The 72,089-nt window shown below is 37.1% G+C and overlaps 4 protein-coding genes and 1 pseudogene across 5 annotated transcripts; 1 reads left to right on the forward strand and 4 right to left on the reverse strand.

Annotated features, from left to right (window-relative positions):
* Window positions 1-8,308: 8,308 nt before the first annotated feature.
* Window positions 8,309-11,849, reverse strand: LOC137719880 (uncharacterized). The gene is made up of 6 exons (XM_068458875.1): window positions 11,319-11,849; window positions 10,744-11,211; window positions 10,087-10,267; window positions 9,196-9,417; window positions 8,987-9,108; window positions 8,309-8,386 (listed from the first exon to the last, which is right to left on the reverse strand). The coding sequence occupies exons 1-6, from the start codon at window positions 11,847-11,849 to the stop codon at window positions 8,309-8,311; spliced, it is 1,602 nt and encodes a 533-aa protein (XP_068314976.1).
* A 3,028-nt stretch (window positions 11,850-14,877) lies between these two features.
* Window positions 14,878-16,181, reverse strand: LOC137719881 (tubulin-folding cofactor C-like; annotated as a pseudogene).
* A 3,524-nt stretch (window positions 16,182-19,705) lies between these two features.
* On the reverse strand, window positions 19,706-21,103 carry LOC137720609 (large ribosomal subunit protein uL29c). The gene is made up of 2 exons (XM_068459698.1): window positions 20,679-21,103; window positions 19,706-20,097 (listed from the first exon to the last, which is right to left on the reverse strand). The coding sequence occupies exons 1-2, from the start codon at window positions 21,021-21,023 to the stop codon at window positions 19,915-19,917; spliced, it is 528 nt and encodes a 175-aa protein (XP_068315799.1). The 5' UTR covers window positions 21,024-21,103; the 3' UTR covers window positions 19,706-19,914.
* A 13,450-nt stretch (window positions 21,104-34,553) lies between these two features.
* On the forward strand, window positions 34,554-40,985 carry LOC137720296 (ubiquitin carboxyl-terminal hydrolase 4-like). Its single transcript, XM_068459346.1, has 6 exons — window positions 34,554-34,864; window positions 36,120-36,236; window positions 36,704-36,802; window positions 37,551-37,739; window positions 39,081-39,262; window positions 40,230-40,985. The coding sequence occupies exons 1-6, from the start codon at window positions 34,748-34,750 to the stop codon at window positions 40,633-40,635; spliced, it is 1,110 nt and encodes a 369-aa protein (XP_068315447.1). The 5' UTR covers window positions 34,554-34,747; the 3' UTR covers window positions 40,636-40,985.
* A 6,796-nt stretch (window positions 40,986-47,781) lies between these two features.
* LOC137720371 (calmodulin-binding transcription activator 3-like) lies at window positions 47,782-59,380 on the reverse strand. 2 transcript variants are annotated; one of them, XM_068459434.1, is made up of 14 exons: window positions 59,160-59,380; window positions 56,619-56,738; window positions 55,650-55,765; window positions 54,697-54,785; window positions 54,492-54,534; window positions 53,881-54,088; window positions 52,769-52,882; window positions 52,324-52,649; window positions 50,827-51,378; window positions 50,026-50,717; window positions 48,892-49,471; window positions 48,422-48,745; window positions 48,184-48,323; window positions 47,782-47,853 (listed from the first exon to the last, which is right to left on the reverse strand). In XM_068459434.1, exons 1-13 carry the CDS (start codon window positions 59,197-59,199, stop codon window positions 48,201-48,203), a joined length of 3,327 nt encoding a protein of 1,108 aa, XP_068315535.1. In that variant the 5' UTR covers window positions 59,200-59,380; the 3' UTR covers window positions 47,782-47,853; window positions 48,184-48,200. The 2 variants fall into 2 exon arrangements, with proteins under 2 accessions (XP_068315535.1, XP_068315534.1); XM_068459433.1 differs by lacking the exon at window positions 47,782-47,853 and having other exon boundaries at window positions 47,994-48,323.
* Between the last annotated feature and the right edge of the window lie 12,709 nt (window positions 59,381-72,089).

The raw sequence follows: 72,089 nt of genomic DNA on the forward strand, positions 1-72,089 counted from the left end.
TGTTGAAGCTTCAAACCTGAGCGTTTCAGTGATAGGGATGTAAGGGAGTTAGGACCAAGTTGTCTAAATCACCTCTTTATTGAATTGATGCCAAATGGCCTTCATTACATAGGATGCCGAATGGCCGTAGCCCAACACTTGTACAGTGTGAGTCTACATGTAATAGTACTTCAAGTGATCAATGTTCCATAGATAGCCAAGGATCTTGCCATCGGAGCTCCTGAGCTTGTAGGAGCCAGGGCGACTGATGCTAATAACTTCAAACGGTCTATCCCAATTTGGGCTGAGCGTGCCTTCGCTCGGGACTTTATCGCAGAGTAGTCTTTTCTTCAATACCTAGTGCCCCACTTTGAAAGAGCGAGGTTTGACTCTTGAGTCATAGTAGTTGGAGATGCGCTGCTTGTAGGCGACATGCCTCAAATGAGCCTGGTTTCTATGTTCCTAGACTAGATCCAAGTTGAGGGTGAGTTATTTGTCATTTTCACTTTGCATGTAGTTCTGGACTCGAAACGTTGCTTGCTCAAGCTTAACTGGGACAACGGCCTCTGTACCAAAGGCAAGTGAGAATGGAGTTTCTCCTGTTGAAGTCCGATATGAAGTGCAGTATGACCAAAGAACCTGGGGTACAAATTTTGGCCAACAACCTTTAGCCTTATCCAAGCTGGTTTTCAAAGTGCGCTTGATTATTTTGTTGATGGCCTCGACTTGTCCATTAGATTGAGGATGAGCTGGGGAGGCGAAACATAAGTTGATGTTGAACTTAGAGCAGAACATCGTGAAGTTCTTGTTGTCAAACTGTCGCCCATTATCAGTGACTATTGCATAGAGAATGCCAAATCTGCAAAGGATGTTCTTCCATACGAAGTCTTCTATTTTTTCCTCGGTAATGGTTGCCAAGGGTTCTACTTTGGCCCACTTTGTGAAGTAGTCAACTGCAACGATTGCATAGCAGACCTTGCCCTTCCCTGCAGGCATCAGGCCGACCAAATCAAGTCCCTATTGGGCGAAGGGCCAAGGGCTGATCATAGGAATAAAAGGCTCGGGAAAGGAATAATGAATATTTGCATAGCGTTGACACTTATCACATAAGCAGGATATTCTGATGGCATCTTGGTGGAGTGTTGGCCAGTAATATCCTTGGCAAAAAACCTTATGTGCTAGGGATCGAGATGCAGCATGATCTCTGCAGACTTCTTCATGTATTTCTCGAAAGACAATTTCAGCTTCCACAGGTATGAGGCACCGTAAGTATGGTAGGTTAAAACCTCGCTTGTAAAGTTGGTCATTAATGATTAAGTAGCGGGTAGACTTATATCGAATCTGCTTAGCTTAGACTTTATCATTTGGGAGGGTACCATGAGTAAGGAATTTATAAATCGAGGTGATCCAGCTACCCCCATGTTGCAAGTTGCACACTTATGTGACCATAGTGCTTGGTGCTGCCAACAATTCGACATGAATTTTTCTCCCAATTTTGTCTTCCACTGCTGAGGCGAGGCGAGCCAAAGCATCTACATGACTGTTTTCCGATCAAGGGACTTGGGTGATATGGTAGTGGAAGTGTTTGAGCAAAAGTTGCGTTTGCGCAAGATATATTGCCATAGAGTTATCCTTAGCGTCAAAGTTGTTCATGACCTGGTTAACCACCAATCGGGAGTCATTTAAGATATTAATTTGTTTAACTCCAATGTGTTTGGCCAAACGTAAGCCTGCTAAAAGGACTTCATACTCGGCCTCATTATTTGACGCCTTGAATTTGAAGCGAAGAGCATACTCTATTACCACTTTGTCGGGGGTAGTCAGGAGTAGTCTTACTCCATAGCCCTGTTGGTTGGATGAGCCATCAACATATAGAGTCCATACTGGGAGTGTTGGTTCTACCTTTCGAGTTTTCGGAGGTAATGAAGCCATCGCCTTAAGTGTAAGAGAAATATCAACAAGATAAGTGAATTCGACGATGAAATCTACAACTGCTTGGCCCTTCTCAGCTGGTTTTGGGTGGTAGGAGATATCAAACTCACCCAGTGCTATCGCCTATTTGATCATTCACCCCGAAGTGTCAGGACTTTGAAGTATTTGTCGAATGGGGTGATTGGCAAGCACGATGATGGAGTGTGCTTGGAAGTAGGGGCGAAGTTTCCAAGCAGACATGACTAATGCTAGAGCTAATTTCTCAATGTTAGAGTATCGTGTCTCCGCATCTTATAGAGCTTTGCTAGTGTAATAGACAGGTCGTTCAATACTATCATCCATTCGAATGAAGACAGAACTAACGACTGAAGCTGAGACAGACAGATGGACAATTAGGGTGTCACCAACTTCAGGTTTGGAGAGCAGATGGGCTTTACTCATGTACTCCTTGAGGTTCTTAAATGCTTCAGCACATTCATCAGTCCACGTAATGTACTTCTTACTTCCCTTAGTGCTTTGAAAAAAGGAGCGTATTTGTCTGCGGCCTTAGAGATGAACCTAGTCAAGGCTGCCACCTTGCCAATAAGGCTTTGGATGCCTTTTAAAGTTACTGGTTATTTCATGTCAATGATTGCTTTGATCTTCTCGGGGTTAGCTTCAATGCCTCGTTGGCTAATCATAAGGCCCAAGAATTTTCCAGAGCCCACGCCGAAGGCGCATTTGTTGGGGTTCAACCTCATTCGGTACTTCTTCAGGATAGAGAAGGTTTCAGACAAGTTGGTGATATGTTGGTCAACATGTTTGCTTTTTACTAACATATCATCGACATAAACCTCCATGTTCTTCCCAATATGTTCAGCGAACATCGAATTGACTAATCTTTGGTAAGTCGCCCCTGCATTTTTTAGGTCCAATGGCATGACTTTATAACAATATAGTCCTCTGTCAGTAGTGAAGGCCATGTGTTCTTAGTCCGAAGGGTTTATGAGGATTTGGTTGTACCCTGAGTAAGCATTCATGAAGCTCAAGAATTCGCACTCTGCTGTAGAGTCTATAAGTCTATCAATGAGAGGAAGAGGAAAATTATCCTTCGGGCATCCTTTGTTTAAGTCGATGTAGTTAACACACATTTTCCACAAGATCTTTTGAAGCAAGAGACTTTCCTTGGTCGGATTTTTCTTAGCAAGGACCACATTTGCTATCCACATTGGATAATTGACTTCACGGACGAAGCCTATGCTTTTGTTTTTCAACTTCTGCCTTTATTGCTTCGTATTGTTCAGCGTTATAAGATCTTCGCTTCTGTCTCACTGACTTGGTCTTGGGATCAATACTCAAGTGATGACAGATGATATCGGGAGAGATGCTTGACATGTCCTCGTATGACCAGGCGAAGACTTCAGTGTTCTTTTGCAAAAAAAGAGATCAATGCCAACCAAATGGGTGGTGACAAAGTGGTGCCAATTTTCACTATGCGGTCCGGATAATCTTTTGAGATAGAGACCTTCTCCAACTCTTCAGCAGGTTGCGCTTGTTAGGTGAAAGAATCATCTCGGGGATCGTCGGGTTAACTGTTACCACCGTGAAAATCCAAGTTGGCTTTGTTTAAGCTGGTCTTTATAACTTGGTCATGTATAGAAAGTGTTTCTTTGGGCACAGGTAAGTGTTGTTGCTTGACTGAAGTGTTGTAACATGATCGTGCACTAAGTTGATCTTCTCTGATGTAACCATTGCCATAGGGGGTTGGAAATTTCATCAACAACATATGTGTGGATACCATAGCCTTGAGATCATTGATGCCTGTGCACCCAAAGATGACATTGTATGCCGTTGGGCAGTCAACCACTAAGAAGTTAGTGGTGATGGTGGCTGTGTACAAGCCTGCATCGATGGTAAAAGGTAAATGTACGTTCCCTAAAGGTTGCACGACATCACCAGAGAAGCTTATCAGATGAGAAATCGAGTGATCAAGCAAATGTTCAGCTACATTAAGTGTTTTAAAACCTTCAGCAAACATGATATTGATCGACGCCCTTGTGTCTACCAGGATCCGTCGTACGTCAAAGTTGGCTATGTGAGCCTCCACAATCAGTGGTTCATTGTGAAGATAGATGATACCTTTTTCTTCCTTAGGGTAGAAACATATTAGATCCAAGTTAGGCTTTTGATACTTGTCTTCCCTGATGTCTTCCACGTGAAACACTTGGTGGCCAGGCTTCAACGTTTGTTCATTGTTTTTCATGGCCCTGTTGGAAGATTCAGATATGGGTGTGCTACTGTTTATGAAATGTATCACATTCACTTGGCGTTGGTTGTGGTTATCCCTTGAAGGGTGGGGGAAGAACTAGTCAATTTTTCCTTCACGTGCCAAAGCTTCAATATGATCATGAAGGGTGACATACTTCTTGTTGTCATGGCCATTATACTTGTGGTTACCACAAAACATGCATGTGTTCTTTGTGGACTTGTAATCTGGCTCCCTCGGCCTTGGCTTCGATATCAAGTGAGCTATATTGGGGTAAATGGTCGTGCATATGGCGTTGAAGGGTGTGTATGTCTCATACCTCGGGGTATGACCCATCTTAATACTTGTTTGGCCCACTGCGTTGACTGCCTGGGGGCGGGCATTATCATGGCGATACCCTTGGTTATTGCGATAGTGCCCTTTACTATTTTTACTAAAATAAGGCTGGTGAGGATGGAAGTCTTTCCTCTTGCTCTGAGAATGATACGCCTGTTAACTTGGCGAGGTATTAGGTAGGGCAGAGGGAAGCGTCGTTGTCGTTTGGAAGGTTGAGGTATTCTCATTCGGTTGGATCTGGCTTCCACTTCCCATTTGTTAATAAGGGATAGCCTATGCCATTACTTCAGAGTATGTCTTCCAAGTGTTAGCATTGATCATGTACTTGAAGAAACAGTCGCGTAGGCCTGCCGTGAAGACTTTAAGTACGGTCTTGTCATATGCCTCAACGCAGCAAGAATACTCATGGCTGAAGCGACCGACATACTTTCGTAGTGACTTATTTGGCTTCTGGCGAATAGCGTACAAGTCATCTGCAGAATGCAAGCGATCTGTCTAGAAGATGTGTTGAGAGACAAACAGTTTCCTCAGTTCCTTAAATGAGTCTACCATCTCAGGTAGAAAACAGCAATACTAATTCAAAGCTCTGCCAGAGAGGGTAAAGGGGAAAAGAAGACATCGCTCTTCGTCAATGTGCATCCGGTATACCATGGTGGACTCAAAGAGGTTAAAGTGTTTAACTGGGTCCTCCCTTCTAGTGTAGAGTTGTAAGCCAAGCTTCTGCTTTGTCTTTGCTTGGAGGGGGTGTCGAGGATCCTCCTTGTAAGAGGGCAAGGCCTAGGTTGGTTCCAGTAAGGTATTTCAGCCTGACGTTCGGCCTTCAACTTGTTTACTTCCTCAAGGAGCTGTAGGACAAGAGGGTCTTGAGTAGAGTCAGGTACTGCTAGATCCTTCTTTCGTAAGTCTCCATCACCTCTTGGAAGTAGGAAAGCTTGATCAAGAGCATTAGATTTTTCTTTGGACTCATCGTACTAACTTCCAGGGCGAGCCTGTCGAAACACCCCCGAGTCCTCCGTACCCTCATATTCCTCTAGGACCTGTCACTCATTCTCTAGATTGGCAGCTGGCTTGGGACATAGGAGGGGACCGAATCTTTCAGAAACCCTTGGGTCATTGACCTTTGAGCTTATGTGGATGGGGTTCTCTTGACGTTGCCTCAGGAAGTCCCCACAGTCGGGATAAACGGCTTTCGATCCTTCCGCTCCTTCTGCAAGGAGGTGCCTTCCTCCAATTCTCCTGCTTCGGGTCGAAGCAGCTAGGTCAAGAAAGGTCTCATGTTGATCAACACCTTGATGAGTAGCTCGCTCCCCATTAGGGATATCCATGTTGAAGCCAGGTGATCCCTCGTGTTAAGGGGCATCCAAGTGGTGGTTGACTTCCATGGGGGCGATGAGTTCGTGTGTTTGAGTATGCCTAGCTTCATGAAGCATCCCAAAAAGCTTCTCATACTACTCCTAGAGGATCTTATTCTTTATCGTTATCTTGTTGTTCTGAGCCTCTAGCTCATCGACTTTAGCCTGAAGAGCAAACTTCTTTCGTTCCTTCTTTCATTGTTTCGCACTAAGTGCGAGGGGGGGTGTCGTTCTGCGTGTTGTGGCTCCCTTCACTCCCCATGTTGGAGAGGGGTGCCTGGTCAAAAGAAAATGTACGAATGGTGGAAACCAACTTGACAAAGCTGAAGAGAGTAGGAATAAGTGCGATTTCTATAGACGGCGCCAAATGTTGATGTACAAAATTAGCGAGGACTTTGGTACAACAGAAAGTGTCAAGTTTGTGACCTTCACTAAATTGTCTAGTCATTAGTGTGGATAAGTATGTAAATGGATAGAGACAGGGAAACAAACAACACAAGATGTATGTGGTTCACCTAGATTGGCTATATCCATGGAGTAGAGGAGTTCTCATTAGTTGTGAAAGGTTTACATAAATACATAGGTCAAGCTCTCATTTAGTGAGTTCTAGTGAATAGTTTAGTACAAATGACATTAGGGATTATTGTGGGAGAATGATCCCCTTTTATAGAAGAAAGTTTCTAGTTTTGTTCTGACATTGACACGTGTCGTACTGTGATTGGCCTCTGATATCGACACATTTCTCATTATGATTGGCCTCCTAGTTAGAGGGAAACTTTTGTAGGTCCTTAACAGTATATTGTGTTGGAAAAAGCTATGGAAAAACTGCTATATATTTTATTATAAACTATTAAATAACACACAATAGAATCTCTATAAATGCAAGAAAAACAAGGAATTGAAGAACCTTAAGAGATCGAGGCTAGAATTTGATTCTATAGCCTTAAGACAAGATTGCCCCTCAGTGGTGCCTCAAGGTTTGCGTTGGCAAATGTCTCCTAGGATACAACGATCTTTCTCTTCGCGAAAGTAGCACTCCAATCCACAAAGAACAGCGAACCAAAAGTGTTTAAAACTCTCTCTTTATTGAACACTAAACTACTCTAATTTCTATATGATTTCTGGTCTGCTTTCCAAAAGACAAAGGATCCGTCTGCACAAAGGATGCGTTTGTTTCCAAGGCAGAAAGAATGCAACCTTTGTTCAAACATACATAACCTTTGTGAAATCTGCCAGTCACACCTTTCCATGACCATTTTCATAATAAAATAAAATTAAAAGGTACAATTGCTGACTGCAATTTATATAGGGAGTCGGTACAATTGCAAACTGCAACATATAGGCAGTTCATGACTAAACCACTTTTCCACTTTAATTTTCATTCACTTGAATATTTAATATTTTAAATATTAATAATACTAATATTTAAATTATTAAATTTCTAACAATCCCCACATGAATGAAAATTACTAAAAATTAATGCAAATGAAGATGCAGACACTAAAAGAGAGTTTAAGTGGACAAATACATATGGGGAGAGGAAACTTTTGGCTTTGAACCTTCCTTAGTGAAATATTATCGGATTTACTAGCTAATCAGTGAACGCGATGTCTTGAACTGCTCAGCTGTTGATGTAAACCAAGACAATAGTATTCACACGGTATTCCTCCGAACACATATGATTCTACGGTTATGTTCATTTTGGCCCTGAACAATTCCCGGTAATCCTGAGTGCTTTAGAGAATTCAGCCTTATAATTCTCATAGAAACGGCCACTTTTCACACTTATGTATGTGATATCCCATTAAGAGTATCTTGCACAATACCCCACTTGTTATTTCCAAGTATAGGAATCATTAAAAGCAAAGCTTATCCTAAACACGCTGCAGATAGCACTATTTCATCATAGGACATGGGTAGGAGATTATCTCCGCAGTGCTCCCACTGAATCATCCACAATTCGGTTGTCCAATTGAACCTAGATCTTGGGATCTCTAGTCAACTAGGTTAGGTTGCCATTATGGCGATTCTTAAGTCATAGGCTTTAAACCCATTCCCCTCAATGATTTATAAACTTGCTCTCTAATCAAACCTTTAGTAAACGGATCTGCTATATTTTCTTTTGACCTTATGTAATCAATGGTAATTATACCACTTGAGAGAAGTTGCCTAACGGTATTATGTCTACGACGTATGTGTGGGGACTTACCGTTATACATATGATTTTGTGCCCTTCCAATCGCTGATTGGCTGTCACAGTGTATACATATGGCAGGCACCGGCTTTAGCCAATTGGGGATATCCTCTAAGAAATTACGAAGCCATTCAGCTTCTTCCCCTGCTTTGTCTAAAGCAATGAACTCAGATTCCATAGTGGATCTAGCTATAATGTTTGTTTAGAGGATTTCCATGAAATGGCTCCACCTTTTAGAGTAAAAACATATCCACTCGTGGACTTCGAGTCTTATGTATCAGATATCCAGTTAGCATCATAATAGCCTTCAAGTACTGCTGGACATCTTGTGAAGTGCAATCCATAGTTCTGTGTAAATTTCAAATAACCAAGAACCCTTGCAATTGCTTTCCAATGATCCTTTCCAAGATTACTTGTGTATCTTCTCAATCTGTTAACTGAATATGCAATGTCCGGACGTGTACAATTTGTAATGTACATTAGACTACCAATTATTCATGAATATTCACTTTGAGATATACATTGATCAATATTCTTTGATAAATGCAAATTGACATCATATGGTGTTTTTGCAAGACTACTTACATAATTACTAAATTTTGTACGTATTTTCTCAATATAATGTGATTGAGATAAAATTAGTCCTTCAGATGTTTTAGATATCTTGATTCCTAGTATAACATCTACAACTCCCATATCTTTCATATCAAACTTACTAGCCAACATTCTTTTGGTAGATTTAATAATCTCATGATTACTACCAATAATTAGCATATCATCAACATATAGACACACAATGACATATCCTTTTTATGTGCTTTTAGTGTAAACACATTTGTCACACTCATTTATTTTAAATCCATTTGACAACATTGTAGTGTCAAACTTATGGTGCCATTGCTTAGGTGCTTGTTTTAAACCATAAAGTGATTTAACAAGTCTACATACCTTTCTTTCTCGGCCATGCACTATGAAACCTTCATGTTGTTCCATATAAATTTCCTCACCCAAATCACCATTTAGAAAAGCAGCCTTGACATCCATTTGATGAATCTCAAGATTATGAATTACTGCAATAGCAATCAACATACGGATGGATGTTATCCTCGTGACTGGAAAATATGTATCAAAATAGTCTAAGCCTCTTTGCTTATAACCTTTGGCGACAAGTCTTGCCTTGTACTTGTCACTAGATCCATCTGCTTTCATCTTCCTTTTGAAAATCCATTTATAACCTAAAGGTTTATTTCCAGGAGGAAGATCCACCAATTCCCATGTATGATTTTGCATGATGGATTCAATTTCAGCATTAATAGCCTCTTTCCAAAATGAAGCAGCTGAAGAGGATATTGCTTCCTTATACGTTTGAGGCTCATTTTCTAATAAGTAAGTAAGAAAATCAGGTCCAAAAGACGTTGATATCTTAGCCCTCTTACTACGTCTTGGTTCAATTTCTTGTACACGTTCTCAGTCAACGGAATTATCATTACTTTCTTTATGACTGCTATTAAAGTCATCATAAGTTCTTTTCAAAGAACTTTGTTCTTGTGCAATTTTCCATGGAAATACATTTTCAATGAATGTAGCATTCCTTGATTCAATTATTGTATTAACATGTATTTCGGGATTATCCGATTTATGTACAGGAAACCGATATGCACTACTATTTATGGCATAACCAATGAAAACACAATCAATGGTTTTAGGTCATATTTTAATCTTCTCAGGATCAGGGACCATTGCCTTAGCTAGACACCCCCAAACTTTGAGAAATTTATAAGAAGGCTTTGTGCCTTTCCATACTTCATAAGGTGTCTTATCTAACTTCTTGTGAAGTAATTTATTGAGAATGTGGTTTGCAGAAAGCAATGCTTCTCCCCACAAATTCTGGGTTGCCCCAGAACTTATCAACATAGCATTCATCATTTCTTTCAATGTACGATTTTTGCGTTCAGCAACTCCGTTTTGTTGAGGTGAATAAAGAGCAGTAGTTTGGTGAATAATCACATGCCGAGTACAAAATTCAGAAAAGGGTGCAACATATTCACCTCCCCTATTGCTTCTTATAACCTTTATCTTTTTGCTAAGTTGATTCTCAACTTCGTTCTTATAATTTGTGAACGCTTCTAAGGCTTCATCTTTGCTTCTTAGCAAATACACATAGCAGTACCTTGTGCAATCATCTATGAAAGTAATAAAATATATCTTGCCTCCTCTAGTTTGCACAAACTTTAGATTACAAATATCACTATGAATTAATTCTAGAGGTTCCGTACTACTTTCAACAGAGTGAAAAGGTGCTTTAGTTGACTTTGCTTCCACACAAGTTTCACATTTATGACTTATATCAATATGAAACTTAGGTAATAGGTCCATGTTAATTAGCCTACGGATAGTATCATAATTCACATGTCCTAACCTCTTATGCCATATATTTGGTGATTCCACAATATAAGCAGAAGAATTAACTTTATTGATAATTTTGGGTACAACAGTCATTACATTCATTTTGAAAAGACCATCACTAAGATATCCTTTCCCAACATACATTCCATTCTTTGTTAGTACAAACTTATCAAACTCAAAAACCAAATGGAAACCATTTTTGCTCAATAATGGTCAGGAGACTAAGTTCTTTCTGATATCAGGCACATGAAGCACATCGTTAAGAGTGAGTTCTTTCCAGAAGTCATCTTAAGAATTACCTTTCCTAGGCCTTGAACCTTGGATGTAGAAGAATTCCCCATGAACAATTGCTCTCCATGAGTAACTTCTTGATAGGTGGTAAACATTTTTCTATCAGAGCATATGTGGCAAGTAGCCTTAGTGTCAACCCACCATTCCTTAGTGTTTCCCACCATGTTGACTTCAGATACCACAGTCACAAGATTTATGTCAGAGATCTTTTTGGATAGCCTCTCTTCCTCGGTTATGTGTACTTCATTACTCTTCTTTTTGGAATTGTCTTGGCCTTTGCGGTTTCGACATTCGCTAGCATGATGTCCTGTCTTGTTGCAAGCAAAACACTTGCCTTTGAACTTCTTAAAATTCCCTTGGCTTGAACTTTCACCAGAGTGCTTCCTCTTTTTGTTATTCTTTGGCCCACCCTTCACAATGTGTGTCTTGGCTTGCATAAGTTGACTGTTAGACTTCTTTTCAGAGTAACGATTATCCTCCTCAATCCTTAATCTTACGATTAAATCCTAAGTCCCATCTCTTTGTGCTTATGCTTGAGATAATTTTTGAAATTTTTACAAGCAGGAGGTAATTTTTCAATTACTACAGCCACTTGAAAGGTCTCACTAAGCGACATCCCTTCAACATGTATTTCATGAAGAATAAGTTGTAGCTCTTGGACTTGACTGATAACCTTTTTGGAGTCTGTCACCTTGTAGTCAAGAAATCGACCGACCACGAATTTCTTCATGCCAGCATCTTCAGTTTTATATATCTTGTCAAGAGAGTTCCATAAGGCTTTTGCACTTTTAATTGGACTATACACATTGTATAGTGCATTATCTAATGCATTCAAGATGTAATTCTTGCAAAGAAAATCAGAATGGTTCCATGCATCTATTGCGGCCACTTTTTCTACGGTAGTTCCAGACACAGGCGTATCTTCAGTCGGAAACTTTGCCAAGTTCAAAGTGGTGAGGTAAAATAACATTTTCTGTTGCCACCTCTTGAAGTCTGTCCCATTGAACTTCTCAGGCTTCTCACCATGATTGGTGGAAGATGGGATCACCACGGGCACAACACTCGCAACTGACGTGCTGCCCAATTTACTAGAAGAATTACTAGTATCATCCATTTTCCCTTAAGAGAGAAAATCACACAATTCAATATATTATAATTAAAGTAAAAACAACAAAGTATTTAGGAAACAACTAGAAGTTAATTTCTTAATACCGTAACCCACAAGATTATTTAATTAAACTTGGCTAATAAAATATAATCAATTTATGAGCATGCACCGAAATTACTATCATAATCATGAATCATAAATCATGCTTCATATATAAAATGCAAATACCAATCAGTACTATAATGCAAATGCACGGCACAATATATGTCTTCGAATAGTCAATTAAAATATATATGTAGCACTATTGTAATCAACATATAGCAAATAAACCTAATTCTTGTCTTAAGTTGTTGGAAAAAGCTATGGAAAAATTGCTATATATTTTATTATAAACTATTAAATAACACACAATAGAATCTCTATAAATGCAAGAAAAACAAGGAATAGAAGAACCTTAAGAGATCGAGGCTAGAATTTGATTCTATAGCCTTAAGACAAGATTGCCCCTCAGTGGTGCCTCAAGGTTTGCGTTGACAAATGTCTCCTAGGATACAACGATCTTTCTCTTCGCGGAAGTAGCACTCCAATCCACAAAGAACAGCGAACTAAAAGTATTTAAAACTCTCTTTATTGAACATTAAACTACTCTAATTTCTATATGATTTCTGGATGCAAAATTATATCTAAATGCTTGACTTGGTGGTCTATTTATAGGCATTGACATGCCCCATTTTCAAAGATTGCGTCTGCTTTCCAAAAGACAAAGGATCCGTCTGCACAGAGGATGCGTCTGTTTCCAAAGCAAAAAGGATGCAACCTTTGTTTAAAGTTGCATCTGTTTCCAATAGACAAAGGCTGTGAACTTTGTTCAAACATACATAACCTTTGGGAAATCTGCCAGTCACACATTTCCATGACCATTTTCATAATAATATAAAATTAAAAGGTACAATTACATATTACAATTTATATAGGCAGTCGGTACAATTGCAGACTGCAACATATAGGTAGTTCATGACTAAACCACTTTTCCACTTTAATTTTCATTCACTTGAATATTTAATATTTTAAATATTAATAATACTAATATTTAAATTATTAAATTTCTAACATATTGTTGATCGGTGCTCAGTAGTTTCGGGATTGGTCAAGTATGATACAAACACCATTAGACTAACACTAACCTCCTAGATCTAAATAGTTGTGAACATGATGCAATGGAGACGCATGAGTTCTCTGTTGACTGCAAAATCTCAGGAATGTCTGTAATTTATCAGAAAGATCTGATCCTAAGTTTGTCACCTTAGAACGAAAGAGATCAGGGACTGTTCTATGGGGTGCCACCAATGCTGAAATAATAAGCTAGTTGTAGAAACTAGAAACTAAACAGCAATTTGAATAAGTATATGCCGAAGGGCTGGCAAAGTTTAAATGAAAATCCAAAAAAAGAACATATCACTTGAGCACTGTTTATGCAGTCCTAATCCTAGTGCAATAAGAGGCAAACGATATTATAATCACAAAGCATTCAATCCAAGGAGTATTGCGACTGAAAAATACCTAAATTCTCAGTCATGACATAATTAAGTTAATAGGAACTTTTATGCAATTCCCATATTGATGATGCTACGATTGCTAGTCTTCAATTCTTGTCTCGAACAAGAGACAAAGATGATATTTATTAGGTAGAACAGTCTAAACTTAAAATCCTGGAATATTTAGCAAGAAATTTGAGCACCAAAAGAATAACAAGTGTACTATCTAAATCTCAATCCAACAGCAAGAGACTTCATATTTGCAAACAGATGCAATATGTTCCTGAAACCAGCAGAGTAAAGAAGACCCCTTTACAGAAGGAAGTTAACTGACTCGAACAGGAACTCACAAGATGCGGACTACCATCAAGTCATTTTCACCATCTTAAGAGCACCAAAGCAAGTTCCCAGAGAAAGGGTTGTGATAGTGGGAAACATAAAAATCTCAATTGAAAACAATGAATTATTTTCCTAAACGAGAACCTTACAGAATCATAACGCAAGTACTTCACTTTCTACTCATGAAAACCAACTAAAAGTGGTCTATCAATTGAGAACTTTTTAAAAACAAAACGAAAGAAAGGGTTGATTTATTAAACATGAATACTTCTGAAATTGTTCATATTAAAAGAAAAGATTGTTTGATGCTAGGGTTAATTCTAAATTTAATCCCTAGCATTCTAAGAATGTAAAAATCAAACATAAATTGTAGATAGGTAGTCAATGCTAACAATCAAACATAAATTGTAGATCAAGCTACATGCACATCAAGTATGTAAAAATCTATCATATAAGTAGCACCATTTCAATGAGAACAAAATACAGAGACAGGAATTAATCCCAAGAAGGTGTCTGTAAAATAATTGAAAATGTTAAACGAATCATCTGAATTCTTTCCCCATTGCTAAACATCTACTTGTCATTTTGGGATTCAAACTACAACTTACCTATAGTTATCAGCTTACTGTGTCAAAAAAACAAAAGTTTATATAACTTGAGATCACTTTTACATTTCTATAATGTCAACCGATAACAACCCACACAACAGACACCGCAGATCATCAAACTCACAACCAAGGAAAATATCTTATATATCCAGGCCCCGCGAAAATAATGTATTTAAACAAGACATTTCAAATAAAAATCTCTAACTAAAGGTATATTGACTTCTTGATTGGGTATGAGCAATGAGATTGCCATATCTTTTCCACTACCCTTTCCAGAACCAATCTCATCCAACATGAGCTAGTTCCAAGTTCCCACAATTTCACATTGCAACATCATAATCATTTTGGCAGATAAACTGGAAACTAACTATGAATGTAAATTCATATAACTATAGGCTTAAGTAACAAGACACTAATCAGTGATCAGAATACGAGAGAAACCAATAGACTCAACATTTTCGTGATCCATATCCAAATTAACACCAAATACAACAAAAAATGTTACCTTTGTACTCCAAGCACAACCTAGTGACAAACAAAATGGATAACATACTAACTCTCCTTGGACTTTGAAATATCAACCAAACCAAGTCTCTCATTCTCTGGCAAAATAGACCAATTGGGCGACTAAACTGCCCGCAACCACAGGAAATCATCCACGTTGCTCCAACTCTCTGTCTCTTCGTCAAGACTGGCCTCCCTAAGCTCTTCCTCAATTCCTTTATAGAGAAAACAGTACGGCGCAAACCTCACCCCACAACTATCCTCAATTATTGGCCGGCTCATCACCCTCAGATAAAAATCACTCGTTTTGGCATTGTGAATCTGAATTTTATGTGAGGCCATCACAAAAACACACCTTTCAACACCATCAACCAAAACTGAACCCGTCACAGGGCCAGTATAAACCCTGTAACTCCTTAATATATGAACAAAAAGTGCTCTCAAGGAGCCCATGAGCCTCACCTCACAGGAATCAAGGTCCGAAATCGAAAACTCTCCCACTTCCAATCCCTTAAAATTATGCACCAAAATCTCTCCTTTCTTGTTCCAGAAACCCGGGGAATCTAGAACCCGGAAACCTGATTTCTTCTCAGGTTCCTACTCTTTCTCCTCCTCTTTGGGTTCGGCGATTGGGTTTTTTCTGGTGGGTTTGTTTCTGAAAGAGAATTTCTTTTTGGGTAACAACTCAATGCTCAAAACCTCGAGACTATGCCGCAAATCCGACGTCATCTTGAGCGAGGACCGAACTTCATAGGAGGGTAAGAAATACGAGTTCTCACCAACGAGCTTCTCGAGATCAGAGATGGAGGAGGAGATTTGGTCGAGGTGGGATTTGACTTCAATCCGATCAAAGAGCTGGCATTGGGCGCATTAGGACTCAATGAAGCTCTTGGAGTTGGAAAAGCAAGAGAGGAATGTTGATGTGGACTCGAATAAAGGGGAAGAGGATGAGTCGAACTCGGCGGATCGGCGGGTGAGTGAGTTGTCTAAACGAGTTTGGTGGCGGTTGGAGAGGCGGTCAAGCATTGATTGGTGCTTCTTTTGGAGGGATGGATCAGCTAGGAGGTTAGGGTTAGGGTTTGATGACATAGCTACTTCTTCATTTTCATTGATGGCAACAATGGGGTTGATTTGAGAAAGCGAAAATGTGAAGAATTTGAGAGAAAAACAAGGGAATTCGGTATTTGGGTTTAGCCAAATTAACTAAAGCCTTGCTTCATATGCCACGTTGTGGCACCATTCATCTTGAGAATTGATATCTTCATTTCACCTGGAGAATGAGAAACACCTCAAAATTAATTTTAAATATTTTTAATTTTCTCCAATATCTTAACACAACTATTTCACCAAACAATATTGCTTGTAACAAAGTCAAATAGTTAAAGATCATATCATTTTCTTCCTATTCTTCCTTGTTTCGTAATGAACAATATATCAAAAAGTCACCCAATCTTTTTAGCGACAAAATGATCACATAATTGTTGCTTACCTCCATACAATTCACATGTCTCAATTCTCAGACTCATAATGTTATAGCATACAAACTATTCTTCTTCTTCTTTGTCAAAAAATGCCAAAAGCAATCACATTTATCAATCAACACTTACCATGAACAACAACATGCCAACAAAAAATTGACTTGAAAAAAACCCCGTTGTCATATGTTTTATTATTTTGCTGATGTGATGTGCTCAAGGTAAATGGTTAGATTGGCCCAAGTGTTACGTTTTTCATGTATAAATTGATAATGTTGGTGGCAGTGTCACTCTTCTTGTATATACCAGATAAGCAAACAAAATCAACAAAAACCCAGAAAAGCATCTCCCAAATGTAATTATATGAATGCAAGAGGACTCGGCATCTTACTTGATAATAGTAGACTCGTGTCTATGATCCTGATGAACTCTTTACGTTACAAAAAAAAAAAAAAATCACTCTTTTTCTTTATATACAACTCAGACCAGCAAACACTATAACACAAGGAATCCAACTGAATCAGATGTAAAACAAATTCGAATATAATTTTCTAAATTCAAAATAAAAAGAATCTATTTTTTTTTGGAGCAAATGAAATTGCAGTCCCCATACAAAATTTCTAACTGTTAAATTGGATTAGACAAAATCATGAAATTTTTTTCAAAAGCCCAATTATATTAAATCACAATTTTGAAGCCGATTTTGACATGCAATAGGTCAATAAGGTATGAATCGTTTCAGACTAACCTAGATGGCGTGCGTCGGAGGAGTCATCCAATTACCATCGGAAAACTTGAATCCAAACCAAACTCCAAGGTTATAGGGAGATGTTGTTGATGTGAAATCCAACATGCAAAGGTTGAAGGAGAGGAACTTCAATTTGAAAGATCTGGAGCAGAGTGGCTGCTTGGTGAGGAGAAGTCACACCAAGTTAACAGAGGTAAAACAAGATGACGGCAAGGCAGGAAGAAATCGGGAGGAAAGAGATGAGTGTGGGGGCCTTTTTGTCTGTACAAAAACGTAATAATGCAAACTTAGTAGGGGTAAAACAGGAAGAAAATGAATTCCCTTGGCAAAATTTATACAAATGCGAAGGAGATCTATTCAAACTGGGACTTTTCAGGCTCTCCTTCATTTATTTTTTTGACACAACGTTTTATTACGTTAATATGAGAATTGTGTCCAAAAAGAATTTGTCCAAAAATTCTTTTAATAGAATCTCCTTAGTATTTGTCCAAAAATTTAAAATTTAAAAGAATATTCAAAAACTTTAAAATCACGTTGTAGTCAATTCGAATTTTAAAAGAGGATATTAAAAGATTTTGAAATTAGGTTGTAGCAAAAGTACGAATTTTTGTTTTTTTTTTTTTTTAACAAACGATATTACCTGTATTAAAAAAATGATAAAATTGGCTAAATCTCGTAATAAGCTAATCCTAGCAGTCTCTTGTTGCAAATAAATTATGCGGGTCAGCTGGCTGGCAAAGCCAATTAAATTTTGAATTTGATGTGATGGTTTTGTGGGAAACATATGTTGCTGACGAGGAGGAGGGGCATTCAACAAATCCATCAGGATAATTTTGATAAGAGCTTTGTCCAACAGTATTCACCATCCAACGACTAGAAACGAAAAGCTACAGAATGTTGCAGAGTTTTTCACACATTTACTCTGCACGGAAGCCCTTCCTTGGCACGTGTTAGCTTATATACGGATGACCTTCTCCTTTGTAGAGCTCTTGACAACTTGTATGAGTCGCGGAAGGGTTCTGGAAGTAGCTAAGTACTCAATTGCAGGTTCATAATAAGCTGAATACTGTTGGCTGGAAGGTAGAAAAATCAAGGGAACAGGCTACTTCACCCCATCTAATTGAACAAAGGACTATCTAACTACAACTTCACCCATCTAATTGAACAAAGAAAAATGATCGAGTATCATGTTTATATAGTTTTAGCAATGGTGATGGCGAGAAATCCTAAGAAATCCAAATGAAGTACACACAAATTCATAAAAATTTACAACAGAAATCCATATAAATCTATCAAAATCCATTAAAATCCTCTCAAATCCAAATTGACTAGATTTTATATGTTTCTCTAAATTCAAATTGTATTCAATCAGGATTCTAAGTGGTATATTCAATTGGGATTTGAGCAATTTTAATTCTTTTAATAAATTTAAGGGGATTTGATTAGGATTTTAAGTGATTCTTAAACTCAAAGTATATTTAATCAGCATTTTAGGATAGTTTATTAAATCGTTAGAATTCTGGGTGTATTCAATTAGAATTGTAAAGAAGTTTAAAACATTCCAGATGTATTGAATTAGAAATTGATTTTAAAAAATTTTAAAAAGTTGACGAATTCGAGAGAATTAGAGAGACTTCGTAGTGTATTTTAAGCATCCACAAATTTCACATCTCTCACCCATGAGATTTTGAAGGAATTGAGTCAAAGTTGTACATGGAATCTCAAATCAATTAAACTCCATAATAATCTATGGATTTATAAATCCATTAAAATATCTCAAACCAATTGAATACACCTTCCTGAGATAGTTTATTAATTCTTAAAAATCCGAGTTTATTTAATTAGTATTTTAAAAAAGTTTATAAAATTCTAAGTTTGTTCCATTAGGAATTAATTTGACAGAATTTTTAAAAATTGAGGAATTCAAGGAAATTTGAGAGATTTCGTAATATATTTTAAGCATTCACAAATATCATCTCTCATTTGAGACTTTGAAAGAACTGAATCAAATTTACATGAATTTTTACAAATTAATTAAACTCCATCAAAATCCATAGAGTTATAAATCTATTAATATCCCAATTGCATTCTCCCGTTAGATTGATTTGCGAAGAAAAAAAATATTGTCAATCTAATTTGTATGAAGAAAAAAAATATATATAATTTGGCTACCACACTATATAATTTCACTTCAAAATAGTCAGTTACACTAATCTAGCTCATTTACTGCGTTAGGGCGAGGTGTAGGACGATTGACTTTGGAGTGCCAATAACAACTCTTTAAGCTACATATGCAATTGTAATTTGCTAACCTCCAACCATATCAATGGATGAACCCAGCACTTTGGACTCCATGCCATGCCATGCCATGCCTTCTGCAGAAACATGTCTGAATTTTCCATTGTGAACTCTAACAGTTGCAATAATCAACATAACTTTGTGTGAAGTTAACATTAAGTAAAAAAAGTACAACCTAATCGTACCCACAACAGATTAATTCGCACATTTACGTTATCTGATTTGATTTCGATCAGCCGGATCAGCTTGCTTTCGAGTTCGAGGAAAGCGTTCTTATATGACTAAACAGAGCTTCATAGAAATTGTAGCAATACTCCGTAAGCCGGTGTATTAATCTTGATGGGAAAACCAGACGCATGCAATTCAACATTTAAATCGTTAAAAAGAAGTTTACAAATTTTGACGTCGACCGGATTTGATCATGTTATACTACAACAGATCATGTTATAAACAAACAAATTGCCTGAAACAGAATTTGAACAATGATTTAAACCAACAAAATTCGACATTTCTAATTTTCAAGGGTAGACTAGAACATGGTACTTGCCGAATACTGCATATGGCTCATGCAGATGCAGCCTTCTCAGCAGCTTCTGCAGCTGCTTCTTCCTCTTGCAACTTCTTCAACGACGGAGGCGGTCTAACAACAATGCTTTTCTTCCATTGTCGATCGAACTTTCTTGATAGCCTCTTACCAATTCCCTCCTCAATTTCTCTTTCCCGTTTAACAGTAAGCAGGCGAGCAATCTACGATTGAAAAGCGACTTCACATAAGTAGAGCAACAACCCCAAAAACTCACATTTGCACACAAGGATAGCAAACAAGTAACGGAATTCTAATAAACAAGCAATCTCTACTCAGATGGCAGTGCATTGATGAGTTGAAAAATGGTGTGGGAATGCAGTTTGCTTCTTGATGGAATGCAGTTTGTTTCTTGATGGAACCGTTACACATGTTCATATATGATATTCTCTCTTTTGGTTGCATATAACAACAGGGGTTTCACTGACGCACGCCCCCGATGGATGAAATGAAGGGACTCATTCGAAGGTGAACGTACTAAGTAAATGCATGTACCGTAGTCAAGTCGGAACTAGATCTCAATTTACCCTTTTCTAAATAATGGGGATGCTTACTTTACTCACTGTGAAATGGAATTTGGAAATCCAATTTCATCTAATCGGAAAGTTCTAACTTCCTTCCCCATCATTTTCTCTCTGAACAAGCATAATAATTTTCGCAGAAATTAAGGAAACTAAAGCCCACGTTTCATAATTTCATTCAATTTATGACAAATAATTTCGAAGAAAATGAAAAAGATAATTACCCTTTTGCGCATTCGACGGAACTCGCTGGAAGTGAACTCGTTGCGAGCCGATTTCTGGAGGCGAAGCATGAAGAGCTCTCCTTTGAGGTCGACCACCTCCTCGTTGATTTCTTCGGTGGTTTTGGTCCTGATTTCCTTCATTTCTTCCTCTCTCTTGGCCATCATCACAACCGAAGACGACGGCGAGCACGGCCTCCGAGATGACTCCGTCGGAAGACGAACGCCGATGTTTGGGCAAAGGCGTTGGACTCGCATGCCATTGAAGGAGGACTTGGAGACTGGCGACAGCAGCTTTGAGGGAAATGTAACCGTTGAAGGTGGAGCTATGGAGATTGCGCCCAACATCCTTTTTCCGTTTCTGTCTTTCCACCACTTCCGTGCTTATGGGGTTTTGGGATGCAGATAAGGATTTCTTATCCCTTTTTTCTTTTTTCTTTTTTTTTTTTTAATTTTTTTTTTTTTTGGGTAAGCAAGCTTTTTATTACACACCAAAAAGCAATACATACAAATACATAACCCATGGCCCAAACCTAACTTATAAACAAACAAAAAGGGCCAAACAAACAAACTACAAAAAGGACCAATCAACAGTTGCGGCCCAAAAAGCAAAACACAACAACAGCAACTAGAAAGTTTTTCTGTTACCGTGGTCGTTATAGAGATTGCCGGTCCGCTCAAGGATGCAGATAAGGATTTGAAAAATTTTATTCGAGCTCATATAATTTATTCCTATACTCAATTTACTTCCTACACCTATATTATTTTTAACCAAACTATCTATATCTCTTTAAACTCAAATTCATTACCCAATCTACCCTCACAAATTAACCCAATTCAATATGCAACTTATATTTACACCCATTCAAAATAAAAACTCACGTAAATTCATTAAACTTTTAAATTTAGTGGCCGAAATATTTTCTTATGCAGTAACGTAGATGGGAATGATTTCCCATGCATCGAGCGATATTATCAATCAAAATAGCCTTTTGGATTATTTGTCTCAGCGCAGTAGATCCTCAGGACCAAATGTTGTAGAGTTCAACAATTTTAAAGTGGGGAGCCACCTTTATTTGAAAATAATGGTTCAACCTGTACTAGTAACAAGATGTTTGGTTCTGATGAAACCTCTGAAACTCTATCTCCAATAGTAAAGGAGCCAGGGAAGTATGAGCTTCACTCTTAGAATACCAGCTAGAGGTGCATGATGACATGACTAAGTGAATGTTGCTCTTGCAAAGGTGAAGGATAAAACAAAATTTTCCCAGAAATATATGCAGCACTTTCAGAAGCATTTTATCATTGGGCATCCATTCTTCGTCAGACATGCATGTACTTTTTAAATAATTACCATTCTAGCTAACTAAATTTGGTTTTGTCAAAAACTGTTTCATCATATATAGAAAATTAGAATGTTACAAGCAACTGTACCAAATTTACAAAACAAAAAAAATATATAACTTAGTTTTAGGATTCAAAACTTCAACGTCCCACTAAAGCTTGTTTTTCTCTATGACAACTCTTAGGGTTTTAGTCAAAATGAACGGAGGATAAAGATTGTATGAGGGTAGACTTTGATTATTGAGTGTGGATTTATTGATAAATTGTAGTTTTATGGTTAATTTCATCTTTAATGATAATTATGCAATAGGCTACAAAAGACAATTTACATTTACAATTTAAGTTCGGTGTATGTTATATGGATTCAAATAAACTTTTCGTAAAGATTTCTTATACCAATGTCTATAAAATTACACTTATTACACTATTAAGTAAGCTAGGTGATTTTCACGTTTCATTTTTAACTTTTACATGTCCTTTTTATTTGTGGTCATTAAATAAACAAAACAACATATTGTACATGTACATATTTCTTAAACAAAATATTTGTTTGCCCTAAACATCTCAATGATTTGTTAAAGTACATATTTGTTTTGAAACTATTGTTTGTACCATATTTCACCAACCCGAAACTACTAGACACTGATCAATTGTATACATTTGAAGACTTACTAAAGAGTTTGTGTTGAGGCACTCTGTCGAAGCACATGAGTTTCTTTCCAATTAGGAGACCAATCACAAGGTGACACATGTCAATACTAGAGTCTCACATCAACCGCAAATGACAATAGAGGACTCTTCTCAATTTTAAAAGGAGATCACTCTTCCATAATTAAGTTTCTTCAAATCTAAGATTCCTTAATCGATATTTAGATATTATTAATGATGATTATGCTTAAACCTCAGTATCATGTAAACTCTTACATAAATGAAAACTTCTCTACCTTCGTGAATGTAGCCCAACTTAAGGTGAACTGCTTATGCCTTGTGTTTATTTCCTTATCCCTTATTTCTCTACCGACTATCTGCACTAGGTTTCCGAAGCAACCTTTCAAAGATCAACTCATTGACACTTTACATTGATTCGAAGTTAACTTTTATCTAAAAAAATATATTTCATTTAGAGAAAGATGACAAAGTAAAGATAAAAGGTTAGTGAAAAATATTTCAGTACTGTGGTATGGTGCTATTCCTCTTCACTTGGAAGTGAGAGATCTTAGGTTCAAATCTCGTGGATGGCAAATTCGATACCAAATTAGGTTGCTCATTGTGTGGCTTAACCGAACTCCCCCTACCCTTAGTGTAAAAATATCGATGTACTAAAAAAAAAAAAAAAAAAAGGTTATTTGTGATAGAAAATATTAAAGTACAATTTTGCCTAGTTTATTTGAGTGATAAATACGAGGCAATTATATAGGCAACATATCACGTCAGCTACTATCGTGGTACCATTTTGTCATTTTGTTTGCGCTTACAATTTAAGATGCTCTTAATAGTTAAGAACCAATCATTGATAAAAATTATTTTAAAAGTACTGTATAATAGATGAAAACTGTTTTAGAACCAATTATTTATCTTTTAGTTGAGTGGTAATCAAGTCTTTTTACATCATTTTTTCTTGAATAATAAAATAAATTCAATTCAATTTAATTCATGAAAAATAAAATCAAGTCTTTTTACATCACTTTTGGTGAAATCTGTTTAGCTGATACCGCCTCCATTACAAAGATTTTCAATCCGCTCAAGGATGCAGATAAGGATTTGGAAATTTTTATTCGAACTGATATAACTTATCTCTACACTCAGCTTACTCTCTACACCTATATTATTTTTACCAAAGATCAATATCTCTTTAAATCCAAATTTATTACCCAATCTACCCTCACAGATTAACTCAATTCAATAAATAATTGATATTTACACCCATACAAAATAAAAAGTGGGGTAAATTTATTTAACTTTTAAACTTAGTGGGCTGAAATATTTTTTTATGCAGTAACGTTCGTGGGAAGGATTTCTCATGTACCAAGTGATATTATCAATCAAAATAACCTTTTGGATTATTTGTCTCAGTGCAGTAGATCCTCAAGACCAAATGCCGTAGAGTTCAACAACTTTAAAGCGGGGAGCCACCATTATTTGAAAATGATGGTTCAACCTGTACTAGTAACAAGATGTTTGGTTCTGTTGAAACCTCTGAAACTCTATCTCCAATAGTAAAGGAGCCAAGGGAAGTAGGAACTTCACTTGTAGAATACCAGCTAGAGGTGCATAATGACATGACTAAGTGAATGTTGTTCTTGCAAAGGTGAAGGATAAAAAAAAAATTCCCTTCTAACAGAAAGATATGCAGCATTTTCAGAAGCATTTTATCATTGGGCATCTGTTCTTCGTCAATATGAATGTACTTTTCAAATAATTACCATTCTAGCTGAATAAATTTGGTTTCGTCGAAAACTGTAACAACATATATAATTTTAAATTTATTTGGAGAAAATTAGAATGTTACAAGCAACTGTATCAAATTTACAAAAAAAAAAAAAAATATATATATATAACTAACTTTGTTCGAGGATTCAAAACTTCAAAAGCATCACCCATCGCTCAACTAAAGCTTGACTTTCTCTATCAGAGCTCTTAGGCCTTGTTTGGCAGATCATATGAGGGATCAGACATGACCACTAGTACGGACCCGACCATTTGGTGTCCTCTCGTATAAATAGTCACCAGATTAATTTAATCAGTTTGCTTGTTTAGTCGGGTATACACCTTCTTAATAAACCCTTCCAAAAGAAGTGGATTATTAGTCTGGTTCCCTTTCCTCTCTCTCGCACTTCATTCTCTATGACACCTCCTTACGTCGTCGTCCCTCTCGCCGTCATCATCTCCTATAGCCGTCGTCGTTCTTCTTGTCGCCTCCTCTCGCCGACGTCGATCTGCCCGTCGCTTTCTCTCGTCGTCGCTACTCTCTTCATCGTTGCTCTCCTTGTCGCGCCAAGCACCGTACAAAGAGAGTTTCATTCTCATTTACAACAATCGAATTCGAATTGGGTTTTTCTAATCTGTACTGGGTTTATTTTGAAATCATAGCTGAGAATTTGAATTGGGTTCTCCCCATCAAATTTGAATTGGATAATTTTGCTGGACATTCTTTCTGACGAATTGATCTCTGCTGGTCATTATGTTAGTGATGGTGGGTTACTGGTATGTGCCCTTGAAAAGGCATTTTCTGGGAATTGTGGCATTACTTTGGACTTGACTTCACATGGGAAAAGCCTATTCCAAACGCTTTTTGCTGAAGAACTTGGTATGGTTATTGAGGTAAGCCAGAATAATTTAGATTTGGTGTTGGAAAAACTGTGCAGTAACAATATTTTGGCTAAGATTATTGGTCAAGTTAGTGCCACACCCTCAGTAGAGTTAAAGGTGATATGGGTTTATTTTGGAATCTTGGTTGAGAATGATGATAGAACTTGGAAATTAGGAAAATTTTCATCTGGGCAATTTTTTTATTTTGTTTGAAATTAGATTTGCTTAATTTGGGGCTTTTTAATTTGCTTTTTATTTTGAAGTTTAGGATTTGAAAAGTATTTGGGTTTTTAGATAATTACATTGAATTCATATTCAATACCGTATAAATAATACGATTATTAATCCGATACTACACCAAATGTCCGACTAATTTAGTTAGTACTATCCGATGACTATTTATCATATCTGATGAAAATAGTCAGTATAGTTCGAGTTGCCAAACGAGGCTTTAGGGTTTTCGTCAAAATGAATGGAGGATAAAAATTGTATGAGGGTAGAATTTGATTATTAGATGTGAATTTATTGATAAATTGTAGTTTTATGGTTAATATCATGTTGTACCTGATAATAATTATGTAATAGGTTACAAAAGACAATTTATATTTAAAATTTAAGTTAGGTGTAGAGAGGTTGTATGGGTTCAAATAAACTTTCCCTAAAGATTTCTTATACCTATGTCTACACTTATTACACTGTTAAGTAAGCGAGGTGATTTTCACGTTTCATTTTTAACTTTTTACATGTTCTTTTTATTTGTGGTTATTAAATAAATCAAATGAAAACAACATATCGTACATGTACATATTTCTTAAACAAAATATTTGTTTCACCATCTCAATGATTTGTTAAAGTACACATTTGTTTTGAAATTATTGATTGTACCATAGTTCACCAACCCGAAACTACTAGATATCGATTAATTGTATACGTTCGAAGACTTACTAAAGAGTTTGGGTTGATGCATCTCTGTCAAAGCACATGAGTTTCTTTCTAATTAGGAAACCAATCACAAAGCGACACGACATCAACCGCAAATGACAATAGAGGACTCTTCTCAATTTTAAAAGGAGACCACTCTTCCATAATTAAGTTTCTTCAAACCTAAGATTCCTTAATCGATATTTAGATCTTATTAATCATGATTATGTTTAAACCTTAGTATCATATAAACTCTTACATAAACGAAAACTTCTCTACCTTCGTGGATGTAGCCCAACTTAAGGTGAACTACTTATGCCTTGTGTTTGTTTCCTTATCCCTTATTTCTCTGCCGACTATCTTCATTAGGTGACCGAAGCAACCTTGTAAAGATCACTCCTTAACACTTTACGTTCATTCAAAGTTAACTTTTACCTAAAAAAAAATATTTCATTTAGAGAAAGATGACAAAGTAAAGATAAGGTTAGTGGTGATAGAAAATATTAGGGTGCATTTGTTGCATCGGACTATCACAGACTCAACTAGCTATAGGGACTAAGTTGGACTAGCTTAACATGGACTAAGCAGTATAAGAATAATGAAGCGTTTGGTGCAGTGCCGAACTAGCAAGTAGACTAAAATATTTTTGGAATTTGATATTTTTTATACCAACCTTTTCTCTCTCTCACATTTAGCACACATTCTTTATGTAGAATGTTGAGCACAGAACCAAAAAGTCCAACTCAAACCCAGAATCAATACGCTGAACGTGGAAATACCATAGTTGTGAGCTTGTCTCTCCAGTAAAATCCAATTGTAAATATTCAAAATCAAATCATCTCTCTAATAAAACCATTTCTAAATATTCAAAACCAAAACACAAAAATCAAAATCCTAAAAATTATCTTTCTATAATCGAGTTCCGTCGCCCTGCACCTCTCTCTCTCTTTCTAAAATTTGCAGATTCTGTTTTTCTTTTTTATCCAGAAAAAAGGCCAAAGATATAAACCATTTCAACTTCATCAAAATATATTTCAACTCCAATAGATTTCATCTGGAATTTGAAATAACATGCGCTCATATATATAAAAGTCAGAGAGAGAATTTCAACTTCTTCCTTTTCTCTCTAGTTCAATATTAATGAAAGCTCTACACACATCAATGGCGAATTTAGCAAAGAAACAATTTTGCAATCCAAAATTGACCAAACCATTGTCAAATTTAAGCTAAACAATCATCATATCATCAAAACTTAAAATAAAAATTAAAAAAAAAAAAAAAACCATTACCCACTAAAAATGAATCAAAACAATTTTTGGATCCTCATTAGCCCACCCTCCTCTCCCCCCCCTCTCGGGGGTGTCATAGCCTTTTTGGGCTTCCCAGGACCCAGATCTGGCCGACCCTAGACAACGCAGACGATGAGGTAATGGTTGGAGATGAAGTAGTTGATGAGTTCGGCATCGGAAATGACGTCGTGCCTAATGCCTTTGCTGTTGAAATCAAGGTTGAGGAGGTGAATCGAGCAAGACGATGCGATGTGCCATCGCAATCAAGGTTGAGGAGGTGAATCAAGTAGAATGAAGCGAAGTTCTTAGCTAATCCCGTGGTTTTTGGGGGGACTCGTGAAAACCGATTAGCGATGTCTCTAGTGAAAGTGAGTCCTGATTAATCTCATTAACACTAGTCCCTCAAGGAAATAAACACTGGACTAGACTAATATTTAATCTAGTCTAGTCCAATGAAAGCTAAGACGGGCAAACAAGCACCCCCTTAAAGTATAATTTTGCCTAGTCTATTTGAGTGATAAATACGAGACAATGAAATAGGCAACATACCACGTCAGCTATTATGGTACCATTTTGTCATTTTGTTTGCGCATACAATTTAAGATGCTCTTAGTAGTTTGGAATCAATCATTGAAAAATTATTTGAAAAGTACTTTATAACAAATGAAAACGGTTTTGGGGAAAACAGTTTTGGAACCAATCATTTATCTTTTAGTTGAGTGGTAATCAAGTCTTTTTACATCACTTTTTTCTTGAATAATGAAATAAAATAAATTCAATTTAATTAATAAAAAATAAAATCAATTCAATTTAGATCCTGTTGTAAAATCGATGGTGTGTGTAGTGGAATAAATAAAACAAGACACAAAATTTACAAGGTTCCTCTATAGTCAGTGTGACTGGAGTACGTCCTCGGGGCAGCGGTGGTGCTTTCATTATAATTTAGAATAATAAAAGTACAAAATAACTCTCTCTATTATCCCCTCTCCTCTTCCTCTCTTTTCTCTCTTCCTCTTCTTCTCTTTTCTCTCTTCCTCTTTCTTTTTTTCACACAACTCTTCCGTGAACCTCTTCTTCATTCATTTTATAAGCAAAGAACACTATTTACTTTACAAATTTTCCACAAATGAATAGTGAAAATAATGTGAATCAATAGTAACAAATTATTCTTGTGGGCCATCCACATATTATTCACAACATTCCCCCTTGGATGACCACAAGTCTTCAATTAACTCGTTAAAATCTTGATCTGTTTTGGATGCTCCCCCTGATGAGTATCTCCCCTTGATTTCAAATCATTTAGGCTGATCACTGATCATTCTGCCTCAGTCTCTTAGCGAGAAGAGTTGCCGAAAGAGGTGCTTTACTTGTTGTTAAGTTTCCACAGACTTGTTCTTGAACTGTGCTGGAGGGTCTCCTGATTTCCTCCAAATGTCTGAATTTACTTCTTTTATCTAGAGCTGAATTTTATTCAAGGGTAATGGACACTTGATCTTGAATTAGACTTGTGATTTCTTCAAGGACCTTTGAGGCTTGATCTTGAATGAAATTAGACCATGAGGAGTTTCACATGGCAAGTGATCTTCGGCTTTGTCGGGGATGAATCAGCACGTGTTTGTTGCACTTGTCTCCACATGCTTCAATGTATCATTTTCACTTGCCTTACTTGTTCCCTTTGCAAAAGTGGTATTTTCCCTATGCAGGTTTGGCATCTTCTCTTGTAGTATTTGTCTTTTGATGCAGGAGTGGAATGCAAACCTTGCATTTGATTGGTCCTTCACTTCTTGGTGACTCATCCATGCGTGGCAACTTCAGTGTAAAAAGTCAACAATGGGCTAATTATTCTGCGGTGTTGATGACTTGAGACCCAGCTCCATCAGCAGTTAAAGATGAGTACTCGAGAGTAATTCTAGGTAAGCAATTAGGAAAGGTTCCAGGCAGTCGGTTCCTTACCGTATGTTTGAGTAGAGGTTCCGACATATTGCTTTCTTTATCCTTGTCTTTGCACATAAGAACAAGGACAAAGGAAAAGACATGGAGATTGCATGATATGAGATATTCTTGCTCTCGTCCTTGATGATATGAGATAATCTTGCTCTGGTGTGACTGGTTTTGAAGAGGTATTCTCGGAGAGGAAGAAAACTGGGTTAACGAGATGCTTTGTTGAAGATGCATTCTCGAAGATGAGGAAGAGTTAGGTATTCTTGCAAGTTTACCTTGTTATGGAGAATGAAGGTCGACATATATAGAGATTTTTCAATAGCAAGTAGTGGTGATGTGCCTTTACTCTTGTCAGCAACTGTAGTGTAATTAGAACAGTAAGATTTACACGTTTTTAACTTTGTCAGAGATCTTTGACAAAATTGCATGTGATATCCGAAAAAGCTGAGATTGCATCTGAAAAATGCCAACAAACTTTATTCAGGAAAATTTGGCTTTTGAAATTCGGAGAGCGATGCCTCTTCGATCTTTGAACGAGTGGCTATGTTGCTTCTTCTTTTATAGAGACATCAATTGTGTTCAAGAGTATGCTCAGAAAGTTGCTGCCTGTAGAAATTTTCCCCTTCTTGCACTTCTGAGATTTTATTTGACCTCGTTTTTCTTTCATCATTTCCGAAAAATGGCTTGCCCATCTAACATTTGCTTATATTTGAGTCTTAGGAGTAATACAGACGAGCAGCGTCAGGATAATTTATGGCTCCCGTCCTTCTTATCTTCTAATGGTCCTCTTACGGTTAGAGACTCTGTGATGAAGAATAACATAATCGCTACTATGGTAGATAGGAATCTTCTCACTCCAAATGATAATAGAATCCTTTCAAAACGGTTTGATGAGTCGGTCGTTCAAGACTCCTTGGCTTTCAATGTTCAATGTACGGGTTCTGTATCCAATATGGGCCAACGCCTACTTGCTCAAACTCACCAAGTTGAATCATTGATGGCTGAGGTGGCAAGTCTTAAACAAGAGATCAGAGGGCTCAAGCACGAGAATAGAGTGTTAAATGTGCTTGCCAATAATTACTCGACGAGCATGAAAAGAGATCTCGACCAACTACAGGAATCCAAAAGTCAGATTCAAAGTGATCACCAGAGGTTTGTTACTAGATTCCGAAGGCAACTGATGCCTTCCCCTTCTGGTGTTTTGCCAACTACTGGGGTGCCACATGATCAATCTCCAGTGCCTTCTCCTTCTGGTGTATTATCGAGTACTGAGGCCTCACATGAGCAACATTTGTGAAGGCTTCATCCTGTTTGTTTGTTTTAACTCATGTGTATGCACATATCTGTAATTTCTCAGAGATATTAATAGATAAGTTTTATTTCATTCAATATATTGTGCCAAATACAATAAACATATACTTCACTAATATGTGGTACTTCTGGACTAAATATCAATTTATCTTTACCCTCACGAAGATAAATCATCATTCTTAGTGTCTAAATCATTTGAGTATTCAACTCATAATCTTCAATCCATATGATTCTTTAATATCATAAACATCATGGATAAGATTCGTGTTGGCATATTGTTCAATCTGCAGTTCGAGACAATATTTCTCTCAACACTTTATGATCTTTCTTGACTCTTCAGGAGTCCCAATTTAATATCATTAACTCTTGCAAGAGATTTTAGTATGTTGCAACAATATTATAATGAAAGTACTCACTAAGGCAATTTATACCATTCATTGCTATTGAGTACATATTTTATGTTTACCCTTCCGGGGCTTACTTCAAGCAATTTGAATCCTTCAGGGATTTTCTACACTTCATGACATATTTTCCTTTGGAATTTATACAGAGTAATTTGCTTCCATGTATATTTGAGGGATTTACTTATGAAAATATGATGTGGGCGATTCACAACCCTTCGTATATAGTTCTCCATTCATATGAACTCATTTATAACCTTGCATCATATCATGTGAGTGTATTTCACTGTATTACAAATGCTCATATGTAACCTTCTTGGTTCAACATCCTTTGGCTGTTTGTATTGTATTCAAGTATATAGGTCTATTTTTCCACGTTCTTACAAAATTGTAATGGAATTGCCTTTCTCCATTTTTGGCAAATAATATTTCCTTTCGTCGACGAACAAAAGAACGTGACTCAATATCAATATAGCTCATTGATGAATTTAGTAGCTACTTATAAAAACCAAAATTACCATCGGTTATCATCAATTTGTGATCCCATATTCTCATGTGCATGTGCATGCATAAAGCCTTTTCATTTCTTTGGATATCCATTGATTCTTCAAGGGCGATACACTATCTCTTCCAGGATAGTCATAGTTTAGGGAATATAGATCATAACCTCCTTTAGAGCGTTATAGAGTTTGGATTTTAATCTCCATTTCGGGAGTTAAGTAATTGGAACCTATATGTCTATCATGCTTCATGCATAAGACATCAAAATTCCCATGTCCGCGGATTGTCCTTTCTGGGACGTGTATCCATGCGGTGACTGTCATACTTCTAGCATGCAACAATTATGCTTCGGGAATGCAATAGTTCAGTAGTATCGTATTCTTCTTCTTTCAAAGGACTGAACCTTTTGAATCTGAGGGTCTGCCACGCTTTAGGCGTGCAACAAATAAATCATTTGTTGCCATATTATTTTGTCCAACAAGGACATCAATTCTTGTATGCACATTTGTAGCAAGTATATGTGATTTATCACTTTCGTTGCATCATTAAATGCATTTGGCATTTGATTTGCATATCGTTGCATCATTCAATTACTCACTTCGTTTTTATATTGATTGCTTTATGAATCAAAATAGACAAATTCTCTTCGTTTTTCTGGAATGGTCTTTTCTCATCATTCTTCTGGAATGATATTTTTTCATCGTTCTTCTGAAACGAAGTTATTTTCTCCCCCTAATGGCGGGAAAATTGTCTTATCAAAATGACAGTCCACAAACCACGTGGTAAACATATCCCCAGTCAAGGGTTCTAAATATTGAATGATAGATGGTGTTCAACATCAATACCTAATATGCGATGATGCTTTATTTCAGTACATTGTGGCAGTGCAATAGACACATAGATAACACAACTAAAAACTTGTAAATGTATAATGTTTGGCTGGTTCCCAAACACAAGTTGTACTGAGAAGTATTAGTGGTTGACAACATATCTCAATCAAGCTAATAATGCATCATGTAAAATGGCATGTACCCATGTAAAAACTGGCAATTTCGTTTTCATAAGTAGAGCGCGTGTAATCAATTTCATACGCTTAATAAAGGCTTCTGCTATACCATTTTGAGTATGAACATGAGGAACTTCTGGTCCTTGTTTAATAGTCTGTAGACTGAGACTCTTATGACCTTTATTACAATTAAGTTGAGGTACTGTGGTACTTCAAACTTTCAGTACTCTTCAAGGAACTTCATGTCCTAATTTTGAGGATCTAGGGACTTCATGCCTGATCTTTTCGCATGATGGAACTTCGGGTCCAGTATATACTCATCGTATCAAAAGATAAGTACAATAAATAAAATGAAGCAATAGGTGGTAATTCTAGCCATAATAAATAAATTGCATTTAAGTAAATAAAGCTTGTAACAAGGGTTTTAATTCAGCACCATTCACATAAATCAAAACTTAAAGCAGTAGGCGGTAAAACCGTCCATGATAAATAAATTGCTTTAAAGTAAATAGAACTTGTGAAAGGATTTTAAACCAACACAATTCACATAAATAAATTGCAGTAAAGGGCTTGTAATGTTGTGGTTGGTGGAGTTTGACAATTCCACTTACGGATGTGTTCGAAATTTGCTGCCCTCACAACAACCTTTCTATCCCCTTTTTGTTTTATTATTTCTTCTTATTTCATTCACATGCTATCATTCCAAAAACTTTTGCTTTTTTATTTACTTATTTCTTTTCTTCCTTGGTTTCCACATGGTGCCTGATGCACCATCATTTTTTCTTTTATTTTATTATTTTGTCTTATGCTTTTTCAAAATGTGTTGATGCATCATTCCATTGTTTTTGCCTCTTTTTCTTTCTGCAAAAACCCATAGATTATTACTTTTTCCATGGGAGAGGCTAGATAAGGAATACCATTTCCCATCCCCGTGTTTTGTTTTGTTTTTTTTTTTTTTTTCAATTTTCTTGCATGGCCTAGAGAATATGGCATCGCAAAACAAGAACCTCCATACAGGAACATAGATGACATCAAGGTTGATGGAGGTACAAGAGAGGGAGGTATGTGTGGATTCATTCTTGCCATCACCATCTCAGACAATTGAGTATTCATGGGAGTTCTCGAGATCTGTCGAAAACGACGCGATCTGGGTTTCCAAGTCTGATGAGATTCTTCTGGATCTCTGGAAACCAGTTGTCAGGTACGAGTTTTTTTTTAATCTCGTGACGACTACAGGTCGTTGTAAACTTCAATTCTCACCGAAATTCGGTAGGGCGCTTCTAGTGCGGTGGGAGAGATGGAAAATGGACATACCTTTGTTTGTCCGAATTTATGGCGTTATGCTTTCCACTAACATGAGAGCTTCTCGTGCTGATAACGTGTTGTAAAATCGATGGTGTGTGTAGTGGAATAAATAAAACAAGACACAAAATTTACGAGGTTCCTCTATAGTCAGTGTGATTGGAGTACGTCCTTGGGGCAGCGGTGATGCTTTCATTATAATTTAGAATAATAAAAATACAAAATAACTCTCTCTATTATCCCCTCTCCTCTTCTTCTCTTTTCTCTCTTCCTCTTTCTTTTTTCACAAAACTCTTCCATGAACCTCTTCTTCATTCATTTTATAAGTAAAGAACACTATTCACTTTACAAATTTTGTACAAATAAATAGTGAAAATAATGTGAATCAATAGTAACAAATTATTGATCTGGACCATCCACGTATTATTCACAACAGATACTCAATTTATGTGTTGATTTATTTATTTAATTTTGACAATATGTGTTGTTTTATTAATTTCAGTAAATTTCTCATTTCCTTCGTTCCGCCCCCCCCCCCCCCCCCCTCCTCTCTCTCTCTCACAACTCAACCTTCATTTTGTTCATGCTCCACTTCCGAACAAAACCCTAAGAATTCAACACATACACACACAGAGCGACGCGGTGAGCAACTCAGTTGTCAATGGCATGCGAATCGTTGACTTGAATCGGAGAGAGAGGATCTGAGTCGTCGGCGATATAATTTAGATTGTGTATTGACTCGGTGTGATGGGTGCTGCGGGCTCCAAACTCGAGAAAGCTCTCGGCGACCAGTTTCCGGAAGGCGAGCGATATTTCGGACTCGAGAATTTCGGCAATACTTGCTATTGTAATAGCGTTTTGCAGGTTTCTCTTCCGCATCCTTCAAATTCAATCGTTTTATTAGTAAAATTTTTAAATTAGGGTTTTGATTTTATCGAAGTTGTGTAATATTTGTGGTAGAACGAGAATTACGTGAAGCATACGCAAATTTTGAGCTGTGGTTGTTTCGAAATCGAGTAATGGCGCAAGTTAAGTAAATCGGATTGGATATTGTAGTTCAGCTTGGAGAGTTGCCCAATTAGGTGTCGTTTTGTGGCGGTTTATGGTCGTGTAGCTTTGACTTGTAAGCTAGTTTAGCAAGTGCTTGGTTTGGGGTTGAGATTGTTGTAGCATTCTTTAGTAACCTTAACCGTCTGCTTCCCAATGTTATCATCGATTTCACAATGCGAGCATTTTCTGTTTTTCTATTCAGTTTTCCGGTGGTGCTGAAAATTTTATTTCTGGGTTCCGGGTGAACTTGTTGAAATGCTAGTGCATCGTGCAATGACCAGCTTCTATTTTGTTTGTCTGAATGGATGAGCACTGGGTGAAATGCCTTTTAGACACTCATATATTTCCAATTTACTGCTATTGGGATTCTTTGTCTTGAAACTGAATATTTTATAAGGGAAACTGCGTACCTTTTGAGGAAGATGATGTACTGGGAGTGATGTTGGACACGTGGTAGAGATGGAAATCTTGAAGTCTGACGTTTGGTTGGGTATGCGACCGGATTTTCAAAGTGAGGGTTCTGGTGGTTGTTGAAGTGGCGAGGGAGATTCTGGTTGTTTAAGTGGTGAGGGACATTCTGGTGATGAATGTGGTGGTGATTGCGTGTCTTGTGAGGTGGCAGTTTGGTCGAGTTCTGGGGCTTCTGGTGGAAGGTCTGGTGGTGCAGTCGTTGGTGGGGGCGTAGGTGGTGCAGCCGTGGTGATGGTTTGGTTAGTGATGTTGTTGTGAGGCGGATCAGACTCTGTGAGTTGTGGTGTGGGAAGGACTGCCTCATTTGATTGGTGATGCGGTGTTTGATTTTGAAAAGCAGAGCTATTTTCATAGAGGATAGCCGACAAAAATGCACCCTATAACCCTTTTGACCTAGAGGATAGCCGATAAAAATGCAACTGCGTGCTCGTGATATTCCAACTAAATATGCCTATTTTACAGTTGGATTCTATGAAACATTATTTAAAGTATAAATCAATGCTTTATATCCTATTTAGATTGTTGGAAACCATTTTTTCTCAAGTAATCATCACCCGCTTATCCTTTTTTCTTTTTTTCATTTTTTTTTTTAACGCAGGCACTTTATTTTTGTGTTCCATTTCGTGAGCAGTTGCTAGAATATTATTCCAGCAACAAAAGTGCTGGGGATGCAGAAGAAAATCTGTTGACATGCTTGGCGGATTTGTTTACACAGGTAACAACTATACTAGATACATATGGTATTTGTACCTTTATCTAATTAGCAAAGGTGGGATTTGCCATACCAGGGCTGCTCTCCATTTCTTTTTGAACTTTATTTTTATTTTTTTGTTACCTCCTTTCCTTTTTTGGGATGTTACTGTAACTGTATGGCCGTCCCTACTCTGCTGTTCTGCCATGTTTTTGTTACTGGAAAGATTTATCGTTTGCCAAATACATGAAGGTGTATCATGGGAATAACAGATTTTTCTTTCCCGTGTGTCATTATCAAATCCTTTTATCTCATGTACACGAATGAAGATTGAAGCCAGCCTAGTATATATGGCTCTTGAATATTGTGCAACGAAGTCTCCAAAGATGTATTGCTAGTTTCTATTTGGTGTTCATGCCTGGAACATATTTCCTTGCCCATTGTTTTAGTCATGGTGCTGGGATCAACAATTGGTTATTCATTTGTTGTAGATAAGTTCACAAAAGAAGAAAACGGGTGTCATTGCTCCAAAGCGTTTCGTACAAAGATTGAAGAAACAAAATGAGCTTTTCCGTAGCTATATGCACCAGGTATGTCTTTCCTCCTAACAACGAAATGTGTTCTTCTCCTGTGGCATGCAACTTCCTAGAAATTTATATCTGAAACATTGATAATTTTTTATATTTAATAATTGTAAAATAGTATTGATAAGGATATTGATTAGAAAAAATAGCATTATTATCCATTGAAAGATTGAGCACAAGCCTTGTGAGATAGGCCCTAATAGTATATCCACGGTGGTGGCTGCCCTTTGGAAGTTAAATGTATGTAGTTTAGCCTTCTTATCCTTGTGAGTGTCGAAGTGGTTGTGTACAATTGAATTGTGATGAAAATTAAATGAAGCGATTGTAAATTGTTGTGTACAGTAAAGCTGGAACTCTTTGTAAAGGCTAAACTTTTGCGACAATCAGAAAATAGTTGAAAACTTGCAGTTTTGAAGTCTTATAATTGTCGGAGTTTGCTCACAACCTTTTTTTTAATGTTGTTGACATGGATGGCCAAATTTTGCATCTGGGGTTTTTACAAAAGTTTCTTTATAATATGCAAGGTTTGTGAATGTAGTTGTAAATGCCTTTTCTATTAAGCAAATTTATATATGTGATGTTCCTCCTGGTCGTTGTTACAATGGTCTCAAAATCTTTCGTTGAATAGTTGAAGAGAATGTTACTTACATATTTCCTGACTTGTTACTAAAATATTCAGTTCTTATTTAATTATTACACAAATATGATGTTACATACATGTAAATGTTCTCTCTTTTTCATTCTGGTTTTGTAGGATGCTCATGAATTCTTAAACTTTTTGTTAAATGAACTTGTGGACATACTGGAGAAAGAAGCCCAAGCTGCAAAAAGTGATCAAGAAACTTCTTCACCTCCTGAAAAAATGGGAAATGGTCCAAAGAATGTTCAGGCCAATGGTACTCATAAAGATCCCTTAGTTACCTGGGTGCACAAAAATTTTCAGGTGATCTAGCTCTTAAAAGTCATATAAATATACCAGTTTCCTTGTGTTTAATTTTTAAGTTTATGTGATAAGATCACCACGTTCCTTTCATTTGCATGCATGTATTTATACTTTGTTGAATTGCTTGCTCATTTTTATATAAGACATTTTGCCGAGATTCTGCGTCATCTGTAATCGATGAATTAAGGGACACTTTGGAAGCGGTCCTTAGTCAACTCACCTCTTCTGTAGTCAACTCAAACTTTAGACTAAAACCTTATGTGTTCTAATTTTTTGATTCAAGTCCTCAACTCTTAGTACACCATTCCATTTGTCTTTTTTCATTTCAAAACTGTTTTTGATATCATTTAAAGCAATTTAATCTAGCAAAATTTGTTTTGAAAAAAAATCTAACAAAGCAATTTAAAGCAATTTAATTCCACAATTTAAGGGGATTTAAAGTCCCACATTTTGTGGCATGTAAAAGCTTCCCAAGAGCCAAAAATGTTAGAAACAATGTATAGTTGCATTTTAAAAGAATGTATTCATCCATAGATTTCATACATATATAATATGGGTACAATTCCAATAATCATGGGTACATATAATCAATTAATATAGAGTTAAGTACAAAAAACTACCTCAACATATAATCAATTAATATAGGCTTATGGATACATAACCTACAAATGAAAAAAATATTGTACCCATTACATAGTACTCTGAATCTGTGTGTTTTGTATATATACAATTGGTTATTTTCCAAATGAGTAGTGCATGAAGAACTTTGAGAGAGGGCAAAGGAGAGAGATGAATACCCAGCTTTGAATACCAATTGTTTTTCAACAAAGAAATTTGAAAATAAATTAGTTATTTATTTGAATTTGAAATTACAATTTTCAAGTTATAAATAAAATAGCTGACATGAAAATACTTATGTGTACAAAATCCAGGGATTTTGATAAATAAACTGAAAACTAATAAGGCTTCAATCATAGAGCATTGGTAACTAAGGACCGAAACCTAATTTTTCCTTGAATTAACCGTGTTACCATTTTGCACACTTTATCTTTACTGCTCCTTTGTCTTATCAAAACAATCAAGAACCCCATCTTTACCTTTACCTTTACCTTTACCAGTTTGCAAATGCCTCATCTATTCCACAAATTTATAAATGTGATGTTCCTCCTGGTAAATTTATATAAGCACAATGGTATCTATGGTAATGCTTAATGCTATGGCCGATGTTTATCTGCTTAGTAACTCATTACCTTTGCATTACATTGTCACACAATAACCGAAATATTACTCCATGATTCTGCTGCTAAGAATCTCATAATATTCCATGGCTATTCGAGTCAGGGTATACTCACCAATGAAACAAGGTGCTTACGGTGTGAGACAGTGACTGCAAGAGATGAAACATATTTTGACCTGAGCCTGGATATTGAACAGAACAGTTCAATAACGAGCTGTTTGAAAAACTTCAGTTCCACAGAGACGTTAAATGCCGAGGACAAATTTTTTTGCGACAAGTGCTGCAGGTGGATCTTCTTCTCTCAAATTTTCTTCATATTCTTTCTTTTGTTAATATATGATTCGCACTTTTCTGTTTTCATCAATGTTTTAAAAGGCTCGCCTTAGGGTGCGCCTAGGCGTCCTCTGAGGCTGGGCATGAGGGTTGCCGCCTCTGTTTTGAGGGATTGGGCAGAAGGCGTTGCCGGAGCTGCCTAGCCGCGCCTTAGGTTTTTTTTTTTTTGTCTAACTCCCAAACCCAAATTTTGGGTAGGATTTTAACTGCCTCATACCTCTTCCTTGCACTATTGTCTCTGCCTTTTTTTTTCAGATTTTTATCGTTTTTATATAATGGATGTGTGTGCTGTCTACATGCATTGTTATATGTGTGCTCATTGTGCTTTTTTGGGAATTGTTATTGACACTCCAAAAATCTCATTTTACACTCTAAACTTTCTATATTTGGAAAGAAAAATACACTTGTGAGGAGTGTAGAATGAGATTTTTGGAATGCCAATAACACTTCCTTTTTTATTAATATAATATATATGTGTACGCTCAGTGTATATATTAAAAAATTTAGGTCCCATGAGGCTTCGCCTCACGTCTAGGCCGGGTTATCCCTCGGATGCCTCACCCACACCTCACGCTTTTAATACATTGGTTTTCATTGATAAACTGGGGATGGGTTATTACCATAGTACCATTGTGGTTATGCTGGTTTACATGAAGCTCTAAGCATATACTCCAGATAATGTTCTGTAATTTCGAGAGTTTTGGAAATCAATATCACTCACTACGAAAATTTGAGGTTAATTGTTCATTCTCAAAAGAACAAAACTAAGCAATTGGTAATTCCTAAAATTATAGGGGTCGGTTGCCATGCGTGCATGTATGATAAAATTGGGGGGAAAACTGTTACTTTCATTATTTATATGGGAAGGATTCCCTTGGCCAGCCTGATAGCGGACAAGTTATGCTTTTCATGATATGCAGCTTGCAAGAAGCGCAGAAGAGGATGAAGATAAAAAAGCCACCTCACATCCTTGTCATCCATCTTAAACGGTTTAAGTACATCGAGCAGCTAGGCCGTTACAAGAAGCTATCTTACCGGGTTGTATTCCCGCTAGAGCTGAAGCTGAGTAACACAGTTGAGGATGTAGAATCTGAGTACTCTCTATTTGCGGTGGTTGTCCATGTTGGTAGTGGGCCAAACCATGGACACTATGTTAGCCTTGTGAAAAGCCATAACCACTGGCTATTTTTTGATGACGAAAATGTGGAGATGATTGATGAGTCTGCTGTGCAAACTTTCTTTGGGTCGGCACAGGAGTATTCGAGTAATACAGATCATGGATACATCTTGTTCTATGAGAGCCTCGGCACCAGTAACAAGAGTTAAGACAACGGCTCGGGATTTAAGATGGTTGGGTATTTCTAATCATTTGGACCTTTTCGCTTCTGTTTTTGTGCTTACTATCTCTCTCTTCTTCTTTTTCTTCCCTTTTCGACCTGTGGCCAGAGCTGTCAAATATCAATGAGATGATGATATGGGTTGTGAAAAATGTATACTTAGGCGGTTCGCGTGTACAGCGGATGGTGGAAGCACACCATTCTTTTTTTTCCGTTCTTTTTCTTTTTAACAATAAGGAAAAGGGTAGTGTATATGGTGAGAAATTTCAGACAGTATTCGTCACGGTTGAGAACATTAAACACTTGAAATGCCATGAAATCGGAATTTGCTCATCGCCATTTTCTCCTGGTGTACATTTCTTCTTTTTCACGGGTTCAATTGTGCAGGTGTTTTGTTATTGTAGTTTATAGCGTGGTACTTGATTCTCTTTTCTGTTGGTCGATGAATTGATTTTGACCTGAATCCGATGTTATAGGATATGGCTTTGCAATTTGAATTCGTTGATCAGTTTATGATCTGAATCTGATAATCGAATTTGATTTCGACCTGAATCCGATGTAACAAGATATGGCTTTGCAAATTTCAATTCGTTAATCGGTCTTATGATCTGAATCCAATAATCAGTGTATATATCATTTTTTGTTGTAGGTATAATTTACCGAACTATAATAAGAACAGAGAGGGGGTGCGGCAACAGCCGAGAAAAGGATTATGAGGGATGTGTTATTCCACCTCATTATGCCTTTATTTATAGTAATAGAGAAGGTTAAATTTTCACCCTAATAAGATTACAACTCTAATAGGATAATATCTAGAGAACTTTAACGAAAAACTCCCGGTACTGTTCACTTTAACGAAAAATCACATTTTAACACTAAAAAGTCAATCCTAGTACTATTCACTTTTCCTTTTATTTTGTCATTATCATTAAAACTCAAAGTTTTCAAGCTCTTTTCATTAGTTTTCCTTAATATCTAACTCTAGAGAATATTCTAAGATATCCCTAGATATACTAAGATTTAGAAAATCACATTCTTAATATAATAGGATTGCAACCACTTTCCCTTGAGTGTGTAAATACTCAAACAAATGGCGCATCAGGTCTTCAGTGATGAAGTAAGTACAGTTGATGAAATCGTCGGCACAATGAGCGAATACGAGTTTCAAATCAACGGAAGAATGCATAAAAGGTAAAACTCACAAAACCTCGCTATGGTGAAACCCAAGGTGGGATTAAAACCCATAGACTAAAGAGAAAAGTGAGAAGTTGAATTGAGTCAAAACTAAACGTCTTCTGGACGCAAGTAGAAGAGCTCACAAGGTTTTGATTAGCCCAAGATGGGTGACTCGTCAAAACCTAGTTAGGTAGCAAAAACCCAATGCGAAAAAATGCTCCTAATCGTAGGGATAAAGAGTAGATTAAGATCAAACGAGTGTACTTCTAGATACTCCCCCCTGAGTTTGATAGAACTTCCAAATGAGAACTATAAGCATTGCATATGAATAGTTAGGCATACCAATTCCTCGGACAAGCTTCTGGAAGGTTGACTTCGGCAGTGACGTCGTGTAGAGGTCGACAAGGTTATCTGGGATTGGCTTCCATGATTTCAATCTCTTGATGCTTTTCTAATGTGAGTGTAGACACAATATGTCTTGGTGTTGCCTTCGTTGATGTATTATGTCTTGGTCGGGTTGATACATGTGGCATAGTCTTCATGGATCGTCGTTGGGACTTAACGATGGATGAAAACAACAAGTATTTCGAATATGCTCAACAAGAGCTCTTAATCGTGTCTCAAGTGTGGCGTAGTGAAGTAAGGTGAGTCTTGGAACGATTCGAAGATTTTGCAACTAAGGTCGTATCGTGGACCTCCAAGATATTGCGATATCCCTAATGGTAAAGACATAACCATTTGGGGATGTGCCTTGTGCGAGTTTGATAAGTAACCAGCGCCAGCATAACAAACAATGAAAGCATCATTTCGAGGATCAAAAGGGTCAGATCCGCTTGGGATGCGTTAGGATTAGCCCAAATCCGTAGTACCTTTCAAGGTAGCGGACAAACATCTTTAATACCAATTTAGCGGCTACGTGTAGACGCGATGCTGCATCCTTACCAATAAATCAACAACGAAGAAGATGTCCTATCTAATGCAATGAGTTAGGTACAACAAAGCGCAAAGTTGAACTCAGATATAGAACTTCATATTCCATAACCTCTTCAAAGGTCTCATTTGCATATAGCTTATGGAAGATCATAGGTATACTCAAGGGTAACACTTTTGGGGTATAGCTTGACTGGTAGACCAAAGTACCTTCAGAACAACGCTTGAACTTCAGGTCAAGGTATAAACAAGTTTTCCCAAGATCCGTCATCTCAAATTCTATCTTCAGGTGCAAGGCAATTTTCTCAAGCTCTTCTAGAGTCTTAGTGAGATCCATGTCATGAACATAAATTGTAACTCTAGCAATTTGGAATAAGACTTCATAGTTTAACACCCAAAGGTGTAATTCATATCCCTGACTGATCAAACAATCACTTAGACATGTAAACCACATCCGCCGGATTACTTCAATCTGCATGTGAACGCCTTCAAATTAGTTGAGAGTATATTCCGTGGTTTGGAACTATTTGAACCAGTCCATGTAATTCTTCGAGAACTTACATGTAAATCTTCATAGCAATATCCCCATGAAGAAACACTAACCACATTTCATAATGCTGCTGTCAATCACAGGGCATTTGAGAAAAACCTTGCGCCGTAAGGTGTGCATCATATCACACTATTTCATTCATCTCAGTACCTTGGGCAATGTAAGAACGATAGGTCCAAACGCACTTTGGTAAGGAATTTAATCTGGACTGTAATTTCGGTTATCCAATCAGTTCGACGTTGTCACTAATCAACGGAACACGGTTCGATATCATCGCTTTATGTCGGTAGCTACCATATAAGTGAAAACATCATTGTTGATAATCTCATTCCAATTCCATTATCTCATCCAAACTAGTATACTGGACCAAGAACTTTAAGTCTTGGGAGTAATCCGGATTAATCTCATGAAATGGAAATGATTTGAGATAACGATCGAGTATGGATTTATTATGTGTCGTGACCTTCCTCTTCTAGGGAAGTGAATCCTATGAACCAAGTGATATGTCGTGCTTCAAGTCGAGACAGATTGATTGGCTATCCGCTTGTGTACTAGACCATCCAACAAGGGCAGCCAAACCGTCCAATAGGAGCGGCGGGGATGTTGACTCGACGTTCATTAAGTATGTCTATCATTGTAGGCATATTTGCAGTTGGTATATGATCTTGTCATTTTAGCTAGATCAGAGAAATGCATCTAGAGCAACATTCTGAAAGCTAGAATTCATCACACTTGCTTATCACACTTGTGTGGTACGGGGATTGAGATGAGACATAGTGGGCAACATCTACACAAATTCGTGTCGTTCTACAATAACATTTATGTTCTTATCTCCCCCCTAACGGCGGAAAAACTGTCTCATTGAAGTGACAATCCGCAAATAAGCGGTAAGGAGATCGCATACAAAGGCTCTAAAGAGCTAGTATGAAGGAGAATCATGATCGACAAAGATTCACATCCTTACATGAGGACACATATTAGTAGGTTACAACGGCGCAAATTGGCACATGGAATGCACACCCAAAACGAGTAAATACGAAGCATCAGGTTCATACCCAGTAACAAACTGTAATGTCAAAAATGGTTGGGTGGCAATGGGCCTAAATGCGGATGGGATAAGTAGGGTGGCGAACCCTTAAAATTGGTCAAGAGGTTTAGTAGCAATGTGTGGACAAACATGTGATCAATTTGTTGATTAATCAACCAAAACCATAAGTATCTATATGGTCCACATTTTGGTTGGATTAGTCCACATATATCCTCTTGAATCCACTGTGAAAAGAGGGTCGTTTCGTATCTTTGTTAGAGATGATTTAGAAATCAACTTCCCAACGAGTATGCTTGGAGAAGTGTACTTGTAGGCACAAGATGCTTACTTCGGGTAAGGAGATGTGTTGTGGCATCATTTTTTGACCTAAGTGTCCCAAAAGGTTGTGCCAAGGCAAGTAAACTGCTCAATCACCAGGCTTTAGGGCGGCCACATGTGGCGTGTTCCCACTTGGGAGGCAGCCCATTGGCCCAAAATAAAGCTTCAGGCTCATTTTTGGAGGTGGTGCAAAGATATTCTACTCTAATTTCCATCAGTGGTTTCATTCATGATCATTGTCATCTCGAATATCATTAAAACTCAACGTCATTCTTTCAGAACAGGGAGAATATAAGGTCTTTTAAATGGTAATTTAATACTATTCATAAAACGAGGAGCATGCCAATGCTCTTAATCAGATTGGATAAACCTGAAGTCGTTGCCAGAGATGTGATTTTAGGTATAAAGTTAGTGTGCGTAGTATCGCATTCATCCAGACTACTAACTTTCCCATATTCATACCTAATCACGTGTTTAATTGAATTCGGTCACTTGTATACAAGAAACATAATTCAATTAACTCATATTCGAGGACAATATCGATAAGATTATCCATAACTAAAACAAACACCAAACGTGAATCTAAGAACATAGAAAAATGTTCACAAAGTAAACCAATGTTACTAAGGTGGATTCGGCCAACATGGCCATTCATGTCAAAATTCTGCTTTTCCAACGGTGTTTGTTGGAGCAAAATTAGTCTTACATATTGACTACTAGAATGGTACTCCTCAACAACATTGGTAGAGGCATAAACAGGTGCATAACCAACGATCAATTCCATCGAGATGGAAGTAGATTTTGCAGGGTTGAGGTTTGGGAACAATATCCCTTATTCTTGAAGTTTTAGGTCTTAGCTGCCAAGGATCACGCTTCGGGCATGATACCACACCTTGGCAGGCCTTGATTTTGAGAGAGATAGACCCATGCTTGGATTCGGTAAGCTCTAGCCGAAGCTAGAGAGGTCTGTTCGGTAGGCCTTTGTTGAAGCATAGCACTACCGTTTGCAGGCCAATTAGGAGGCAGCCCCAATTGGACTTCGTCCGTGAAAAGAAGCAGCCCATGCTGCTGGTTGTCTAACCAACATGAGCTAGTGTGGGCTTTGGGAAAAAAAATAGCCCAGTTGCAAGTAAGAGGGCCGAATAAATAAAAGAAAAAATTACAGGCCATTGGGCTTTTGGTGACACGGGCTGTGCAGCAATCTAGATAGCTGCAAGTGGAAATGGGCCGAGATGGAGCGAGGCCCAGCAGCCGCCGGCTTTAATTTTTGGGTCAAAACACAGAAGCCCAACTAAGCTAGCTTCGGAGAGGCAGATTGAGTTGCGAGAAGCCCATCAAAGTTTGCTGGCTTTTGGAACGGATCGAGGGCTTGAAGCCTATGCACCAGGGACCCAAGCAGCAGGCCTGGTCCAATTTGAGCAGTAAGCCTAAAAATGTTGTCTTGTCGCTAACGCAAGCTTCAGGCTTGGAGCAGTTCGAGGCTGGGCTCAGCTGCAAAAGAAAAAAAAAACTAATTTGTTTTTTCCAAAATTTCTAGGGTTTTAAATACCCTAATTGATTCCAATTTCTTTTGATTATTTGACTAAAAAATTCCACATAGTGATTTTATAAATGCGTAATGCATGAACGTATATATATTGACAAATATATGAACATATACAATATATATATATCGAAAGGAAAATATCAATATAGGGGATTCATGCATTATGGGGAATGTTTTCATGTTTCATAGTCATTTCAAATATCTTAATTTATTTTTAAAAACTTGATTGGCAGAAAATAACTAAGCCTTTGAATTTGTAGAAGATCCTCCTCTAAAAGCTGGAATTGCATCTTCCATGCGTTGTATCACGTTCAACAAAGAAAAATTAAATTGAATCAATAGCATGTAGATCAATTTAATAAAATAATAAATTAATCATAAAAAAATGATTTAAATGTAATACTCCCCTGATTAAAGAACAAACTATTTTTAGCGCAATGTCATGAGCGTGCTGATAACGTGTTGTAGGCCTAATTTATTGACTATAATAGGAACGAAGAGAGAGAGGGGGTGTGGCAACAGTAGAGAGAAAGAGAGATGTCTAATTATGAGGTATGTGTTATTCCACCCCATTGTGTATTTATAGTAGTTGGGAAGGTTAAATCCTTACCCCTAATAGAATTACAACTCCAATAGGATAATATCTAACCCTAGAGAATATTCCAAGATATCGCTAGATACACTAGGATTTACACAATCAAATTCCTAATCTAATAGGACAACAACATTTTCTACAATTTTGAAGAATTATTACAATAAGAGTATCTCGAATCTTTTCCAGATTAAAGCTTAAAAAATTTAAATAATTCTACGTGGAGTGTAACTAATCCAATAACAAAGGTTTCATTTTTGAAGAATTATTATAATAAGAGTATCTCGAATCTTTTCCAGATTGAAGCTTAAAAATTTTAAATAATTCTATGTAGAATGTAACTAATCCAATAACAAAAGTTTCAATCTTGAAGAATTATTATAATAAGAGTATCTCGAATCTTTTCCAAATTAAAGCTTAAAAAATTGTAAAATTTAAAAAAATTCTACGTGGAGTGTAACTAATCCAATAACAAAAGTTTCAATTTTGAAGAATTATTATAATAAGAGTATCTCGAATCTTTTCTAGATTAAAGCTTAGAAATTTTAAATAGTTCTATGTAGAGTAACTAATCTAATAACAAAAGTTTCAATTTTGAAGAATTATTATAATAAGAGTATCTCAAATCTTTTCCAGATTAAAGCTTAAAAAAATTAAATAATTCTATGTAGAGTGTAACTAATCCAATAACAAAAGTTTCAATTTTGAAGAATTATTGTAATAAAAGTATCTCGAATCTTTTTCAGATTAAAACTTAAAATATTTAAATAATTTTACGTAGAGTAACTAATCCAATAACAAAAGTTTCAATTTTGAAGAATTATTGTAATAAGAGTATCTCAAATCTTTTTCAGATTAAAACTTAAAAAATTTAAATAATTTTACGTAGAGTAACTAATCCAATAACAAAAGTTTCTTAAGATAGCCATAGAAGGCTACCGCGAGACAATTTTTATTTTTATTTTCTAAAGAGGATTATATTCGGAACTATTGTATGTCGTCCAAGGTTTAGTATTGAATAGTTTCAGAAGTTTTCCTTGACTTTGCCTGCGTCAACAAACAATTCGTTATTAAAAATAAAAAAAATAAAAAAAAATAAAAAAAAAGCTAAGGTAATTAAACATTGAGAATTTACTGCTAATCGGTCGGTAGTCCTCCTTAGTAAACCGATCGGCAATCAAATCATATGGTTTTATTCTTTTTCCACTGACAATTATATTTTTCCAAAATAAGTTTAACATGAACAAACTAAAACATTTATAACTAAAAAAAGGAGGCTGCACTGCTGCATCCACCTCCGGCGCGACTGTGTAAATTTACACAAATTTATGTTAAAAAATAAATAATGCCCTACAGATTTTACAAGAGGATACGTACGGTGAACTAGAGATCGATCACTCTGGAGCTTCGGTAGGCATGTAAATGTCTTCTTCGTCCAACAATGCTGCAATATCTATGAGGTCGTGATCCATATCGACTCTCCCTTCTGAACTAGTCGTACCACTATCATATACCACCTGCATAACATCAGTTAAAGTTCAACGAAAAACCAGTCAGGCTTATAAAGTGGATGAAAAATTCAAACCAATCACCAACGCGGACATATATGCTTTACCTTGGTTTCCTGTATCTCAGTAACAACATTCAGCAGCCGACAGTATTGATCTCTTGCTTCAGGATATTGAACCATGGACTTCACCCTGGCAAGCGCCTTTTGCAACCTTTGCTCTGTTTGCTTCCTTCCTTCTTTCAGTACATCATAATCATCATCCTTCGATGATGAAGCTTGCATACTGGGGGCTTCAGTAAGCGGTTCTGGCTTGAACCCACGCAAACCACTTCCTTTTCTTCTCCAACGCAAAATTATCTTTTCTACAATTCCTACGGACCAGACTATCTTTCTGTAGTTTTTCCTCACCTGGTGGCCTCTTACATGAGCCTGTTATCAAGAAGGTAGAAGTTCAACTTCCAGAATGGGTCTGAGCACAGAACAATGTTTATGGGAGAAATACGGAGATAATTAAAGGCCTCAAAAATCGAATCAACCCACAAATCATATTAACAAAGAGAATCATGGTAACATACCTGAATTTTGACAATACGTTGTCGGATTATCAAATAATCTTTTCTACCCTTCCAACTACGGAACTTATTTTGTATTCGAATTGCAGCAGCATCCACATGCTCATCACGTTTCCCTGGCTTATGTGACTTGACTGCAATCATTGATAGAGCATCTTCATCTGAAATTCCAAAGTTATCACTACCATATTCTTTCAACTGCTTCAGCTGGAAAGATTTTACCCTGAACACTTGATGAATACGAGCAGCAGCTTGGGTAGCATTACAGACAGCAGTTAAAGAATCCCTCAGGGAAAGCCCATCCGTTAAATCCCCATTCCCGATAGGAGTTGCAATTTGTTCTGAAACTGTTCGTACTGCATTGGCCCCTGAAATATCAGCATTATTGTCTTCCTTGATATCCAAATTAAGAAATGAAAGTTGGTCACTCAAAGCAGATTCTGCAAGATAACCAGCAATTCCCTTGTGGCCCTGTGCAGAAGCTAGGTCTGCAGGTGTTCTTCCATTAGGATATTTGGTTCTTGGATCTGTTAATAATCCGGGAGCTGCACCAAGAGAGATGAGGGAAGCAACTGTGCGCTCTCTGATATTAATTACATGAACAGAAGAAAATGAAAACAGAAAACAAGTTAAAATTAGATAAAACTAAATTAACAAGTCAAGAATGGAGATAATATCTAATGCAAGATTCTGAGAGCTGTCCTATTTGAGAAAATCCTGGCACAACGATCTGAACCAGATACATAGAAGTAAATGCATTCTCTTGATCTACGGTCTAGCTTTTCATACAAAAGGATAGTGTTTTTTTTCTCTTCTGATTTCTTCATATTTAGAGAATAACATTCTCCTTTTGTCTCTCTGGTGTATTAACTGCAAGTTTACGTAACTTTTAATATCCATCTCGGGCCTCTTCTTCCTACAATAGCTCTGCAAGTTCTCCTTTTTTTTCTTTCTTTTATGCTTTCTTTTCATTCATCAGTTTGTTTTTAAGCAAGTAAATTGTTGATGGTAATAGTGAAATAGTAGATTGTAGCTGGTGGCTCACATGCTGAAAGAAGAATACTACAGAAGAATAGAAAGGAATGCAGAGCAGCACGGAAGTTCAAAAAAGGAAAGAAACTTTTCTATGGTGCTCACCTGCCACAAAAAGCTGCCCAGTGAAGAGCTGTCCATCCATTAATGTCACGAAAATTGACACTGACTCCGGCAGTTATTGTGGGCAGTAAGACCCAATCATAGCCAAGAGCAGCTCCAAAATGTAATACACCTTGGCCACCCTCGTCTAGTACACTAGGGCCTTTTCCACCAGCAGCCAGCTTTTGCAAGAGCCATGCATGCAACTCCTCTTTAAGTAGCTGTTGAAGCAACTGGTCCTCTACTCTCTCCAAGGAAAAGTCTTCATCTGACGTAAGTTGTAGCATCTTGTCCCACTCACCATTGTCATTTTTCAGCAACAAATCAATTTTACTGATTATCTCAGAATTCTCTGCTACGCTGGTGGGATCAAAAGTTGGAGAGCTAGAGCTTAAAGACAGTAATTTTCCAAAGCGCATATTTAATATTTCATTTGTGCAGCCACTGTAATCATCTTTAACATCATAATCTGGTATTTGCCCGACTCGGTATTCAAATTCCCTGATTTCACTACAAGCCAGCCTATTGGAACATGTGACGTAGAAAGGAATTCTCCCAGCCTTATGGATGGGAGTATAACAACGAAGAACACCATCTGCTATAACCTCAGCAGGAACTTCAACTTCCCCAAACATGCATGACCACTTACAACTTTCTGCTTGTTGACTCTTCAAAAATCTTCCTGTGATCAGAACCTGCATAAATTGAGTTCACAATGAGACAATTTTTGATACATGAGAAACTTGAGGATAACTCTTACACAAAAGTATAGCAAGGAATATGGAAGACTAAGTTACTCTTTACCTTGATTTCAGAGTTTTCATATGCCCAGTTTGGTGAGAAATCAATAATGCTAAAGAGCTGGTCCTGGGAAAGAGAAGGCCCCAGCATATAGCTATCCAAGCGTACTTGAAGAGGAATACTGGACTCATCAACCCCACTGTCACTTTCAACAGTATCCCAGTACGTCTCTGAATTAGATTGTGTCTGTGTCTCTTCCATGTCTCCAAGTTCTTTGCTCATCCACCGGCTGAAACTGTCAAGCTTCTTCAAGCCTTCATCTAACAAAGGCTTTGTAGCAAAAGTGTGATTGTATTTTCCCTCTATGGTTTCATTTCTCTTTGAAATAGACTTAAGATGATATTCTTGCTCAGTGTTTGAAGGCTGTATTTGAAGGTCATTTGGCATAGAATAATTATTTGTCTCCTCAGAATCCACACGGCACACCGGAGAATTGAGTAAATTAGAATCATCGACTCCTCCATGGAACCTTGTGGTGACATCATATGCTGTGTCTGAATGCAAGTTCCAATCCACAGGCCAGCTGCATGAACCAGAAGAGTTGGCTTCCAAAGTCTGTTGGAAAGTCAAACCGAAGGGTGAACAAACAGAAGAATTTGAAAAAGCAGAAAACAATCCATTAAGAAGAGCCGTACTCATGCTCCCCACTAAACCTGCAGCAGGGGTGCCAAAGTAATGGAAGGGGAACCCAAATAGTTCCCCTCCGTAAACTTGTATTCTGAGTATGCTTAAATAACCAATAATCGCATACATTTATTTTATTTATTTGATATACCATTAACAAACTACAAATTTATAAATATTTAGGCAGGATTTTAGGACTTTGCAAGCATATGGCAACGATAACCATCACTAGAAAGTTTTCAAGTGCAGAAAACAGGATATTGAAAACTTCAAACACACTAGACCATCGCATTAGCCAACTACATGATTAAATGACTCACAATAAAGGATGATGACTGGAAAGCCCATATATACAGATAACTTATGCAGAAGTACCACATAACCTAATTACATTGATAATTTTCATTAAAAATTAAAATCCCATCATAATAAGTTCTAGAAACTTGGAAATATCAGAAATAATTTAAGAACTGACATCTCAAATATTTGTTTGAGTAGTTGGAAACAATTAGACTAATTTCTTGTCAAACTCCATGCTTAATTAGGTTTGACCATGTGTACAGTTTTCTCACACATAATCAGAATCAGTATATGCTTCCATGATCTTTGATATTGTCAGTGTAAATGAATTCTAAAAATCCAAACAAAAAACCTGATGGTAAAAAATATCTTCTATGGTGAATCCAAGTATATTAAACTGATGAAAAAGAATATCTTTTATGCATGCTTCACCAGTTTTCACTTGTGAATGTCCGTCGTCAGATTCCAAAACAGATATACCATCCTTAATAGTTATTACACAAGCTTGTAGCCATAGCCCTAGAATAAAAAATTTGTCATGAGCAGCATTAAATGTGCAAGTAAACTTCCCCTTACCTGCCAGCTTTGTTGGACCCTTGGTTTATCCTCGTAGATCTGCTTTTTACCAAAGTTGTCTGTGAAAAGGTGCCCAAGCGTCTCATTCTCTTGCTGAGAGATAATTCCTATTGAATCAGAATGTGTTGCTGAAATTGATGGCTGAAAAGGCAAAGATTGAAAGCCAGTAGTAATATTCCCCAAGGCACCATCCCATACTGCGGAGTTAAGATTTTTCCTGGGATCATAGGTAACGCCAGCATCATTACCATCTTCCTTCCTATATGCTTCAGTACGTGAGCTAAAACTCACCCCAGGAACGGCCGACAATTTTTCTTGATATTCATCTGTTTTCAATGATTTTATCATGAACTTGGTCCATTTAATTCAACAAATAGTCTAGCTATTTAAAAGCACCAATGCATTTACAAAGACAATTTATAGAAAATACAAGTAAAAAGTTTACTTGAAAATGACATCGGATAGAATGCATTAGAGAATCCAGCATTGATCTTCTCAGCCTTAGGCTGTAGTAATTCGAGAAAAGGTTGTAACTGGGAACTTGCTTGGTGTTTATATGCTGCATCATGTACCACGTTAAGTTAAATTAAAGATAACTGCATGAAAGATATATATATATATATATATATATACACACATATATGGAATAAGATCAAGGGACAAATATTTTTACAATACTTTTACACTCTTTTTAAGCCTTTTGATTACATGACATCCAATGGTTCTTATTTATTCATTAAATGACATGGTAATATTAAAGATAAAATAAAACTGGAAAAAAAACATAAATTCTGGAAAATTAAAACTAAAATTAAAAAAGGAAGAAACCCTAGTCATATGCAGTCCTTGTTACATAAAATAAGATACATTACGTACTAGCTTTAAAAGCTGGTACGAAGAATAATAAGATACACTGGAATGGAGTACTAGGGTTTATGCCGTTCACATCACTTCTGTGCAAATGGAGTATTCTCTCTGGACTCAGGAAATTGAAAATGCGATAATCCCATTTTGCAGGTTTATATTTTCACCTTTGAATTCTACATAGTCAAATTTGTAGAACTAGATTTTGGTTTCGCAAGTCCATAATTTGTAGAACTAGATTTATTTGCACCTAAATGATTTGATTTAATTATTATTTTTTATATGATTAATATCAAGATTGGCTTGGGTGTATTGTTGTTGCTGCTTGACAGCATTGTTTAGGGTCTTGATTCAGAATTCCATTTAATTAATAATAATAAAGGGGGCTGTTTTGTTACACAAATATGTGTTAGTTAAAATCCACATAAGCATCCATGTCTTTTAATGAATAAATAAGAACCATTGGATATCATGTAATCAAAAGGCTTAAAAAGAATGTGAAAGTATTTGTAAAAATATTTGTCCCTTGATCCTATCCCTATATGTGTGTGTGTCTATATATATATATATATATATATATATATATATATATAAAGGTAAAACTGGAAAATGAACAAACAAGTTTAGTTCTACCAAAATAATTATAAGAGAGGAAATTATTGACAAATGTGGTAACAGAAATGGACAACACACCTGATTCAGCATCTTCGAACTCTGATGCTTGAGCACTACTCAAGCTCGTTGTATCAGCAGCTTGGGAACACATTTGGAAATTATTTGGATTGAAACTAGAAGAAACAGAATTGTCCATCTCAGAATTGAGTGCGATTTCTTCAGTTTCATGGGAATAAGGAACAGCTTCTTCAGTGCCTTTAAAATGGTTATAGTTTGTCCTATTTCCCTGAACAAGCAATGAAAATAAATGAGGAAACCCAGAATATAAATAAATATCCATAAGATAAATAAAAAGTGGGAAGTGGACCAAAAGCCGAGCACGAACTTCTCCTCTTTCTCTGGTACTCCTTTTACACTAAGTGACTAATTTATTAACAAGTTTTCGAAATTGATTCAAACATGAATCACAGGTTCAATTCAAGTATTCAAAAATGCACGAGTGAAAGTATATATAACATGAGCAGTTGCTTTTAAATGACATGCACTTTTACCTTGAAATGGAATAACAATAACTCTTATGATATTTTGGGTCCAAACATATTTTAAAATGATGATAACAAAGGGCTGGAAGAATCACACAAACAAAGACGGCAAACAACAAGAATGAAATGAGTAGAATAATGCATAACCTTAACTTCCCGGTAGTGGACAAGAACTATGTGTTGCAGATCCCTGCAGCAATGACCAAGTAGGTCAGATGTGGGTATTCAAATGAGCAGGCAGCCATGGGTGCCTGCTTGTACTTGCAAACACATCCACAAACACTGCTAAGGCTGAGAACCAAAATCTTTGATAGATTTGTTGCATATAAGCAATTATAAAATACAAACTCACTCCTCAAGCATCCAATAACTGCGTCTTTGGAAATTTTCATTTTCTTCTCCATGTGCATAATAGCAGTGCAATACATCAACACTTCCAGCCTGAAAGGATGTTCAATTATTATTCAACCAATTTGATTAAAAAAACAAAGGATTTATTAACGAATTAACTCTTGACACAAGCCACAAAAACTTGAGAAATCTTTAGTATCTAATTGTTACCGCCTACTTAATGAAATCTTAAACCAATTTTCTTTCCCCCTCTGTTAAGCTGCAATTTTATTCAATGAACTTTTTTCCTTGACATGGGTACTTCCTAACATTTAATTTTGGGATAAAATAAGGGTGCAGACTTGCCGCAACAAGTTGAGCTTTGGACTACACAGAATTGGCTGGCAACTTTTTTGAGCTCAAGCGAAATACCAGCCTTGAAATTTCCACCAAGCTATATCACAGCCTGGATTCAGACCAAACTAAATTCGTGAGTGTGAGCTATAAAATAGATTGAATATAAATCTATAAAGGAGTGACCTAAATCGTAAGTTCACCAAAGACCTTCATGAATACTCACAAGTGGATCATTCATTTGTATCCCTAACATGAAAGTTTTTCAATTTAAAAAGAATTTGTAATGAATGCAATTGCATAACCATTATATAATTTAAAGCCACAACTGTGATTTCCTAAGCCTTAACTGCCCACAACACCAAATTAGAGCTATTGACATTCGACATCAGAATCTCCCACATCAATCTTATACCAGAGTTCTTCCCCTCTATTTAATTAAGTTTGGTATTTAGGTTACTTACTTTTGTCAAAATCCTTGGGCCAAAAAATAATTTTCAGGATAAAGTTATAACATAACGTAGCTCCTAAAAATTATTCAATCAAATTTGATGTGAAAAATTGTCATAATATATTTATATGTGCTTTGTAAAATCTATTACAGCATTCTTTGATGATTACCTTAAGTCTCTCATGGGCTTCCCTCACTGTCTTTCCATCTTTTTTCTTCCTCCAGTTATGGCCATCTTTCCTGAAATATCTAAGCACCTTCCGATCAAATAGAAAAAGCGATCCACCTAATACAAATGACGTGTGTCAACCAATAGTAGGTATCCAAAGGTAAATGCAACAATACAACAAAGCAAGCTGCAAATCAAATTTCCGCAAACATCTCAAAAAATTTAAAATTAGTGTAAATGCATTTACAACTTCATGTGATGCTATTATATACGACCTTAAAAAGGAAAATCGTGAGCCTTTACAGGCAAAAGTGAATGCATTAGTGCCTACTAAAAACAAATCAAAGACAACACAAGACTCAACTATCATGTCAGACGGCAATGAAAAAACAAAGATGGTTAAACTGATTTTACTGCTTCTTAACACAAGCACCAATTGACAGATAATCCCTAGTCACAATGTTATGAGAAGAAGTTTCAATACATGTCCCAAAAGGAAGATTTAGAGAATGATGCACAAAGAAAAACCAAACATAAAAAAGGTGTCCTGACGTGCCTTAAAATGTTTCAGAGTTAAGATTTTTAAAAAAGAAAACTACCAGGCCTACCCTCCTATTAAATCATTGTGCAAGCAGAGGGAAGACCATGTTCTACAAAATAATCCGCAATGTTTGTTGACAACTGTACAGATTACTATCACACATACCCATTGAAAGACAAGCTTCATTACAATTACTTTTGGGGGTGAGACCAAGAACGCACCTTCCATGTAACTTTTGAGTAGCTGGAAATAGTAAGAGAAATACTCAAAGCTGGGAAAGCGCTTTCTTAGGCTCCAAGAGAATTGAGAAATTTACTTAGAAAACCAAAGTTAAGAAATCTTGCAAATTAATGATTTTTTATGTGATAGAAAGTAGAGACTTCAATAACAATATTTATTGCTAAATCCAATGCAGCTGAAAAATCATACCGGGTGGCATATTTGCAGGCTCTGAAGAAATGTCAAATTTTTGGAAATTTCGAAGAATTTCACATATCTCAGCCGGGCGTAGCCAGCGATGTTTAGCTTCTAAGAGTATCTGCGCAATATCTGCATTCAATTATTACATCACATTAGAAAATATCCATATTCTATATATAAAATAGATAATAGTGCATTATTATGCTTGACCTACTGTCATGATTATAGACAGATTTAAAGCTAAAAGACAAAAGATAATTTACAGGATGGACTCCTCTTGACCTAGTGGTAGACTTGTTGACAACAACTTCAAAGATAATCATCTGATTCAGGAGTTCCTCCAAAATTTACTTCATGTATCGAGGAATAGAACTGACTAATCCTAAGGCAAAGGGTCGAGAAACTCAAGGCCACAATTCTTGAACAACTTGGAGTTGGGCCTTCTTTTCGCACTATTACGAAAACAAAAATAATGGGAAAAATAGGATTGACTATGGATTTGAACCATAGCACATGGTTTCAGAAAACAGTACATTTTCCCAATCTAAATAGATTCATATAACTTCGTATTTATAATCAAAACTGTTTATATTATAAATCACTTTGTAAAAATCATCTCTATAAAAAATGAATTAAAACTAAGGTCGTTTAGTCAATCAACGATAGCAAACAGTTCATAATGCTTTTACCGAATTTGTCCATCTGTTTTTTATAGTTTGATGACCAAATGATCTCATATTTTTTTGTAGAGTTGATCTTTATAAAGTGATTTATAATATCAAAGGTTCTAATAATAAGCTTGAAGATCCATGAATCGGCCACAAAGTGAATTGAGGAGGAGTTCCTCCTCAACAATTGAGGAGCCAAGTTAATCCCTTATTTAATTTTTAGCTTCCTTGGAGACCTTAAGACAGAAATAAGGAACATGGATGAGACGATTTACCATGTCATACTCTCTCAAGCAATCAAATTGGCTAAAATGAAAGAAACCACATCAAGCCACAATCTTAATAACGGAGCACATTTATCATAACTAGACATCCCAGCCTCATCTTGCCAGCTAATTTGAGGTCTAAGAATTCAAGGAACCAAAAGAAAACCCACTAAGAAGGCCTTGAACCAGTTTAAAGAAAGTCTTATGCAAGAATCAACATCTACATCTTTTTGTAGCAGACCGTGAGGAAGATGAACCGCCTGCATACTAGAGGAATTAGACAACTTCTTGCAAACGTAGAGAGTGGCCTTAGAGATTTTTGTCCATCCCTTATAAGGACATGTAGCCCACAAAAGATAACCAGGATTGTCAAGAAATGTCATTGATCATCATGGTGAACAGTGGGAGCACCCACAGATTCCTGGATCTTTAAGGCGCAGAACAAGGAGGCTGAACCTAAGAGCCCACAGCAAGTGTGGCAGATTGAAGTTTAGTAATTAACACTAAAGATCCAGATTTCTAACAGGCAGTGCGGATCAAAACAATATGAGGCAGAAATGAGAATTCTGCCATTGGTAGCTTGTAACAAGGTACTAAGGATGGATAGACAATAAGGGATCCATCTAGGCTTTCATGTCACCAACTTAAGAAGAAAACTGGGAAACCTATCCCTCCAGGAACTCAACTACCATTAGCGGGAAAGGAAGGTCGGCTATTAGCAGATTCTATAGCCATTAGAGGGAGAAACTGCCAGGTACTTAAGTGCTATTCCAAGGGTCAGAATTAATACTAGAAAATGCTACTTGAGAACATAGATCATGCATTGCAACCTAATTTCCTCGTTTTTGTTCTCGAGGACACAGTATGGAGGGATGAGGTCCATTGTCATTTTCTAAAGAAGTAAAGAGGAGTTAACAATGGTTGGCTGCTATTGTTGATGCTGATGTCATGCTAAAGCTAGCTGCACAACTAAGCCTACGCTTTGACTATTAAGTGCCAAAGTGGTGAGTGGCTACTTCTGCTGCTTCACAAGAAGAACGCTGAAAAAGGATCTACGGACCTACGCTTTGACTAGGAAGCTCGTCTTAATTCTTTAGTTGATGCTATTCTGCGTTCATGGACATAAATTTGAATGTTTGATTCGAAGTTGTATTATTCCAACGCAACACCATATAATCAGAGTAGGCTAGAGTTTTTGATATGGTCAGTTGGGAGAAGTTAGTTTAGTACTTGATTGATTACTTTGCTGGCAGCCTATGATTTCCAATGAAGATTGAGAAGTTCTTCTCCTTCCATAAGAAAATAATACGCAGCCAGTAGCTCCAGACCGGACTAGACTAAGTGTGACGCTGATTGGATAATCAAAAAGGGTAGGCTGGCTGGAATTGAAGACTGTTTCAGTTCTCAATAGCATTTCCATCGTTTGGCAAAAGATATAATTTTTTTCAAAAAATAAATCACAAGATTACCAATAAATCTCAAATTTTCTCAGCAACAGCAGAGAAAACAACAGAAAACCTAAAATTCAACTTGGATAAACAAGTAACACAAGAAAATGATAAATGAATTACACAAAGTTATATATAAAAGCAAAGAAAAACAGTAAACAAACTTACCCAATTGATTACCAAGACCGTAGCGCTTGATCTCCGCCATGAACTCAATATGGGTTGCAATCACTGTAACCAGAAGCAGCAGAACTAAGTTGAACTTGTATAAAATTCACTCAAACACAGACACCAAAAAGTTGAGCCTCCATTGAAATGTAAAAGCGTGTGATGAAGACTGCAAATAAAGGGAGAAACTTCTGGGGTGAGAAGGGAAATAAAGGAAGGTTCTGAGAAAGGTGAGAAAAATGCAGCAGAAATGGAATGGAAATAAGGAAAGTAATGAAAAGTGTTTTAACCGTAAAAATAAAATAAAGGGTAAAGTGGATAAAGGGTAAAATGAATAATATTAAGGTTGATTTTTTTAGTGTAAAAATATAATTTTTCGTTAAATTAAACAATACCGGAAGCTTTTCGTTAAAATTTTCATAAAAATTTCATAAGAAGGATGGTAACTAATTTTCTGACTCGTCCACACTCGTTTCATAAGGAGGACAGTAACTATTTTTTTTACTCGTCCTTACTCGTCTGTTTGTGTGTGGTGTATGAATGAGAAGAGTGTTCATACTTTTCGTATATAAAATTTGGGTTCTTGAAAAGTCTGATGGCAATGAATGCCCACACAGTATGTTAGCAAAAGTCTTCAGCATGGGCAGAAGTTTTCAATGCCCATGCAAAGTGAAAGTTGAATACATAGAGATTGTATAGTCAGACGAAGTGTCGTAAATTTCAAAATGCATTAACTGCATCAGTTTGGAGTTGCTCTATAAATAGAGCACTCCGCATGTTTTCATGTAACAGAAAATATAAGAAGAAGAGAACGAGAGAAAAATATCAGTAACATCATCTATTCCTCTGCCTTTTATTTGTTATCCTCTTGTGCTATATTTTTAGTGTGACATTTAACATCTACCTTGCACCTACCGTTAAAAAGGTTATCTCTCTAACTTTGACCTATTTATAACATGGGCCACTTTTTTTGACGTAAAAATTTGGGATCGTTTTCGTCTATCGGGGATTTTACTTCCTTTCTTCCTATGTCTTGTCCCTTTTAGTATTTTCAAAATTGGTTTCAAATTTAGGGAGTTTTGGTTTTAAACTAGCTTAAGCCTACCACACACTTTGTGTGTGAAGCAGTTTTTATTTGTTTTTTAATTTGTATTTTATTAAGAAATTATATAAGAGAGAAGTTTGAGAGAAATGTGAAAAAGAGAGAGTGATAGAGAGAGAAAACATGGAGTGAAGAGATGAGTCATACTAAATCTTATTTGGATTCTACAATATCTTTTAAACAGTTTGTAAGTTGTAATGTATAACTTGAAAGTCAAGTAGTCTTCATTCCTTACTACAATAAGTAAAAGGCATAATGAGGTGAGATAATACACATCACATAATTCACTAAACTCTCTCATTTTTCTCTGCTTGTCAAACTCTTCCTCTCTATTATAATTCTTCAATTAACTATACCGACAACACGTTTTTGACGTTGCGTTAAAGAGAGTATGTCCATCTTTAATGAGGGAAGTGTCACGTTTCAACCATTCTTATTATGGTTCACTTATTATAACAGATGTTCTGGATTTTTTCATAGACTCACCTTCACAAGTTGGGGTTTCTTTAGAGGTTCTAAATGAACCAGCCTTATCAACTCCAATCCAAGCACATCTTTAATCCACATGAGATCGAGCGCTCACACCCTTCACCACCTCCCTTTCTTTGCCTCTTTTTCCCTGCCCATTCAACCCTCAATCTTCGACAAAAACACACCCATTAAATTGAAAAAATTAAAGGTACATGATTTACCAACTCCCAATTAATCCACACTGAAATCAACCCTCCCGCCTTTTACCAGCTCTCTCTGCCTTTCTTTCCAGGCGAAGGCAACCCTGTGGATGCAAATTTCCGTCTTCTTCTTCTTGGACAAAATTGCACCTACAAAACAAATAACACCTTAGGTCAAGGCCAAGAGCCTCACGCGCCCACAATGAATTGGGGTTGGGGGGGGGGGAGGGCTTAGGCTGAAGAACCTCCGATGCCAAAATTAGAATTTTGAGGGAAAAATGTTTGGAGAATTTAGATAATTTTGCAAGAGAGTTGGAATTGAGTTTTGGAGAAAATGAGATGGTATTTATCGGGGTGTGGCCGGCCCCTTTGGGAGGATAGGGACCGGCCACTTGGATGGTTTTTTGGGTGGGATTCATGATTTGTTAGCTAATTAATAAATTAATTGGGTAATAAATCAATTAATTACTAATTAATATAATTATAAATGAATGATCTGGAGGTTACCTTGTGGAGAAGATTTGATGAGAATGGATGAAATAGGTTTTGAATAATTACCTATTTTGAGCACTTTTGACCTTGATTGAGTCATGATTGTCCACTGCTCGAGCATAAGAGTTCTGATATTCCTCGAGAGTAATTTTGTCCTTTTTACCCTAGAATCCACATGTTGCCTCCGTATTTTTGTCGATTATTTTTTGCTCCACAAATGCCCCTACACTTGTTGGGCTGCTCGCAGGAAAAGGTAGCAGGTGTAGAAATCTTCTTGCTTTAGGAAATGTAGGATTGTTTCCTATTTTGATGTAGATTCTCTCTTTAATTGGAAATTAGATCATTCTAGGAAAGGGAAATAAATCACTTCTAAAGTCTATTTAAGTCTACCTTAAGTAGATAATTAAATCAACTTTAGAGAGCAATTTATTCTACCCTACAAGAGAGAGAGAAACCTAGAGGATATTTGTTCCCCCTTGATGCGAGAATTATACGCACACAAATTAAACCCTCTTTTTGACAATTGTAGTAAGTATGTAAGTAGGGATCGTTCTGGACCGGGGATTAGGAGGGATTGTTAATCACTTGGATTTGACTCAAAAACGCTAAAAACACAATCTAAAACACTATACTAGACTCAAAGAATGCAAAACTAAACTTTAAAACACTAAGACAAACCAAAGACTCAAAATGCTTTAAAGCATAAACTAAATTGATTTCTAACTAAATTGAACAATAAGGTAAAGGGGGATTTAGGTTTTGATTAAACTAAATGACAGATTGTAAATTAAAGCATAAGGAAATGAAGTAAACACAAAATGAATGAATCAACAGCTAATAAAAAGAGATAGCACAAATGGAGATGAAGCTAGAAATTCGATTTCACCATTGCTAAGCCAAGTTCATGCTTGTTAAGTCAGATTATACTCATCCCTCTACTTATTTCTTGGGTTTGTTTCACTTAGATATGATCAGCCATATGATGTGTGGATTTGATCAAATGTCTCTAATCATGAGCCTAATTGTGATGTGCAACTTTGGTTCCTAATCAAGACTATGTAGTGCACAAGAAACTTTCACAAAACCAAAGGGAACACTCGGTAGAATGTTTGCAAAACATTCCCTTCATTCATTCACATATCTACCAAGATTATGCATGATGTGTGCTTTAATCTTGGCTAAACAACCTGTGGTTAATTCAAATGATGATCAAGCATTAAAATCAACACACTAAGTCACAATTAAATCGGAGAATGAAACAAGAAATAGATAGATTAAATGAGAATTCCGAATTAACTACATGACAATCTTGCAAGGCTACATCGAATCCCTAGAGAGAGATTAGTTACACTTCATGTTTACAAAAGGTTTGACATAAAAATATATAACATGAGTGAACATAGGATTAAGAAGAAAGAACCCTTGAAGCAAAACTGATGTCGAAATCCTTTAAGAAATGGGAGAGTGTATCTAATGGAATGAAGCCGAGAGGAAGTTCCTCATGGTACAAAACAAAGAGAATCAAAGAAACACCTAAACATTCCAACAACTCAAACTTGAATTGTATGAACGTTTAGGCCCTCTTATCTTCCTCTTCGTCGTAGCACAAGGTCTAAAGGATGTTGTTGGTGTGTTGAATGGATTGGGGAATTATGGAAATGGATGAGGAGTGGTGTTTGGATTATAAGGGAATGGTAGCTCAAGGCAATGAGGAAGATTGGATGTGTTTGTGATGTGTTGTGTATGAAAATGAGATGTGATTTTTGTGTATGAATGCATGGGTTTTTATAGGGGGAATGGGAGAATATGTGGGTGATTGTTTAAGAGTGAATGTGGTTGTTATGATTGAGAGTGCATGTGGATGAAATAATGATGGAAAAAGAGCTAGGTTGTTGGTGTGTGAATGCATGTATTGAATTTGTGGTGCAATGATGAAAGAGTAAGTGCATGTGTGTATGAATGGTGGTGCAATGATGAAATGATGAAGTAGGAAGGTGGAAATGCATGTGTTGAATTGGTGGTGCTGATGAAAGAGTAAGTGCATGTGTATGTGAATGGTGGTGCAATGATGAAAGAGTAAGTGCATGTGTGTGTGAATGGTGGTGCAATGATGAAATGATGAAGTAGGAAGGTGGAAATGCATGTGGCTAAGGGTTGTTGATTGGGCTAGAGGTTTTGCATGGCTCAAAGGATTGTTTGATTGGGCTAGGCCCTTTGTTTTATGTCCAAAGTGCATACAAGGCTTTCAAATTCGTCCAACACTTTGGCTCCAAGCATATGCTATTCATTCCAAGCCCAATTTTGCTCCAAAATGCTCCAAAATGCATCTTTTTGCTTCCTTAGCCATATGAACCTAAAAACACACGAAAATGGCTTAAACTACTAAAACAACTATGAATTAACAACATAGATGCACGAAAACAAGCTAAGTAAGTCGCCTAAATATGCTCCTATCAAATTCCCCCATACTTAGCTTTTGCTAGTCCTCGAGCAAAACAAAATAATAACAAATAAACAAAACGACACTAAACAAGTAAAACACAACCTAAACCTTCCAACAACCGTCTTAGGGATTTCCAATGCACATGACAAGTTAAAAATCATTATTCTCACAGATTTTAGCCATCTTTACACTTAAGTACATTCTTAATCATAGTCACCACATACTAGTTCACAATTAAGCAATTAAAACACATTTCAAATGTAGTAACATGCTTTAGAGAATTCCTTACTAGAATGCACTCTATTTTCACACAGATTTTCTGACTACACACCCTACACTAGTTATATGTGAGAGATTGATGTAAACATGAAAGACTAGTATCTCACATATGTTATAACAAAGAAAGCATTTTCTGGATTTACAATAATGACATGAATATGATCTCATGAATGGAATGCTACTACTTAGAATGAGAACCAGTGATTCCATAAGCTCATATCAAATCCAAACTCCACATTATTGAACACATAACGATCAAGATAGAAGTCAAAGGGGTGTAACGGGGCTAGGGTATTGGTTAACAATGAAAGGTGAAGGATAAACAAACATTCTTAAAGCAATAGTGAGCAAAGTATTGAATTAGTCACTTAGAATTCCCTTTAGAGCGCGGAAAACAACTTTTAGACTAATAGGGGAAATTCAAACAACTCTTATTTTTCTTTTCTTTTTCATTTTTTTTTTCAATTTTTTTTTTTTTTTTTTTTTTTTTTAGCCGTGCCTATGGCACAACAACTCTCATCAATAATCCTTCCCCCACACTTATTTTCTGCAACATATTAATCAAAAAGGAATTCATTTTCCGTCATGCTTACTATGCTTTAAGAACAAAGGCATGGATGGTCCTATTCTAGGCTAGGTAAGGATAACATGGGTTAACAAAGAACATAGGCTAAACAAGGGTCAAAGGGGTTAAAACTTACAACAAATACGAAATATGGGAAGTAAGGCTATTTGGCTATGGTGGCAACTACACAACTTTATCTTGATATATGTTATGCAATTCAATGCTTTGAATGAAATGGATATAAGTTCTAGCATTTAGTTCTAGCATGATACAATTGCATTCTAAGTAGCAACCAAGCAAGGAATAATGAGATCATGCAACAACTTTAGAAAACAAAGAATCACAGAAAATAACTCTCCAAAGAATGTTTAGGCTCAAGTCTCACAAGGTTGTAGCGTTTGTTTGAGTTTCTTCCTTCAAGCATGTTACAAAAACGAATTTTTCTTTTATGATTGCATGTGAAGTCATACATTATAACCATAACCAAGCATATACCAAGAGTAAATCAAACTTTCATCCATGTTTATAACTCTTTTTAACCGTCATGCAATTACAAACCAAATCCTTATCATTGTGTTGGAAGGTACCCTAAGACACAAACACACAAAAACGACTCAAAACACTCTTTTTAGGCTTTTCAAAACATTTTTTTCAAATTTTTATGTGATTTTCGGAGTTATAAAAAAAAACACACTAAAACACTCTAAAACAATTTAAAAACACCTTAAAACAACAAGGAACAACATTTGAAGTTATGGGTGATAAAATCCCACGAATTTGCATTAACAACATTAGTTACCCCCCCACACTTAAATCAAACATTGTCCTCAATGTTTTAAGCATAGATTCACACAAAACATAAGTAAACACACAAAAAAACACTTAAACATACTAAACATGGCAAAATGTAATTAACAAAGAGAAGAGTTTAGGGACGCAAATCTGGTTATGGAGTGTAAATCCCTCTTCTCCTTGGTGATTGCATTGAGGCATTGATCTTGGTGATTCCACAGGCTTTCTCTTGAACTGGTTTCCGCCCATCGTTGATTTTCCTTTGTGCTACATAATCTTGAACTGGGCAGCAGGATTCTTTTGGTCTTCCCCGAAGGTCTGAGCTTACCCCTTTTATCTGTTTCTTTGTTCAATCTTTGCAGGAGTGGTCCCTTCTCTGGAAGTGTATCAACCGTTGAAGATGACTACTCGAGAGCAATGCTAGGTAAGCAATCAGGAATAGATTCCAGGCAGTTGGCTCCAGAACAGAAGACTGACTCCAAGTGCTGGCTGATTGCTTCTTTCACTTTGCCATGCGAGTAAGAACAAGGACAAAGAAAAAGACAGGGAAAGAGCATGATATGAGATACTTTTGCTTTTGACCTTGATGATATGAGATACCTTTGCTTTTGAAGAAGCGGTGAATGAATCAGCACACTTCAATCCGCCGTTTCCTCCTGGGTCATCTGTACTCCAGGCATCCGGTATCATCTTTGGGGAAGAAGAAAGAATTGAGTATTTCGAAAGGCTTTGCTGGGAGTGCGCCCTCAGAGGTGAGGGAGAGTTGGGCATTTTCTTCAGGTTTTCCTTGCCATAAAAGATGAAGGTCGACATATATAGAGATAATAACAAGTGGTGGTACCATTCTTTTACCCTTGTCGACAGACGTTTTGATCCCGCAAATCCGGCTTTTTGAAATATTGGCGCCTCTTCGATTTCTGAGCAGGCGCCCCTTCAATTTCTGAACGACGCCCCTTCGCTTTCTGAATGACACGTGGTAGTGCAGATGCGGCTCCTTTTGACAAAGCTGCACGCGTCTTCTGAAAAGCAGAGAAAGCGTCGCCGGACTTTGCGCCTGTCGGCTAAAGATGTGTAGTTGTGATGATGGCCTCCACGTGTTTTCTGAAAAGAAGAAATCTTTTGACAAAGTTGAACACGTCTTCTGAAAAGCTGAGAAAATGTCGCCAAAATTACGCCGGAAATTCCGGCTTTTTGAATCGGTGGACGCGTCGCCTTGGCTTTTTATAGAGGTATCGATCACCGCCAACAAACACACACTGAAGATTTCCCATTCTTGAAAATCGACTCCGGCCCTTTGAAATTTAACTCCATCCCTTCTCTTTGAACACTTTTGAAAAATGGCAAACCCATCGAACCTTAGCTTGGAATTGAGCCTTAGCAGTGATACGGGCGCGCCGTGTCAAGGTAACGTATGGCGCCCTTCTTTCTTATCTTCTAACGGTCTTCTTACAGGTGAAGACTCCGTGATGCAGGACGCCACAACAGCTACAATAGTAGCTAGGAACCTCCTCACTCCAAAAGATAGTAGGCTGCTGTCAGGACGGTCCGATGAGTTGGCCGTTCAAGAGTCCCTCGCACTTAGTGTTCAGTGTGCGAGTTCTGTGTCCAACATGGGCCAACGCCTGCTTGCCCGCTCCCGTCAGGTGGAATCATTGATGGCAGAGGTGGAAAGTCTTAAACAAGAGATCCAGCAGCTTAAGTACGAGAATAGAAGTTTGCATGTGCTTGCAAATAACTATTCGTCGGGCATGAAGAGGAAGCTTGATGAGCTGCAAGAATCTGAGGGTCGAATTCACAGTGACCGTCAAAGGCTTGCGGCTTATCTCCAGAGGCACCTTTTTCCTGGGTCATCCAGCGTTTGGCCAAGTATTGAGGCCTGGAATGCTCTAGCTCCGATGCTTCCCGCTTCGATGCCTCCCGCTTCGATGCCTTCCGCTCCGACGCCTTCTGCTCCGACGCCTCGTAGTGGGGCTTCACGTAAACATCCTTTGTGAAGGCTCCATCTTTCTGCCATGTTTATTTTTATTCTTTTTTTTTTATTTTTTTTTATTTTTTTATTTTTTTAATCAAATCAAACGGCATGGAATTGATCTTTGAATGGAGGGTGATACTTGAAATGATCCGGTAATGGTTTAAATTCTAGAGTGGATGCCTGAATCATTAACAACATATTAGTATAAAAGAAAATTGAAATTCGGGGAGGCGGCTTACCTTTGTGCTCCGACATGAACTTACAACTAAACACCCCCTCGAAAGTTATGACATGTCCCGTGTCATAAAACCCTTTTTCAAAGCAACCCAATAGTTTGTCTACAAACATAGCCCTCATATACATTCGTGTAAGCAAAAACACACTTAACCACAACTAACACAAGGCAAGTAGGCAAAGAATATGGAATGGTGACAACATAAACACAAAATGAGGAAAGAACACAAACCACACTAGGTTGCCTCCTAGTAAGCGCTTTATTTAATGTCTAGGCAAGACATGGTAGCTTGTTCACGGTGTTGTAAACTCAAGAAAATCTACAACTTGATAAACTTGCTCTTCCTCCACTTTCTCCAAATATGGTTTCAATCGCTGCCCATTGACTTTAAAAGAGGTGCCATTCTTCATGTTCTCTATCTCCACAGCTCCATGGGGAAATGTTTGCAGCACCTTAAATGGTCCCACCCACCTAGACTTCAATTTACCTGGAAAAAGTCTCAAACGTGAGTCATACAACAGTACTTTCATACCTTGGTGAAACTCCTTCCGTAGGATGGCCTTGTCATGATAGAGCTTAGTTCGTTCCTTGTAGATTTTGGCATTCTCATATGCTTCATTTCTGAGTTCTTCCAACTCATTAAGTTGGAGCTTCCTTGCTATTCCAGCATCCTTGTAATCAAAGTTGAACTTCTTGATGGCCCAATATGCACGGTGTTCAAGCTCCATTGGTAAATGACAAGCTTTCCCAAACACAAGGCGATAAGGACTCATGCCAATGGGGGTCTTATATGCTGTTCTATATGCCCATAGTGCATCATTCAACCTCAGTGACCAATCCTTCCTTGTAGGGCTTACGGTCTTCATCAAAATGTTCTTGATCTCCCTATTGCTAATCTCCACTTGTCCTGAGGTTTGAGGATGGTACGGGGTTGCCACTTTGTGGTTGATGTTGTACTTCTTCATCAAGGATTCAAAGGGTTTGTTGCAGAAATGGCTGCCACCATCACTAATAATAGCTCTTGGGGTTCCAAACCTACAAAAAATCACATCTTTAAGAAAATTCAAAACAACCTTATGATCATTAGTTATTGTAGCAATGGCTTCAACCCATTTGGATACATAATCTACTGCCACTAATATGTATAAGTAACCAAAAAAGGATGGAAATGGTCCCATGAAATCGATTCCCCAAACATCAAAGAGCTCCACCACCAAAATGTTGTTCAATGGCATCTCATTTCTTCGGCTAATGTTCCTCATTTTCTGGCACCTATCACACTTAGAACAAAAATCAAAAGCATCTTTGAATAAAGTAGGCCAAAAGAAACCAGATTGTAAAACCTTTAGAGATGTCTTTTTGGCACCAAAATGTCCTCCACATGCCAATGTATGGCTGAACATTAGAATGCTTTGTTGCTCACTCTCTGGGACACACCTCCTAATGATTTGGTCAGGGCAATATTTAAACAAATATGGTTCGTCCCAAACGTAGTGCTTTACCATGGCAAGGAACTTCTTTCTTTCCTGAAAAGAAAGGTCATTTCTAATTATACCACAAACAAGATAATTAACAAAATCAGCATACCATGGTTCTTTTTCTTGAATAACAAGGAGTTGTTCATCTGGAAATGATTCATTTAGAGGCAAAGGTTGTCCAACTCCATGGTTTTCATTGAGCCGTGACAAATGGTCAGCCACAACATTATCACTTCCCTTCTTATCTCGAATTTCCAAGTCAAACTCTTGTAGTAAGAGTATCCATCTAATTAAGCGTGGCTTAGCATCCTTTTTTGTCATCAAGTACCTAAGGGCTGCATGATCAGAAAACACAATAACTTTAGATCCAACAAGATATGACCGAAACTTCTCTAAGGCAAAAACAATAGCAAGCAACTCCTTTTCAGTTGTGGAATAGTTAAGTTGAGCATCATTTAGAGTCCGGCTTGCATAGTAGATCACGTGGGAGCTTGTTCACCCTTTGCCCTAAAACTGCACCAATAGCATAGTCAGAGGCATCACACATTAGTTCAAAAGGTAAAGACCAATCTGGTGCCATAATAATAGGGGCCGAGGTTAATTCATGTTTCAAAGTATTGAATGCATCCATACAAGCTTTATCAAAATGAAATACAACATCTTTAGCTAACAGATTGCATAATGGACGAGTGATCATTGAAAAGTTCTTAATGAAACGACGATAAAAACCCGCATGTCCCAAAAAACTTCTTACTCCCTTCACAGTTGTGGGAGCTGCCATATTGGTGATGATGTCAATTTTGGCTTTGTCCACCTCCATTCCTTGGCTAGAGATTACATGCCCCAACACAATTCCTTGTTTCACCATAAATTGGCACTTTTCCCAATTGAGAACCAAATTTGTTTCCTGACATCTTTGAAGTACTAAAGAGAGATGGTTAAGACATTCATCAAAAGAGGAACCAAACACTGAAAAGTCATCCATAAATACCTCAATGAATCTTTCTACCATGTCAGAAAAGATTGCCAACATGCATATTTGGAATGTTGCTGGAGCATTGCAAAGTCCAAAAGGCATTCTTCTATATGCAAATGTGCCAAACGGGCAAGTAAAGGTAGTTTTCTCTTGATCCTCCGGAGCAATTGCAATTTGATTGTAACCTGAGTAACCATCAAGAAAACAATAGTGTGAGTAACCTGCCAATCTCTCAAGCATTTGATCTATGAAAGGCATAGGAAAGTAATCTTTTCTAGTGCTAGAATTCAACTTCCTGTAATCGGTGCAAACACGCCAACTAGCCGTGGGTTTTGTGGGCACAAGATCTTTGTTTTCATTCTTCATCACCGTGATTCCCACCTTCTTAGGTACCACCTGAATAGCACTCACCCATTTGCTATCAGAAATGGGATATATGATCCCCACATCTAACAACTTCAACACTTCATTCCTCACAACTTCCTTCATGTGTGGTTCACGGGTTGACTTTGCTCCTTCTTCCAAAAGAATCCTATGCATGCACATGGTAGGGCTTATTCCCTTGATATCTGCAATAGACCAACCAATAACTGATTTGAACTCTTTTAACACCCTAATTAGTTTATCTTCTTCATTTGGGGTGAGGTCAGAAGTTATGATAACTGGAAGAGTTTCAAATTCAGCTAGATATGCATACTTTAGATGTGGTGGAAGTGGTTTAAGTTCAAGTTTTGGTGCCTTAACAGTGGAAGGGGTTAAATGTGACCTCGATGGTTCTAAAGGCTCTAAAGGCTCTAAAAGAGGTAAAATATTCAAAGGATACGGTGCTAATGCTTCCAAGGCAGCTACCTCTTCCATGAGTGCATCTTCTTCATCAAACTCATCTTGAGATTGACTCAAAACAGTTTGTAATGGTTCATTAGATTGTGCCTGCAAGAACTTAGAGAAAACAAGCGAATCAAGCACATCAATGGCATAACAATCAAGAAATGAAGAAGGATGTGAAAGAGACTCAAACACTTTGAATTGAACGGTCTCTCCTAGCACTGTCATAGTGAGGAGTCCATTTTGCACATCAATGATGGTCTTGGCCGTGGCCATAAACGGTCTCCCAAGCAAAATAGGCAATTCTCGGTCATGTATAGGAGCTTCTTCCATGTCCAACACTACAAAATCCGCAGGCAAGATTAGTTTATCAATTTGAACTAGAATATCCTCTACTATACCTCTTGGATATTTCACGGATCTGTCCGCAAGTTGTAATGAGATGGTGGTGGCTTTCAATTCCCCCAAACCTAGTTGAAGGTATACGGAATAAGGCATTAAGTTGATGCTAGCACCTAAGTCAAGCATCGCCTTCTCTACCTTCTTGTCTCCTATGGTGATGTTGATAGAAAAACTTCCTGGATCCTTGAGCTTTGGTGGAAGTTTTCTTTGCAACACGGCACTTACATTCTCGGACACCACTACCTTCTCATGTGGTCCATACTTCCTTTTGTAGTTGTTTAACTCTTTGAAGAACTTCCCATAAGCTGGCATGTTCCTAATGACATCAAGCAAAGGTAAGTTAACATTCACCTTACTTAGAATATCAAAAATCTCCTTAAATGACTTATCCTGCTTGCTCTTGGCAAGTCTTCCAGGGAATGGTATTGGTGGAGTGTAAGGTTTCTCGGCCTTGTGAAGATTTGGTGCTTCAAACGAGGGAGTAGCATGGCTTTGTTCCTCGTTTGGTTTCTCATTTTCTCCTTGAGTAACCCCTGCATTCACATGATCAGATTCATTAGTAACTTCATTGCCAACTCTATTATTGAAAACCTTACCACTTTTAAGTGTAGTGATTGCTTTGGCTTGCTCTTGGTTCCTTTGGAGTATCACAGGTTGGCTTGGAAACTTTCCAACCTCTCTTTGGCTCAAGGCATCTG

This window comes from Pyrus communis, chromosome 16 (genome assembly GCF_963583255.1).
Source record: "Pyrus communis chromosome 16, drPyrComm1.1, whole genome shotgun sequence".
Lineage (NCBI taxonomy): Eukaryota > Viridiplantae > Streptophyta > Magnoliopsida > Rosales > Rosaceae > Pyrus > Pyrus communis.

What these genes read in the sequence shown, in the direction of transcription:
- LOC137720296 (XM_068459346.1), top strand. Translation starts at nt 34,748, where the DNA reads ATGGGTGCTGCGGGCTCCAAACTCGAGAAAGCTCTCGGCGACCAGTTT. An exon ending in TGGCGGATTTGTTTACACAG is followed by an intron (nt 36,237 to 36,703) that starts GTAACAACTATA and finishes CATTTGTTGTAG; the next exon opens with ATAAGTTCACAAAAGAAGAA. An exon ending in TCCGTAGCTATATGCACCAG is followed by an intron (nt 36,803 to 37,550) that starts GTATGTCTTTCC and finishes CTGGTTTTGTAG; the next exon opens with GATGCTCATGAATTCTTAAA.
- LOC137720371 (XM_068459434.1), bottom strand. Translation starts at nt 59,199, where the DNA reads ATGGCGGAGATCAAGCGCTACGGTCTTGGTAATCAATTGG. An exon ending in GCCTGCAAATATGCCACCCG is followed by an intron (nt 55,766 to 56,618) that starts GTATGATTTTTC and finishes CATTTGTATTAG; the next exon opens with GTGGATCGCTTTTTCTATTT. An exon ending in TCCACTACCGGGAAGTTAAG is followed by an intron (nt 54,089 to 54,491) that starts GTTATGCATTAT and finishes TTGCTTGTTCAG; the next exon opens with GGAAATAGGACAAACTATAA.
- LOC137719880 (XM_068458875.1), bottom strand. Translation starts at nt 11,849, where the DNA reads ATGGATGATACTAGTAATTCTTCTAGTAAATTGGGCAGCACGTCAGTT. An exon ending in AGACCTTTCAAGTGGCTGTA is followed by an intron (nt 11,212 to 11,318) that starts GTAATTGAAAAA and finishes AGGATTGAGGAG; the next exon opens with GATAATCGTTACTCTGAAAA. An exon ending in TGCATGGCCGAGAAAGAAAG is followed by an intron (nt 8,387 to 8,986) that starts GTATGTAGACTT and finishes AAATTTACACAG; the next exon opens with AACTATGGATTGCACTTCAC.
- LOC137720609 (XM_068459698.1), bottom strand. Translation starts at nt 21,023, where the DNA reads ATGTTGGGCGCAATCTCCATAGCTCCACCTTCAACGGTTACATTTCCC. An exon ending in TCCGTCGAATGCGCAAAAGG is followed by an intron (nt 20,098 to 20,678) that starts GTAATTATCTTT and finishes TTTCAATCGTAG; the next exon opens with ATTGCTCGCCTGCTTACTGT.